The sequence below is a fragment of the Pavona decussata genome, unplaced genomic scaffold (genome assembly GCF_977016875.1).
Source record: "Pavona decussata unplaced genomic scaffold, jaPavDecu1.1 SCAFFOLD_156, whole genome shotgun sequence".
NCBI classification, from domain to species: domain Eukaryota; kingdom Metazoa; phylum Cnidaria; class Anthozoa; order Scleractinia; family Agariciidae; genus Pavona; species Pavona decussata.
Window position 1 is genome coordinate 7,259,156 of NW_028145568.1, and position 72,089 is coordinate 7,331,244.

At 39.3% G+C, this 72,089-nt stretch overlaps 4 protein-coding genes, 1 long non-coding RNA gene and 1 pseudogene across 5 annotated transcripts; 4 read left to right on the forward strand and 2 right to left on the reverse strand.

Annotated features, from left to right (window-relative positions):
- Nucleotides 1-13,656: 13,656 nt before the first annotated feature.
- Nucleotides 13,657-16,202, reverse strand: LOC146465679 (uncharacterized; annotated as a pseudogene).
- Nucleotides 16,203-16,981: 779 nt separating this feature from the next.
- LOC146465680 (uncharacterized) lies at nt 16,982-17,944 on the forward strand. The gene has a single exon (XM_085128871.1). The coding sequence runs from the start codon at nt 16,990-16,992 to the stop codon at nt 17,908-17,910; it is 921 nt and encodes a 306-aa protein (XP_084984997.1). The 5' UTR covers nt 16,982-16,989; the 3' UTR covers nt 17,911-17,944.
- Nucleotides 17,945-22,630: 4,686 nt separating this feature from the next.
- On the forward strand, nt 22,631-38,291 carry LOC146465681 (uncharacterized). Its single transcript, XM_085128746.1, has 6 exons — nt 22,631-23,552; nt 33,754-33,868; nt 36,089-36,304; nt 36,669-36,822; nt 36,936-37,042; nt 37,483-38,291. Exons 1-3 carry the CDS (start codon nt 23,421-23,423, stop codon nt 36,145-36,147), a joined length of 306 nt encoding a protein of 101 aa, XP_084984872.1. The 5' UTR covers nt 22,631-23,420; the 3' UTR covers nt 36,148-36,304; nt 36,669-36,822; nt 36,936-37,042; nt 37,483-38,291.
- Nucleotides 24,256-26,464, forward strand: LOC146465682 (uncharacterized). The gene has a single exon (XM_085128629.1). It carries the CDS (start codon nt 25,594-25,596, stop codon nt 26,368-26,370), a length of 777 nt encoding a protein of 258 aa, XP_084984755.1. The 5' UTR covers nt 24,256-25,593; the 3' UTR covers nt 26,371-26,464.
- On the reverse strand, nt 34,761-35,831 carry LOC146465683 (uncharacterized). Its single transcript, XM_085128747.1, has 2 exons — nt 35,378-35,831; nt 34,761-35,242 (listed from the first exon to the last, which is right to left on the reverse strand). The coding sequence occupies exons 1-2, from the start codon at nt 35,605-35,607 to the stop codon at nt 35,185-35,187; spliced, it is 288 nt and encodes a 95-aa protein (XP_084984873.1). The 5' UTR covers nt 35,608-35,831; the 3' UTR covers nt 34,761-35,184.
- A 19,152-nt stretch (nt 38,292-57,443) lies between the features above and the next one.
- LOC146465684 (uncharacterized) lies at nt 57,444-63,363 on the forward strand. Its single transcript, XR_014868302.1, has 3 exons — nt 57,444-57,487; nt 62,195-62,670; nt 63,247-63,363. It is a non-coding gene; the product is annotated as an uncharacterized LOC146465684 (long non-coding RNA).
- The last annotated feature ends 8,726 nt before the right edge of the window (nt 63,364-72,089 follow it).

Genomic DNA, 72,089 nt, shown 5'->3' on the forward strand with positions numbered 1-72,089 from the left:
TTTCCTGCAATGGCGAAAACATCGTAGAATCACATATGATTATTAATTCATTATTTCCTTAGCATCTTATAGTAAATGGAATTGTAAATAGCTTTTTATATTGACTTCTTGTAATCCCAGTCCCTACGAACAATTGTAATATATTATCTTATTAATTGTAAACACATTGTATTTCATTTTATATGCTATTATGTGTAATTTAAATAAACCATCATCAATCAATCAAATAGATCCTGGGATGGCAAACTCATTCAACCATGGTTTCTCTATGTATGCAACAGCCATTTCGAAGAAGACAATCTAAATTATCGCCCCTTGATAACTGAAGTGTTTCTAAACACTGGAAGATTATCCCAGCTGACCACATTACTCTGCAGTATAATAATGTCATCAGTATATGACAATATACATCAGAACTGCAACATATTGCAATATTGTTTAATTGGTACATATTTTGTAACATAGTCAAGTGTAATTAACATATTGTAAATTATGCAATTACTGCACATTTTCACACACTTGACTGGCTGAAGTTTTGCTGTTTTAAAGCACCCTACCTCTTTTATGTTTCAGTTCTCACCCCAGAGGTATGATAGACAAAATCTAAAATAATTAAAGGTTACTTCACCTCTTCCTTTAAAATAATGAGATTTATTACCAAGCATACATACTAAATTCAAAAGTCAATATTAATTTTGTGGCTCACTTGGCAAAGTTGAAGAGCAAAGTGCTGCTTTCATCACCTCTCAACTTTTCACCGTTTAGAAGAGATTGGAAAAGAAAAATTTGTTGTTGAGGTATGATAGTAACATTTTAACTAGTTAAAGCAAAACAAAAAATTAGATCACCAGACCCTCCACACTTTGTTGACTCTCAGCACAGGGGACCCACACAAACTATGTGACCGTTTGTATTTTGAATTTATAGAGGCAATGTATGGGAATATCGAAAATCCTCGTATTATCGTACTAGATTGCGATAGATATTCTCATTAAACATCAAAATAAACGTAGTTTTACCTTAAATGTTGTGTGTTGTCGTTCCTGAGGTTGAAGACGGCGATTTTAGCCATTTGAAGGGTTCGGCGTTGAACGTTCACTCGAGCGTAATAGAAGAGTGAGAAGGGAGGAAAACTTGTTTTGAAAGGGTTCCAGCGCCGGAGCGATTTTTCCCCCAAAAAACGCATCGCTCCGATTTCAAACTTCACCGCATAAAGGTCAAAAGATTTTCGATTCTTCTCGTACCTTCCAATCGAAAATCCATCCAAACGGCCCGGAGCTAGTCCTCGAAGAAAATCAAAATCCCACAGTATTCGAGCGAGTGGAATGCGTAGTAAAATGCTTACGTGCCAGCTACAAACCGTCCCGCTAATTGCCCCTTTCTGATTGGACGGCGTTAGACAATGGCACGTAAGCATTTTGCTACGCATTCCACTCGCTCGAATACTGTGGGATTTTGATTTTCTTCGTGGACTAGCTCCGGGCCGTTTGGATGGATTTTCGATTGGAAGGTACGAGAAGAATCGAAAATCTTTTGACCTTTATGCTGTGAAGTTTGAAATCGGAGCAATGCGTTTTTTGGGGGAAAAATCGCTCCGGCGCTGGAACCCTTTCAAAGCAAGTTTTCCTCCCTTCTCACTCTTCTATTACGCTCGAGTGAGCGTTCAACGCCGAACCCTTCAAATGGCTAAAATCGCCGTCTTCAACCTCAGGAACGACAACACACAACATTTAAGGTAAAACTACGTTTATTTTGATGTTTAATGAGAATATCTATCGCAATCTAGTACGATAATACGAGGATTTTCGATATTCCCTTACATTGCCTCTATAAATTCAAAATACAAACGGTCACATAGTTTGTGTGGGCCCCCTGTGCTCTCAGTGGGCAGCTGCTGTAAAGGGAGGAAATTCTACAGTGTACAAAAGTGTACATAAATGAAAAAATAGGGAAGATAACGATAAAGTGGAATGGAGGAAGGCTTACTTCCTCTCGTGAGAGTCAATTTCTACAGGAGCAGGTCTAGCCCTGTGAACTGTGTCAGATCTAGAAACAGCCATCTCTCTCATAAGCGACAACCCTTGGTGCACGAAAGATAAAAAAAGTGGTCGCTTACGGGAAAGATCAACAAAATAAGCCTAATGCTGGACTGATAAATTAATTACCTAAAAATATTACCCTAGCAGCTAAAATAAGGCAAATAAAAACTAATTTATTTGATTTTTTCACATCTATTCATTCTTCTGACGAAATTTTGTGTAACATTTTGGAACAGATCACTGAAACAATTCCCATTTACCTACAGATCTAATTATAGTAATCTTCTCTGTCTGTAAACTGTCAGTCTGAGAAATTATTTACTCAGATCATACGCGAATATGTTGGGTGGTCGCTTACCGGAAACAGAAAACAAAAGAATAATAATATGTCAAATTTCTGGCCTAAAAAGTGGTCGCGGTCCCTTCGAAATTTGAGTGGTGGTCGCTTACGAGAGAGCTCTTGAAACAGTATTTAACTTAACTGAGAAACAAAACAGTTGTTTACGAAGTGGTCGCTTTGAGAGAGTTGACTGTACTGATCCTCTCCGCGGTCAGCTAGTCGTCGGTTGCAGTATTTTCGTTTTTCGCTGCAGAATTTGCGTCCGTGATCCCTCTTGATGACCAAACTTCAGGTAAAAGAGCGACCGAAACCTTCCTGTTTTGTTTGGACGTCGAATAGCCAAATTGTTTGCGAATCCGCACAGACGCGCTTTCACATAAAATCGCCGCCATGTTTGTCTATCAAAAAATCAGTACTTAGTCTCGCTCGGCCAAATTTCTTAACTGGGGCGATTATGTAAACTCGGATCCAGGCCTCGCTGCTGGCCCCCCCTGGTCCCAGTAATCCATATCCTTAGTAGTCATTAAAGGTACATCATTGCCATGAATGACACAGTCACACTCTTGCTTACTCACCTCCATCTTGTCCGTTCTTGTAACAGTGCGTCCATCCTTCGTCCTTCAATATATAGCTGTAGAGTCTGACGTCACGGGATGACGCAGGATGAAGATCCAATAGCATGTAACCACATAGAGGTGACGTGGCACGATGAAAAATGTGAAGCACATCCTTCCAATTGGAGGGGAAAGATTGCAATAAATTTCAAATACCCAAGCTATCTCGAGGGTTTTTGAAAGCCACAATGTAATGAGCATTGCGCGAAATGCTCTTGGCGCATTTGCCGACAAGAAACATGTCTTGACAAAGATACAAGATTGTGATGTTTCGATGATGGCAATGTTTAGTGAACAAATCCAAAATGCGCTTCTCACTGCCCCCTCCATCCATCAAGTCATCCATGACCAATAGTCTACCTTTGGAAAACCGTTTGGCCAAGTCATTCAACTCCGGAATCCCCTCGTGAGACTGGATGCCTTGTTTTTTCCATGCATTAAAAACAGCACTACCACGCTCCGCAACAATAATGCAGGGTTGGAAACTTAAATTTCTCAGCACTCGCCCTCGGGCAAGTGACGTTCAGATTGTACTCACCCGGATACGTTTTCACTCGCCATATACTCCCTCTCCCCCCCTCCCCCCCCTAAAAAAATAAATAAAATAAAATGAAGTACAGGAAACAACTTTGCTGTCGTTGTTGATAGTTTTTTCTCGGTGTTTTAGTTTATTGCAAGCACTGTTTTAGCTTACTATTAGGTTACAGGTAGTTTAGTTTTTCCACAATCATTCCTTCGGCATCTCAGCATCTGATTTATGGTCTGAGACCACCCTCGTCATCATCTCCAACACCGTCATCGTTCTTTTCAGTGAAGACACCTTCCTCCTTGTCCTCCTCTTCTTCTCGCTCTCGTCTTCTCGTAATCACTAGCATCTGCCTTTTGAGGAGTCTCTTTCACAACCTTTTTGTTGTGAGTTTTAGATACTCCGGGAAAATCTCTCCACATTTTCAAATCGAAAACATACGAGGGAAAACACTAGACCAGGAGTCCCCTGCACTAAACGGTCGCCAATTCATAATTCAGTCCATTTCTATCTCCTTCAGATTTTGTTCTCAGCGGCCTGGTTTGTTTATGACCAGCAGTATCATGACTACTAGTGGGTACTTCATGTAATTATTACTTGAACAGAAGCTATTTCTTTAATTACGAAAAGAGAAGTTTAGGGGAATGTGCCATGTTTTGAGAACTGCTTTAAAAAATCTGACATGGTATATCCTCTTGCCTTGATGAAAACAATGCATAATGTCTGCAAGTCTTGCTGTTCACATTTTGGAGACTGACCATTGCTCACTACGTACTTCCATTGTTCAACCAGGCTTCCAGAGGTTTGGCTCCATAAATCTCGATTGGTAATCTGTAACTGTCCATCACTTCGCAGACATTGCCTTTGGTCCAGAGAGCAATCCAATGTTTCCCTGGTTTTCCTTTCTTGTCCGTATTCACGATGTAGGCACACTCTTTGTGACTTGGTTTGGACAGTTATCCATCCCATGGCAAGGCTCCTCGATAATAAGGTTTCAATAGGGGATCTTCTCAGGCCAAGAAATTCAATTGCACGTTACTCAAGGCTACTAATTCCATCTTTTTAACTTCTCTCATAGATGTTGTACATCACAACACCGAACAGATCTATCTCCAGCAAGTTTTCAAACTCACTGTAAATCGTCACGGTAATGACTTTGCCTGGCGGTGCACTGAACTTTAATTTAAGCTGTAATTCTCCACTCTGTCTTAAGTTGAGATTCTTGGAGTCAGCATCTCCGCTAGCCACATTGTCAAACATGAATAGGGTACAGTTCTTGCCTTGCCCCCATCTGTGTATTTTAGCATGGTAGGAACATTCTTTTTTCTGGCACCACTTCCTAGAACATATCGGAAGAAACCTAGCAGATCTCTGCTAGCATTACCTCTGTTCAATTGGAGTGTTTCGAAGGGGTATTCTCCCCTCACAATTTGCTCGATGGTTTCCAAACCGAACTTTTGAAAGGCAAAGGGATAATAGGTCTCTGTCTCCATTGAAGCCTTTGGCATCTGACAAACCCACAATCATTCGATCGGGAACCCTGTCTTGGAAGATGTTGTTTTCCTCCCAACTGTCTGTGTCACCTTGAAACGTGTAGGTCCTGATTTCTCCTCTGACCACAGGAAACTCAGCATAATGCTCTTTCTGTCTTTCTATGGTTAGAGTGTTGTAGAGGTTTGAATTCAATGGAAACTGACACAGAATGAATCTGATTTCGATGTCCCCTGGCAGCAACCGAATGCTCTTGTTGACAGCATTGTCTCGGATTCTCTCATAGGTCCAAAAATTGGGATCCTTGAAGTGGAATTGAATCTTTATTTCCGTGTGCAGTACCAAGACTTTTCCCGAGTGAAACACTTCCAGATGTGGTCTGAACATCAACCACTTGTATTTGTTGACATAAATCCCTGTCGCTGTTTGCAGAACACCACAGTTGGTGTTCTGAGCAGTGGTGTATGTGGCATCCTTGAGATCAATGTCAGCATTTTTTTCTAATCTGGCCAGTACGTCAAAGACATTGAACCATCCTTGGCGTACTCAGATAGTTTTTCCTTCATCCCGATTGTAATTGAGGAGGGTTTCAAAAAAGGCTTTGTAGTCGTAAGTGTCTGTTTGAGGACTGATCAAAACACCATCGAGCCTCACAGAGAGATACCTGACCATGGAGTGAGCCATGTTATTGATGATGTGATTGTCCGCAGCCACGAGATTGGTACCATCTGTGTACTTGAGTCTAAGAAACGGAAAGGCCTAAACTTACTGACAATAAACAGAAGCATTTGCAAAAATCTCTGTCTGCAGACCAGAGGGATGAGTTACTTATTAAAGAAGCTAAAGAAGATGCCCTATGTCGGAAGGACCTGGCTGAAGTCATGAGGGAATCCACATCAAGTTTTTTCCGAAGTATTGAAAGTGTTAGTAAAGCTATTACTGATCTGGGTGCAGGGGTTTGTCGATCAATTGAGATGCTTTTACAATTATTGCAACAACCTGCAGCACAGGCACCAGTGAATAATAACTTATTCTATCAAAACCCAATACAAGTTAGACCTTGGGAAGCTGAAGGTCTGTATACACAGTTCTATATTCCACAAAGCCAGCAAGATCCTAGTAGCAGTGGAAACTTCTTTTATCAGGAATAAATACCGCAAAGTTAACTTCAACCTACATGTACCAAATGGAAATGACACCAACTTTTGGACTCTCAACTACATATTTGACTATACTTTCACTACGTATTCACTACACTATACTTTCACTACATATAATGAACTACATATTTCAATACTTGAGGTTCCCCTTTTGTTCATATTTTTTGTTTATATAATTGTAAAAGTTCAGGTCTAAACTTCATCAACCAACATCAGCTTGACTAAAAATAATAGTAGAGGGCTTAAGAATGACATTTACAGCAAATGACACACGTGAGATTCGCGTTTATGTTTTCTTGAAAAGATAAGTACCGAGATGAAACTAGTGCAGGAGTTTAATGTTAATCCAAAACTCTTTGGCTTTACAGAGAAACTGGAAACAGCGAGCGGAGAATGAAGGATAAACATGATCACGTGGTCATTTATGCTGTTTCTTAACCTCTCTAGTAACTTGATACTTTACCTTTAGCTATTTTTTGCACAATCGTCGAATTCGATCGATACTCTAGGTCTGCAAAGTGATAAGAATCTAATCTTTGGGCAGGTGTAGCCTGACACTGGTAAATTACCGCGAAATCTCGCGCTCAGTTCTACACAGCAAATCACACTAGCCACCATCTTGAAAATAGATCAGGCCCTGGGACCAGGTTCGCAAGCAAAACAGGTACCCAGTTATAAGGCGGCAATTTTCATCGTTTTGTTTGAAACCGTTAGTCAAGATCAAGCAGACGGATCAACATGTCGGGCAAGTAAGTTTAAACTACAGTGAAACCTCTATTAAGTGTACACCTTCGGGACCTTCCCAAGTGTCCACTTAATAGAGGTTTGTAAAAATTGCGCGATGTTTGTTCACGATGAACATTAAACAGCTACTCTGTACTGTGATAAAGTTCAATACCTTGCATTACCAATTTTAATTAGTATTTTAAATGGAAAAACATAATAGCAAAACAGAAATGATAATATGCACGGTACATGGACTTTTTCAGTGTTTGTGCACAAATTAGTAATTTCTTAAAGTAATCATAAATTGAAGATTGTTTGTGGTTTCGAATAACTATTTCCTGAAGCAGAACTGTTGATTTAGACAGTACCAGTGAAAGCTTCTCATTCCCTTTACATCTTGCATATTCGAGAAGATTTTCAGCCATCTGTAGCGCTTCCCGGTCGGATTTTATTTCCGGTGCCTTCTCTTCCTCGTCATCCACACATAGCACTTTCGCACCAATTCCTTCTTGTATTTCTGGGTCTTGATCATTTTGAATCAAAATATTCTCCCTCAGTTTTGCTCTCCATTTTGGGTCTGAGGGGTCTACAAGACCACAGCAAACTTCAAGGTCGTCGTCACAACAAACAAATTATTAGGCTGGACAAGAAGCATTGAGAGAATTCACCAGAAATTGCAAGCTTGACAGTTCTTTGCCTTCAAAAGGGTCATCCTCATTCTCCTCCACTTCTGCCTCGGGATACAGGCCAGTACCCTTGAAACATTTAATGACTGTATCACTGAAAACTTCGTCCCATGCCTGTTTCCCCCATTCAATGGACATTAGGAGATTGACGGATTTGACAATCTCACTTGCATTATTTTGCTGCAAACATGATGCAAAAGGCCCTTCTTGTATTTACATTTCCAGTTTGCGATGATTCTGCTGTCAAGTGGCTGCGTCTTTGACGTGGTATTTTTGGGCAAAAACTTTAAGTAATTTTAGAAAATTTCCTCTCGACATTTGTGGAGTGGCAAGGTGCATTATCCAAAAAGAGCAAAATGTTCCTTTGCCTTTGCTGTAAGCATTGGTCTAGTGAGCTACGAATATTATCCATAACATTGTTAGTCATCCACGCCTTCTTGTTGCTAAAATAGTAGCATCCATATGGCTGTTTCCTGTCTTTCAGATGTTTGACACAATGAGGCTGAACAGCATGGCCAATAATTATGGGATCTTCTTTTCCACCTCCACCATTCACAAAAAATGCTCAAGTGTTTCTTTGCTTCGACTGCTTGCCGCCCCTGCATCTTTTCCCTTTTTCACTGAGGCTAACGTCTGGAATACCCTTCCAAAAGCACCCAGCCTCGTCCATGTTCCAGACGTTCTCTGGCTTCTATCCCTTAATCAATCCTTTGGATTGTTCTTTCCAGCTCTCTAGTGTTTGTGGACTGACATCTGTTTCCTCTCCGGCAACGGTCATTGTAGAAATGTTGCGCGCATTTTTGAAACTTTCTAACCATCCATTGGAAGCAACAAAACCATCAACATGAAGCTTTTCAGCTACTACTAAGTTTGGCTTCCTCTTGGAGCATCGTCTCAGAGACTGGAACATTGGAAGACCTGCAAAGACAATACCACTCCCAAACCGCCTTGTTGACATCTGCGTACTTTCCAGATCTTTGCTGTTTTAACCCCTTTCTTTGGTTTGGTTGTTTTCACATGCCTCTAGAATTTCCTGTTTCTTCTTTACGGTGCTCTGTATTTGGGTTTTGCCAACACCAAACTTGTCCTTTGCAAACTGTATTATTTCATGTCGCCATTCCAATGTCAGGTTCTGGGGTTACAGCTTTTATTCTTTGACAGCTTCACAGAAGCGGAGTTTGGCGATGATGATGAAGTGGACTGAATGGAATCAGTTGCGATTTCGAAAGATTCTCTTGAGCACACAGAGCACAGGACACAGAATGCTACGCAATGTCCTGCTTTCCATCCTGCCTCATCCTCCGATGCGGCTACATGGCAACTACTGCTGTGATTACACACAGGCTTAATACATTTGAGACATCGGTATGTCGTGTTCTCTTTACAGTTCCGACAAGCCAACTGAGACATCATCAAACATCAGAAAACAACACAGTACGAGAAGTTTGATACTGTAAACACATCAGTCAAGGGCATGTAATACAGTAAGAAGATAACATCATGATCACGTTCACCTTTGCTCCTGCCTAACATACCAACCCGAATGATTGTTTACTTAAATAGCAGTAAATGTGGTTAGGAAAAAGTGGACTCTGCATAGCTGGTTCGCTTCAACTTTGCGAGATGGAGACAAGTTAGGATGTTCTATGAGTTAAATCGTTCGTGAGAGGGCACATTACAACTTCACGCCGATTTAAGTGTGTACCCCAAATTTTGGGGTCGTTAAGTATTCATATATTCAAGCTATTGTTCTGTCTTTGGGGGGGGGGGGGGGATGCTGAATTTGTACAGTCGACTCCCGAAAACTCGAAAAAATTTTCCTTTCCTTTCAGCTCATTTTCTATATAATTTTACCCTCGATAACTCGAAGTCCCGATAACTCGAACCTTTTTCAATTTCCCTTGAAGGTTCGAGTTATCTCGAGTCGACTGTAATTGCATTTTCACAGTCTATAAAGCAATCTTATTTTTTTGGGGCGGGGGGGGTGCGGCTATTATGATCATGCGTTCAATTTTCACCCAAGCTTCATTTCAGCTTTAGTGACTTTGTTTTTGTTTTTAGATTTATGTTATGATGCATATTCTCAGCATTTGTTTAAAGAAACTATGGTTTTCTTCGAGTATGGTACATTGTTGTTGCGGTGTTTCTAAGTCTGTTTGCATCAAGGTACTGGATATGCCTAAACGCATACATTTTTACTAAGGTTTTTTGATGTTAATCACAATGAAGCAAGCTCACTTAATATTTGTCCCCATCACAGGGGATTTACAACAGGATATCATTATACTTACATCCGATGTTACATCCCATTACATTGTGTTACATCCAGTCAGCAGTCGTGGTTATTGGACTTCCGGCCTATGCGTTCAGTTTATTCACCATTCTTGGCTTGTCGACTATCGCAATATCTGACTCGATTTTAGCCAAAGACGTTACTTTGAATTGTTCAATGGCATGCATTTGCTTTGTACATTTACTTTACTTCCTGGTTGGATAACATTGATGAATTTAGGTGCTCGACGACAGAAATCGCAAGTGTTACGACCATGTTTTGTCCTTCTGAACTATTCTTTGTCAAGTGTATGCGGGCTACTTGTATCATCATCTCTGGTCTGAAACACGGCAATCTGGATGTTCGATGGGAGTAACTGTTAGATTAGAGTCTGCACTAGATTTGGTCAAAAAAACGGAGCATGCGCAGGAGAGACACTGGAGAGAACCACGCGACGAAAGCATCCTGAAGAAATTCCCAAAACCTTCAAGGTAGGTTTTGCATCAATTTATATTTCATCAAATTCGTTGGCCAAAACCTTATTAACTAAATGTAGGTAGCAGACAAGATGATAAAAGATACTTTTGAAGCTGATTTTCTCTCTCTAAAGCCTGTTTGAAGCAAATACTAGAGCCCTCAAAATTACCAATTTTGCAATTTTTTGATGATATTTAGAAACGTCAATATCTGTGTAATCTCTGCTGCTAATTTAGTTTATGTAGAAAGAGTACTTTCGGAGAAAATAGGAATATGGTTGTGCTTGTTTTTCCTGCTTGTCTAAATGGCTAACAGGGAACATAGGAAGACGAGCATTTTCCTGTTTATAAAACCCAAATTATATTAACGGCAAATTTTATAAACTGGGAGAGTGGCTCTACCATCTGTGTGAATTTCATTTGAATTGGTTCACATGCACTCGAGAACCAGACTCGTTTACTTTTACTTTTTGAGAGTGGAACTTTTGCTCAAAACATGGTCCAAACGGGACTCCAATGCAGTCACAGCGGTAGGTGGTGTTGCAAGTGACACCATTGTGAGGAAGCAAGAATTCTCGAATACGGAACCACTCAAACACCCCAACGAGTTTGACCCCAGACACAAAGAAGTGGTTGGCCATCTTCCTAAGCTAATGGCGCTGCATGTGACAAAGTTTTGAAGAGACCAAAACATTCTGGTAAGGTAACAGTTACGGCGAAAAGAATAAACCAAGGTGACGGACATGGCTTAGAGCTTCCCTGTGAATACCTCTTTTATGGTGATAAGCTTTCACCTGAGTGGCTAAAGAAAAAATTAGCCAAAGAAAGATTTGATAATGAATAGTTGTGTTGTACTTTGTGGAAGACTTTTGGGTGAACTTTGATCGTGAATGACAACCATCCGGCCGGATATCAGTCTAACGGACAGTTATTAACAGCTAAATGTATTGATTTGTCTTTATTAATCGACTACAGTATTTCAAGAACGTAATCCGATACTATGCATTGTCAATTCAGTTCAGTGTTCGCTTAGTAGAGCTCTTTAACAATAGAAATTAGCCAAATACAATTTCTTTTAGTGTCTGCGTCCCCTTAATAGAGGTGTCCACTGAATAGGGGTTTGTTATTTAAGAAAACATGACCTTAATTTGGGACCAGGCTTAGTGTCCGCTTAATTGGAGGTCCGCTTAATAGAGGTTTCACTGTAATTTGAACTTCATAATGGTAGAGTTTTCATTTCTCTTAAGCTAAGAATTTATTATTTCTCTTTAGGATTGAAGAGTCCGTTAAGATTTGTTTCTGAGTTTTAAAGCTTCAGTCATTGCTAGAGGTCTTTGAGAAGGCACTGGAACTTTTCCTTAACTTATAATTAAGGCAAGGTCCCAAATTGTTTAGTAAGATTTTACACTAACAGGCCAACTGCTAAGACCTTGCAATGCTTAATTAAGCCTGTGAAAAAAATAGTAACTTTTGCAGGGCCCTTATTGATATCAGCATTTTATGCTAAAGAGGTCACCCTGGTTAAGTAACATTTATTATTATTATTATTATTACTATTATTATTATTATTATTATTAGATTTCATTTCTTTTATTTTATTCTGTAGTACACGTGGACGTGGATTCTGCAGCTGATGGTAAGGATATAACTTACAACAAAATGCAGAACAAATAAGTCATTTTTCTGTAAAACGAAGATTTCATAAACGTTATCACATATTTTCCTCTCTGAAACCGGGACTGCAGCTCAAGACAATTGCAAGAACGAAGACAAGACTGGTATGTCTTATTATTACTACACTCAACAAAACGAGCATTGTGATTGGTTGATTCTTGGTCACGTGCCCTTGATCAAATACAAATGTATCCCAGTCGACAGGGATACAATAGCCTATTTTACAGTTGTGTACTTAGTGACCTGGCCTTGGATTACAAGGAGGCTGGGGTGACCTCGTTTTGATACAAACCTCACTGCTTTTCATATGTAGATCATGCTGTTCTTATGCTAACTATTTTGCATTTACACATAAAAAGCTCTGAGGTTTGTATCAAAACAAGGTCACCCCAGCCTCGCTTCCAATCCAAGACCAGGTCACTAAGCACACAACTGTATAATGGCCTATTCCGCAGTTGTTTGTTTGTTTGTTTGCTGTGACTGTTGAAGGGAAAGTCTAAATATATAACAAAACATTTAATGTATGGTCCCTCGTCTCAGGAAACATCAGGACTCTCCTGTGAAAAATAGTGTAATAAAAGCCTATGGAAAAGTAGTAATTGATTTTCATTTGTTCTATTCTGTAGCACGCATAGATTGGGCAGCTGATGGTATGGATATCACTTATAACAAAATACAGAAAAAATAAATAAGGCCTACTCAGGGATCTTTAGCCGCCTAAAGCTGCCTTAAATACCCACTGTAGGGGGGGGGGGGGAATCTCATATAAAATTGACAGGGGTGATTGCCATACCTTTTAGGGGTTAATGTTTGTGGTCTGATACTCCTTAGGGGTTAAAATCTAAAATTACCTCCATCAGATACATTACATACCTTTAAGGATAATAAGCCAAAAAAATGACAGGCAGCAAATGTCAATAAACTGATTTGGTACCTCTTCCAAGAGGCCTTCTTGGCAGTTTACGGTATTTATGTGATTAACCACATACCTTCGAATAAGCACCCACTTCGAATAGGCGCCGACCCTGAAAGCCCAAAAAGTGCATGAGCGCCTGCCCTCAAATAAGAGCCCACCCTGCCCCCTCCCAACAAAATACATTTTCGTAAGAGCACTGCAAAAAGTAGTATCCTTAATAAAGTGAAAAACTCTAAACATAATAATTTAACACTTATAAAAATGTGCTCGCACTAATATTAAGTGTTTCATTATTCTTCTTAGTGCATATACATTGCATTTAGTTCCAATCCCCTTTAAAAAAAATTCTTCCCTAATCAAAATGTTAATACCTTGAAGATGAAGAAAGGGCTGAGCACTCTTTTTAAAACAATAGGTAGTAATTTCAGTGTCAACGAAAATGAACTAATACACTACTTTTTATTGTAAAATATGATTGTAGTGATGGTTGACAAAAATAAGTTGCTTGCCCCTAAAATAAGGTTTTAATTTTCTCAATAAAGCTTTGAAATCCTAATACCTAGGCAAGCATACTTTTGAAGCATCCATTTTAACAAGACCAACTAATTAATAAGCTAGTGAACTTTGACGTTAAGTTATTTGAAGTGCCGATCATAAGGCCTCCTTAGTTAATAATAATATATGATTCCTTAAAACAGTTTTTGTTTCCTGAATTGAACAAAACTTTGATTGGTTTAATATTCATAGAAAGTGTACGACATTTGAAGAACTAACTCAACATCCTAACAAGAACAAAAATATTAAGTATCACAACACAGTATGACCCGGTAATGTAACAGCTTACTAGCCCTTGGGGTCTGAAATGTCAGATTTTAACCTTATGTAAATATGGCCATTTAAAGAATAAACAGGCAATGGTATGTGTGTAAGCAGCATACTTGGTGTCACTGAAACAATCCCAGATGCTTGGGGCCGTACTTCGTATGCCTTTAGCAAGTCATGTAACCCTACCGTCTCGAAAGATATTACATCAAACACAACAAGAGAAAGATTAAATTCCAGTATATCACACAACTTTCCTAACACTGGGTTTTCTTCGTCGTCAAACTTCACAGCCACATTACATACATCCGTAAGATACTTAGTGCCGTGAATGATAATCCACTTGAAAGATTCAACAGTGTTTATGCTATTTTTTTTTTTCAATTGAGAGGGTCGAGGCAATCCTTTGCTTGGTTCTGGACAGATCTTTGCCTTGAAGATGACATACAGGTCCATACACATTTTCCTTAAAGATTGAATTACGACTGATGGCAGCTAACTTTTGGTGATTACAGCACAATGAGACACAAATTCTTAAAATTCATAATTTTCTTAAGTTGTTTGAAATACTGGTGTTTGGCCTCAAACCGCATTGCTCAAAAATTAATTAGAGGACCCAAACAAAGGATAACTGTAGGGAAATGGACTAAGTAGTGTTGTTTTGGGGTAAAGGGTTGGTCTGGAAATAGCTCCTTAAAAAGTGTTAAGTAGCCTCCAAGTGCTTCTTTCAGTCTTGCAATGGTTTCTAGGCTAATGACTGAAGCAAAAGACATGTCAGTTATTTCAGCCAATAAAGTGTACAGCTCCCAGTGGTCATCATTAAGGTCAACATTTTTCTCAACTATAAAGGGAAAAATTTGGAAGAGTAAATGTCATTTGGCTGCATCTCAGTTGAGGCAGGTCAAAGAACTTTGTAAATCTTGTTGCCGTATAAAGTTAGGTTTGTCTTTCTCCTCCATATAGCCATAACAAAATTCTTAATTCCATTGTTGATTTCTTCAAGAGTAGTCTGTTTAGCTCTTATAAAGTGTTTCATCAAAGCCTCCAAAGTAAGAGGAATGACTCCCTCCAACAAAACATGCATCACACCAGGTGGAGTGTGTTTAAATATATCAAAATGAGGAAATTCACACAGGATACTTTTGCGATTTATGCCATAGGCAGTCTTGTAACGATCTTTTTTATTACATTTAATCTTTTATTTACATTTATTACACGAAAATATTAAAATATTATTACATGTAATATTACATGTTTTATTACAATGTAATCTTTTTGATTCCATTGCATTGTCGAAGATGCTGCTCTAGGTTCCTTGGATCAAAATCCTCTTCACAGAATCCATTTTGCATGGCATTATAGTCTGCATGACAGAACCTGCACTTTCGAAATGCACCACCTACTGATTCCTTTAAGCCAATGGCTTGGTGTGCGGCAGGATTATCTGCTACATAAGCAGACGCATTGATGTGAATCACATCTCCACTCTTCAAATGAATTGGATATCCTCCTGCTGTACTGAGCTTACACATATCTTCCAGTAAAGGTTGAAGAATAGTATCGAATCCATATGTTGCCACATCTTCACTTCTCACCACTCCATACAAATTGATTGCATTTTAGACACTCCAATACATTTTTGGTAGGTTACCTATTATGTAGTAAAACATGATTAGCTTGAATTTTTTCACCCTTGTACCAACAGCATTACAAAGTTCAATCTCATCACTATAAAGGATAATTTCAAGCGTGTCAGTGCGATTGCTTGAAAACAAAGGATGGTTTGACAGGACTGTACCATCCTGGATGAATTCAAATTTGCCATCACCATGCTTGCACTTTGCTTCCAACAGTGTCTTTCTCAATAGATCATTTGACAACATAGCCACTAGATTTTGGATGAAAGGAATAAAACAAAAGGAGTGTGTTTGGAACAACTGCCGGCGTTTAATCCTTCCGCCTTGTGATGAAAGTGTTGTCCCCAGTGTTTTTTGAACAGGCTCCTATAAAAAACATATGAAAAGAATCAGTCTCCTTCTTGACATTATTTAATTTTAAATCATTTTAAAATAGCTATCTTAAATAGTTTATATTACATTTTCAAATTCTTCCTGATGTACATGATTCTGATTCTCTTTTTGACATCATATACAGAACTAATACTTAAGCCAGAGACCAGTGGTGACAAAACAAAAGTTAAAAGACCCAATTATTCTGATCCAACCCCATAGAGCCTAAAAAATACATACCACAACATGGAAGTGTTTCTTGAAAAATTGATTCCGCAAACAGTCACTCCGGCAATCTTGAAACAGATCTTCATCAGTCATGTCAAAACAATCACTTAACCCATTGACTCCTACACCGGCCAAAACCGGCCGTCCCTCGCGCATGCTCCGCGCGTGAAACTCGATACGTTCTCCCTCCCCTCCTGGAGTTTTTTTCGTCCTGAAAAGGTTACAATAGCTAGTAGAATGATAAACCAATCAGAATCTGCCTTTCGCTCATATTTTAAGGCATTTTAGGGGGTAGGGGAAAGGATCCTTCTGAACCTACCGCATGGAGCTGAGCAAAATTACAAAATGGTGCCGCGTGTGAATCGGTCCTGAAGTTTCAAGACATGTTTTTTTCATCTTTTAAAGCAAGTACATCTTTTTTAAGCTCACAATGGAAAGGAATAACTGTGAACAATAATCTACGGTCAAAAAAGAGAACTTGGAGGCGTTAATAAACGGCGAAAAGCCGTTTCGCGTTGTGATCTCTTATATTTCCACACCGCTACCGAAATATGCCTCAAAAGTTAAAACCGAACGGCGGGCTTCAAACGGAGTTTATAAGACCAGGACAATGGTGACAACACGGTAAATGATGTTTTCCGATGTGGATTTGCTTTTTACAAATAGTTTAAGTGATGATTTGAACCAGAATTCTGTAACTTCTGTAATTTTCATCGCAAATGTGCCCGAATTTACTGCGAGTGATCACTCTGTACAAACACGGAGCGTCTTCAAATTTTACATGCGTGTTTGCACGTACGCAAAAAAACTGAAAGTTTTTTGCCTCTAATAGCAAATATATCGTTTATTTCAATAAAAAGTTTTGTTGGAAAAGCTTTTTGTTGATTTTTGAGTCTTTGTCAATTCATATATTCGTTTTGCCGTCCGCGTAGTTGAAGTATGGCAGCGACGCCCAATAACTCTCGGTAAATACAAATTAAGATCTTAGTTACAAATGTCCTTTTAACTAAATGCGCGCTCAGAAAAACAAGCGTGGCGAGAGAGGTTCCATTGAAGAAGAAACTTCGCCTCGAGCTTCGAAGAAACTAAACATGGCCTCCGAATCTGCTAGAAACCTCGAAGGAGACATAAACGTAGTTATTCAATCACTGGCCGACAGCGAGGAGGAGCCTAGTCTGTTAGAAATTAAAAGCTTACTATTAGCCATCAATCGATCAATCAACTGCTCTGTTTCGTCACTTCTGAGTGACAACAAAGCATTGAGAAGGGAACTGGAAGAATTAAAGGACTGTATAAATTTCAACAACCGCGAACTGAAAGAGCTCAAGAAATCGTTACAAAAGACGAACAACGAAAACAAGGCGTTAAAAGTGTCCCTGGATTCAACTAACGAACAGCTAAAAGCAACGAAAGAAAAACTTCGTAATCAAACGGAAGATATTGTGCAACTATGGGATAACTTTGATAACCTCGAACAATACACACGTAAAAACTCCATTGAAATACAAGGAATTCCGGAAGACGCCTATTCTAGTACGGAGGACGTTGTAATTAAAGTAGCTGAAGCTCTTAACATTACGGTCGAGCCGGAGGACATCGAGATTTGCCAGAAATTAAGACCAGGAAAAGGTATTATCGCGAAATTTGCTGGCCACAAAACGAAGTCAAGCCTTTACAAGAAGCGTACACAGTTGAAGAACGTTAAAATCAAAGATCTCTTCCCTGGATATGCAAGCACAACACAACGCGGCATTTTTATCAATGAGAACCTGACAACTTATAGACGACGATTATTAGAAGAAGCTAACAGGCGCAGAAGAGATGGTACGTTGCTTAGTGTTTGGACAATGGATGGTAAGATGTTTGTTAAAACTTCCCCCGATGGCAGACCTATTAGAATCTTCTCTGAGGCAGACTTAGATAATTTATAATCATTACAAAAATACATTGTTAGTATAAGGCGTCTGCTCTTTCCCTGCCACTAGTTTGTTGTTAAGTGTAATGGCTTATCAAATTGTAAGTAAATTAACTAAATGTGTTTTATTTATTCTCGTTCCTTTTTTTGTTTATGTATATATGATACATTATTGTTTATATTCCATCAAACGTTTCTCACTTCCTGACAGTAGGCTTTGTTTTTTGTCTGATTTTTTATTTACCGGTAGTCTCTTTACGTATGTCAGCTTAGAACTTATTTATCAACTCCAATCAATTTATTCGTTAAATTCCTTCTCCAATCTCACAACTATCTGGATTTCCATAAAACTTACTTAAATGATCGCTGATATATTCAAATTGATCTCGTTGAATGTGAGGGGCATAAATAACTTCCAAAAAAGAAGAACAATGTTTTTATGGTGTCGAAGGAAAAAGTCTCACCTTGTCTTTTTGCAAGAGACACATTCTAAAAAAGAGATAGAAGCTCAGTGGAGAAATGAATGGGGTGGAAAAATTTTGTTCTCTCACGGGAGCTCAAATTCGGCGGGTGTTGCAATACTTATAAGAAATGGTTTTGATTTCACACTGCATTCCGTAATTTCAGATCCCTCAGGGCGTTACCTAATTGTAAAGGCTAATATTGAAGACAAACATTATGTCTTGGTGAATATATATGCTCCTAATAAGGATAAAGACTTGGTAGAATTTTTTAAAAGCATTCAAAAGCTGATCTGCGACAACGGTTTTGACAATGAAGAAAATATCATTATTGGTGGTGACTTTAACTGCCCTATTGATCCTCTACTCGACAAAAAAGGCGGCATTCTCTCTCCTCGCAGGGCTGTGGTGGAGAGAATTTTATGCATGCAAACCGAATTGGATTTAATCGACATATGGAGAATTAGAAATCCCAGCATGAGGAGTTACACTTGGAGTCAAAAATCCCCCTGCATATTCTGCCGCTTAGACTATTGGCTCATTTCCAATAATTTACAGGATTTTGTACAGTCAACTAACATTTCCCCAACGATTACGACAGACCACGCCGCAATTGACTTGAGTATTGGTGATATTGAGAAAGGTGCTAAAGGACCTGGGTTCTGGAAATTTAATTGCTCTCTACTCGACGATGAAAACTATCTTCAGGAAGTGAGAAATAATTTTCAAGCATGGATGGTGGAGGGTGAAAAGGAATTAACCGATAAACGTGCGATCTGGGATTGGATTAAATACAATATTCGGTCCCATGCCATCAAGTTTTCAAAGATTAAATCGCAACAAAACAAAGAAAAGGAAACTCAGTTAGAAAAAGATTATAGCGAGGCAGCAAGGAAATTTGAAGACGATCCCAGTGAAGATAACAAATCTCGGCTATATGAGGTGAAAGAGAAACTTAAACAAAGTTATGACGAAAAAATCAAAGGTGTCATCATTCGTGCAAGAGCTCGATGGCACGAATACGGTGAGAAAAGCTCGAAGTATTTCCTAAATCTAGAAAAAAGAAATCAAGTGAAAAAGCACATAAGGAAACTTCAAATTAATAGTTCCTTAACTACTAACCCCTCTGTTATTCTTTCGGAAGCAAAACACTTCTATATGAACTTATACCAATCAACTTCCGTAACTGCAAACAGAGAAATTTTGATAGAGAATTTCTTAAATAATCTGGATATTCCAAAATTATCAGAAGAAGAAAAGCAATCATGCAAAGGGAAAATATCGCCGGAAGAGTGCGAAATAATTTTAAAAAGCTTCAAAAAGAATAAATCACCTGGAAGTGATGGGATTCCCATCGAGTTCTACACACGTTGTTGGGACATCATAAAGAAACCTTTCATTGAATGTGTCAACGAATCTTTTGTAAGAGGTGAAATGTCAAATACACAGAAAAAAGCCGTAATAACGCTTATTGAGAAGAAAGGTAAAGATCGGTGTTTCATTGAGAATTGGAGACCTATCTCATTGCTTAATGTTGATGCTAAGATAATGTCGAAAGTTATCGCTGCCAGAATAAAACAGGTTTTGCCAAATGTAGTTCACAGCAACCAAACTGGGTACATCAAAGACTGATACATAGGCGAAACTGTTAGGTCTATCTTTGATATAATGGAACTCACAGATGCTGAAAACATTCCTGGCCTTTTAATATTTATTGATTTTCAAAAAGCCTTCGATACCCTAGAATGGGACTTTCTTCTTAAATGCCTTGATGCCTTTAACTTTGGACATGATTTTATACATTGGGTCAGGCTATTCTATAAAAACATTCAAAGTTGTGTTATAAATAATGGTACTGCCTCAGATTATTTTACCCTTAAACGCGGTGTCAGGCAAGGTGATCCGCTTTCCCCTTATCTTTTTGTTTTAGCCGTTGAAACCCTCGCAATTGCTATTCGAAACAATGATAAAATTAAAGGTATAAAAGTAGGGAATGAAGTGACAAAAGTACTCCAATTTGCAGACGACACAACAGCAGTTCTCTCAGATGTCAATTCGGCCCTTGTTCTTTTTCAATCTTTGAAACACTTTGAGATTCTATCAGGCCTGCAAGTTAACAATTCAAAAACAGAGGGATTATGGATTGGCGCGTTGAAGAACAATGACAGCAAACCCCTTGGCATCAAATGACCAAACGAACCAATAAAGGCCTTAGGAGTCTTCTTCACCTACGACAAAACACTGCTCTATGAAAAAAATTTCAGGGAGAAACTTGCAAGCATTAAAAAACTTATAAATATCTGGTCATCTAGAGGACTCTCTCTTTACGGAAAAGTTGTTATTATTAAAAGCCTGCTCTTATCAAAGCTAATGTATATTTCTTCATTGTTACCCACTCCTAACTATGTTATAAAAGAAGCAAATCAGCTGTTGTTCAAGTTTTTATGGAAGGGTGTTGATAAAGTGACGAGACTGTCGACAATAAACAGTTACAAAGAAGGAGGCTTAAAGATGGTGGATTTAGATTCACAGATCAAAGCTCTTAGACTAAGTTGGATGAAGAGAATTTTTACTCCAGGTAGAAGCACATGGAAATCTCATCTTCAGTATATTTTAAAGAAAAATGGAGGCTTCCTACTTTTTAGCTGTAATTACAGCCTGAATCTCTTGGAAATCCACTCTCAGTTTTACAGAGAACTACTACAGTGGTGGGCCGAATTTCGTGACAATTTCGCAGAAAACAAAGATTGGCAATTTATCATTTGGAATAATAAGGAAATATTAATTGACAACAAACTAGTTTACTATGGACAATATTTCAGATCTGGCATTATCTCTGTAAATGATCTTCACTTCGATGTAGACAACTTAACTTCTTACGATAGGATCGCTAAAGAAATAGATGGAAGTAATTTCTTAACATGGACTGGACTGCGTAATTCAGTGCCACCCAACTTGAGACAACTATACTCCAGTTCTACTGTAGACGTTTGCTCTACTGCGAAGCCATCCTTTAAACACTCTAAGTGCGTATTCGATGTAACCAAGACCAAATCAAAACACTATTACGCCCTTCTAATTGGTGCCAAGGCTCGCCTTCCTAATAATAGTACCAATTTGAAACGCGAATTCAATCTCGCAGAAGAACAACTTGGAAAAATTTATCTACTCCCCCATACTGTCACTAGTGAACCTTACTTAAAAGCATTCCAGTACAAAGTGCTAAATTCAATCCTGTACACCAACGATAAATTGTATAGAATCGGTTATACTGAAAATCGTTATTGCTCTTTCTGCAGTCATGAAAACGAAACTTTGTGCCATCTTATGTTTCACTGCCCTTATTCACGAAAGTTTTGGGAAGCCTTTGAATTATATTTTCTCCAGGTAACAAATCAACAAATAAGTCTCAATTCACAAGATGTTCTTCTTGGAGTCATCTCCTCAAAATGCCCCCTAGCCTGCTAAATTATTTGATAACCATCGGCAAATTGTTCCTGTGGGATTGCAGAAGGAATGGAGTTCTTCCCAACATAACCAACTTTCTAGCAAAAGTAAAAATCAAATTACAAACAGAAAAATACATTAGTATCAAGAATAACACGCTCAAAGAATTCTATGATAAATGGAGCTTTATTTATGATAGCTAGAGTTAGTTAGACATAATTTGCTGACTACCGGATACTATATATTATATTACATCATGAATGTTAAAATTGTAGTCAATAAGTTTTTTTTTTCCATTTTTCGATTAATATCTAAGTTAGGAGTGTTGTATTGTAGGTATTGTTGTATAGTAAAGCTGTACGTCTATAAGTTTTCTATTAGTTATTAAGTTGGTAGTGTTATATCGTGTTGTGTATTGTAAGTCCGCAAGTACTGTTGTATTTAAAGTGCTCTATGTCAATAAATTTATTCAATAAAAAAAAAAAAAAAAAAAAAATTCATATATTCGTTTAAGAAGAAACAGATGCGTAATCAAGGGCAATTTGCATAAGCGGGTTGAAATTTGATATGCCAAAGGTTTTCATCAACATGCCGTGAATTTTAGCAATTTTTGCGTTCAAGTGTGTTTTTCGGCAAATGATTAATCGGTAACCATATTATTTTACGTCCGAAAACATTTGCTTAATCATTCCAGTTTAATATGCAGTTTATTTTGGAAGCCAAGAATATTTATTTATCTAGTGCGCAGTTTATCGCGTAAAGCCTCTCTAGAAAAAAGGTAATGTATGCGAAAACCATGGCAACACGACAGGAGTCAAAGGGTTAAATCACAGTCTTCTGGAAGAATGTTTACTACTCACCTTCTGACCTTTTCTTCAGCTATCGTACATTGTCTTGGCAAAGTTTTGTCATCCCTTGTATGAAATATTTAATTGCCATTTGTGGTAGATGGTACATCTTCCTCATACTGCAAGAAAAGGAACATGAAAGTGTGACATATTTTTAGCACCTGAAAATAAAACCAGTGAACTAAAAAATCTTCAGTTTTATTAACCTTAAATGAAACAGAGTGATTTCAGGACACGTAATTAATTAACCGCAGAATGGGGACAAAAAATATTAGAGCATTTATTATTTTAGATTTTAGGCTAATTCCAACTGTGATGTATTTTGGGCTTGCAGAGGAAAGGTGAGGATGTCCTTGAATGCATTCCACAGTTACTGTATTCTCCTCCACCATCAGCTCATTCAACTCCAAGTACAAGTTGTTCATCTTCATCCAGAAAATCATTTCCTTCATCTCAAAGCTCAACTTCAACACCAGACACTTTTTATGTAAGATCTTCAGAAGAAGAGGGAAGCTCAGAAGAAACATCAGAAAGTCCAAAGATGTCAAGTCAGAGTGAAACCAATCCTCAAAGTTGCAAACTGCGACCTCCTGGCATAGCATCCTGTCTCTCATGACCTTCCAAGGAGCATTGAACTTCCAAAACAATTTTGGCAAGAGAGTGAATAAGGCACTGTCTGAGTCCAAAGCGTATGGGTCAATGCCCCAAGATGCCATGAAAGCGTTTATCCGGCAGCTCACAGAACACCTAGAGGCAGAGAACCCCCACCCATGCATCAAGACAATAGAGTGGGTTGCCTGGAAATGTTGCAGTTTGCACCCAGGGCTATCCAAGCCAATCCACTGGAGACACTGAAAATGCCTGATAAATGGAATGGTACCAGTTCAGCTTTCAAGGAATGGGTAGGTGCCATGCCTTTAATAATTTGTGATCTTGCACAGGAAAATGTACTCTAACACTTATCCATTAAACGGGCAATGCCGTTTAGTATCCATTAGTCATCTGTTAAAGAACTGTACCAAAAACGTTAGAGCCGTTAGCATACCCGTTAAACGTTCACATCAAACCGTTAGAACGGTTGGCGTAACCATTAAAGAGAATTTGGTAGCCGTTAGGAAAATCCAGCATCCGTTTAACGGGTAAAGTAGCCGTTAAGAAACTTCGCATCCGTTAGAACAGATGAAGCGCTCTCCATTCTTAACGCTATCCGCTAAACGATGTCACAAAAATAGTTAATATGAACCTTTTTTTTAATTCCCAAGTCCACTTGCTCTACAATGTGACGTTGAGAAATAACTGTGTCCCGTGAAGTGTCATGATTAGTTTGATGTACTATTGACCCCGAGTCCAGGAAACGAAAAAATAAATAAATAAATAAATAAATAAGGACATAACCTCCTTCGGTTTAATTACACGATAAATTAAATAGGCCATTTCCGAGTTGCTGTGAACCTAATTATGAAAGCGAGGCTAAGTGCAAAGTTTTTATTATGAAAATTAGTTTTCATTCATATGCAAACAAAACCAATTTTCATATGAAAAGCTTTTGCACTTAGCCTCGCTTTCATAACGAGGTTCACAGCAACTCGGAAATGGCCTATTTAGATCGGAACTAAAGCAACCAAAACCTACCTGTCAAGTCGATGAATAAAGTTCACTGTAGTGCACGGCAAATTAGAGTAAACAATGAACAGATGGTAGAATGCAATACAAAAACCGGAAAACTCGCTGAAAAACAGCAACATGCGCAAACAAAAAGCAAAGAAAGTTGCCTTCGCTATTTTTGTGGGTATTGCACTGATTTTAGAACAAAGTCAATGAGGTTTGTTGTATTTAAAAAGACTGAATTGTCGTCGAGAGTCGTCAGGCAACACACGTAAAAAAATGCAAATTATTGGGTTTTTCCTGTTGCCATGACAACAGCAAATTGTTGTGGATGATTCAACCAAACTCGCTTTTCAAAAAACAAACGAACGACGCTATGGCTGAACTAGAAGAAATGGAGAATCGTGACCAAGTAAATGAAAAAGTAATGAAGTTCATGCTCGATGGCTGTGGGTGTGCTCTTTGCGACAAAGGTGGTCCGTGTTCTCAGCAGTTTTCGGAGAGAGCAGTACTCTTTAATTTGAATAACTACCAGGAACTTTCAAGTGGCGAACTCGATTTCATCATACTTGCCAACATACAAGCTTTTACTAATAGTGAGTTGATCCGGAAAAAAAGAAGCAGAAGCCCTCGATGTTATTTTTACTATCAGTTGCAACCTATTTGTAAGGAAATGTTTCTGCATTTTTACGGCTTGAGTGATTCAAGATTTCGGCGACTGAAGGAACATTACCAAAATCACGGCATCTTTCCAAGAACTCATGGCAACACCAAAAGGCTTCCTCAAAACGCGCTGCCTCAGGCTACAACTGAAGGAGTCCACACGTTCCTGCTAAATTATGTTGAGGAAAACGCCATCGCCCTCCCAGGAAGGATACCAGGCTTTAAAAGCGATGAAATTAAAGTCCTTTCATCCTCCGAAACAAAAATGAGCGTTTGGCGCGCATTTGGTACAGCGTGCGAAACCTAAGATATGCGAGTCGTAAGCTACCGGAAGTTTCTACAGCTATGGGAGCAGTTCCATCCAAATGTAGTCGTCGCAAAGCCAAAGACATATCTTTGTTTGACCTGTCAACAGAACACTGGTAAACTTCAAAGAGCTGCAAATCTCTCAGACAGAGAAAAGTCGGAATGTGTAAAAGCCCATCAGGATCACTTGAATTGTGCTCAGACTGAAAGAGAGAACTATAACAACGCACGGCCAACTCTAAGAAAGCCATTGAAACGATTGGAGCTGAAACCATACTAAACAACGAAAGTCGCAATGCCTGCTCATTAAATGCAACAGTACACTATTCCTTCGACTATGCACAAGGAGTCTATATTCCCAGCAACCCCATGCAACCTGGGCGGATCTTTTTCAAAACACCTCGCAAGTGCAGCATTTTTGGAGTTATGTGCGAAGGCATACCAAGGCAAGTAAATTTTCTCATCGATGAAGCCACTTTGGTTGGCAAAGGGGCCAACGCTACCATCAACTACGTACATTACTATTTTCAGCACCATGGATTGGGAGAAACAGACACGCTTCTGAACGCGGATAATTGTGCAGGACAAACCAAAAATAATTACTTTCTCTGGTACCTGTCATGGAGAACTCTAATGGAACTTCATTGCTCAATCAATTATTCGTTTCTGATAGCGGGCCATACTAAATTCGGTCCGGATCGCTGTTTCGGTTTAATTAAGAAGGCTTTTAAAGTCACGTATATCTCGTCGCTCTACGAATTTGCCCGACTGGTGGAGACCTCCATCACCACTGGAACTAAAAAGGCGCAACTTGTTGGTACACACGATGGAAGAGTAATCGTCCCGGTTTTTGACTGGGCAACATTTCTTGGACAATACTTCAAGAGGTTTCCAAACGTTAAGGAGTTCCACCATTTCCGGTTTACGAAGGACAACCCTGGAATGCTCTATTACAGAGAATTTTTGACAAGCCCAGAACAATCGTTTATGTTGTTAAAGAACAATGTGATTCTTCCTTCATCTAGAACTCTATCTTGTGTCATCACCCCTGATGGGCTGACCGAGGAACGCAAGGCCTATCTTCACCGCGAGATTCGACAGTTCTGCCGACCAGGAACTAAAGACTTTGTAGCGCCAGCGCCATGAACTTCGCAGTGACATTGACTTTGTTGTTAATAAGGCATGTTGGAATTTTTTATGCTGTATTCTGATTACGAATAATTTATTGCATTGAAAAATTTTGTACGACCATGACTTACGTCGTTCGCTTATCGACCTACATTAGTCCCGAAAAAGTAAATCGAACGTTCGCGTGGATTGAGTTCGAAATCGAAGGAAATCGAACTCCAGACTTTCAGTGAGTTCGATTTCCGAACAAATCGAACTCAATCCATCTGATTGTGTTCGACTGAGTTCGGAAACCGAACTCAATCACATCGAACACAATTTAATTGATTGAGTTCGATTGACTCTGGTAAACCTATACAAAGCAAGCCCATCAAAGCACGTTTTTCTTGTGCTTTGTTACAATTTATTCAATAACGGAAACCCCATCTATAAAGTGTCCACGGCAGTTAAGAGAACAGAACAGAACAAAGCTATCATTATTTCCGCGGGCGTATTCCGAAATTGCCGTACCCTTTCTTTTTTAGCTAACTTACAATTGAAGGTCTGAGAGCATAACCGACCTATGTCGAATTTTAGCGCGGCTTTCGGTTTTGCACGGATTTGTCCGAATTTTGGCTCTCCCTGGTTTGGAAAACATTTCGCGGTTTTACAATCGTGGACAAAACTCCTTGAGAAAACCAAACATGAACAGAACAAAAACCACTTCCTTACTTCTCCCTCCCACCCCCTCCCCCTATGCAATCACAACCGAACACAGACAGCCAAAAAACCACTCACTTACTGTTTCTCCCTTCGTAATTCTACCACAGTTACTTCTCCCCCTCCCCCTTATGCAATGTTGATGTGGGAAGCGATGCTTGCCAAGAAACTGTTCGTGACCCAAAAGACAACATTGAGTCAGGGGGGGAGGGGGATTTGGTAGTTTGCTTGTCTACAAGTGAACGCGCTTGGAAGGCAAATTTTTTTATAGGTTTTGTCCACGTCAGACTCGTTTTCCAAATTATCGGTAGGCTAAAAGTCTCCACTGTCCACGAGCCGTGTTTAGTCGCACCAGTTGTTGTTGCTATAAGTAACGTTTGAGATGATATCATGGTTTGCTTTTGCGGGTTGTAACAAGCCCAAAATAGATCAAGGCAGTCGGGATAAAAAACTTGCGTATCGTACTGGCTAGTTGCTTTCGCTTTTGTTTGGTGAAGTTTGTAAATGCACGACATCTATGGATCTTTTGAAAAGTTACGAAATTGACGAATGCAGTTCACAGGAACTGGTGGAAATGTTGTCCAAAGAATCCCTCCTTGGTAGTGATGACTGTGCCGTGGCGAATTTTTCAATTCGATTATCAAATCCCGCGGGAGCATCAGAGACAAATCCCGCCATATACAAGGTGTTTTGCAAGCCTTAGTTGTGGTTTGCCAGGCTTGAAATTCGGTATGTAACGATTAACTTGACAATTTCAAGGCAATGATTCAATAAAAGTACGATTAACATAGATTTTCAACGGTTAACACCGACTGGTGGTAAAAAGAATAGATAGTCTTTACCTTTTTAATAGAACTGCCGTTAATCGTTGAAATGGCTACATGTCTTCCTGTTAATCGTGTAGAATGCTAGTATTTTGCGTTATCAAGAGTGATATGTCGACAAACGGGACAAAGCTGGATTTTACGCCAGGAAATGGACACATTTTCTCTTGGAGAATGTAACTGTTTACATTTGGGACATTCCTGTCACGTACGTAGTAGTTTGTAACAGAATCAACTAAAAGCGTGACAGCATTCTTTTCGTTGCTCCCGCGAAAAACACCGCTTTCGTGTGCCGTGTTTCAAAGACAACGAGTGCATATTGAATACAAGTATTTAATCCTCAGTGCATTGTCCTTTTGGTCATCCAGTGTCTATAATGTTACCGATATATCTTTACAAGATGGTAAAATTTCTCAATGGCATTAATACGAAACACAAAGCGGCGTGAAAAAATACTGGACAATGGTTTTCAATCGAATTGCAGTACACATGCAAAAGTTTGGGCAAATCCGAGCTACATCGAAAAACGGGCTGAAATTCGACATAGGTCGGTTATGCTCCCAGCCCTTCAATTGCAGAATGATAATGGGTTTTCTTCTTCCTCGCTATAGGAGTTTGAAATACTAGGTATTCCTTATGTGGTAATTGAAAGCACAAGTTTTCTCTTAATAGTGCCTGGAATCACAGATACAATTTTTGGTTCAGAAACTGAAGCCGACTGAAGCATGCCAGGTGTCCTAGGATCCCAGACATTCTATGGACTGTGTGCGTGTAGACAAGATGTGAAAAGAAATACTGTAATCTTTGTTTTCATCCAATGCGTTGTCCTAATTTTCTACTTTTCCTGAAGGAGTTGAATGGCTCACATTTTAGTATCTGGGTAACTTACCTTCAAAGTCAGATTCTAAGAACACTGAAAATATTTTTCTCCTCGAAAATTCGAATTAGTGAGTCGCGACACAAATTCATAAGCTAACAACGAGCGACTCGATTATTACCTCGCTTGGGTCTGATCCTTTATTCGGTTAAGAAAAGCCTCTTGTCAGTCTGTCGTGAAATCGACACTTGGTTTGTGGCCAGTGTTGGGTTTAATTTGGTTTGAGTCGCTTTACTCGTTTTCTTCGATCGTTTCGTCTCGGGTTTTGCTTCTAACTGTAAATCGTTACCGCATTGTTTTCGCCATCGGCTGCCCTTCTTTCGTCATAACTCCACCGTTAAACGCTTTCAGGTGGCCGTTAAGCAAATCATTTCACGCCTTTACAGCATCCGTTAGACATTTTGCTCAACCGTTTAACGGCTCAAGCTATCCGTTAGAACAGCTGTCAATACGAAGGACTTTGAAGTTAAAATTCGACTTTTTCACGTATAACTTATTATTTATCGCTCAGTTAATCTGCTATCAAAGTATCCGTGCAGAACTCGAAATTTTTTAAACAAATTGATCGAAAATGGCGAATGAAGCGTTGTCACTGTTGTCACGCTTCGATTAATTTCGTTTGCAATTTGCATGCGTAATGTTTTCGTTTGTCTTCCACAAATATTTTTCTTCTTTTGCATAATGAATGAAACTTTTTTTGTTTGCCGAGCGTCAAATAGCGTTTGTGCAGTATTCAAGCATAATAATTTCCTTTATCGTCAGCAAAACTACAAACGAACAGCTGTGACGGCACGGCCTGCCGCAATGGAAAAGGTTCAATGCGAATGATTTGCATATTTTCGATTTTCATGTGTCAGAATTTCCGAGTAAAAACGTCCGTTTCTTCATACTAGAAAAGTACACAGAAATATTCTTTTTGGCCACTTAGATAAGTAAATATAAAAAGCATGGATTAGAAGCAAATTACAAGATTACTTGCACTGGCAAAAGACGACAAGATGACGCTTACTTCTCGAAACTGACATAAAGCGCATCGCATTGACGTAAATAATAAACCATTGACAATTAATTTTTTTTGAAAGAGAGGAAGGACATTTCTTTATCTAAAGATAATGAATTCCTTTAAATTTTGATTTAACTTGAAACATTTCGAGAAGAACTTGAGGAAGTCACCATTAAATTATATTACGGGTAACGCATGTCACGCGAGTCATGTAACATTCATCGGAAGAAAGCAAATTCCGCGCTCGATCTGTTTCCCGGATCTGTTTACGGAAATCCGCTTGAATTTAAACGGCTAGAGAAAATGCATGGACGGCTTGTGTATGTTGAGTTACGCGATGGTGTAAATCCATGCACCTATTGCAGACCAAGATAAGTCTCCTACGCGACGATTCCAAAGACCGGCTGCATTTCAAGGCGGCGTTTCATGTTTCATGCGGTTTACTTGAGAAAAAAATCTATTCAACGGAAAACAATAAACTCACAATAGGCTATAAGATGCTATTGTGTTTGGGCCTCGTCCTTTTGACCGCGGGAAATATTCAACCTACGTTTCGTCTCGTGAACCGCACGGGCCTTCACACGTTCTGCCCTTGCGGTTCACACGTGCCAATGTGCATATGGATTCAGGCGGTACTGTACGTTTTCCTGTGCAAGGTCACATTTATAAATACAGTATTGTGCAAAAGTAATGCAAACGAAATTCGACGATAATTAGCGAAATTTCGTTTGGAGCGATTTTTCAACGATATTTCGCGAGTCCTATTGTTTGAGCGACAACGATATTTTGTGGCACTCCGCGATAGTTCGAGCGAAATTTCGCCACACTCTGGGATAGTTCGAGCGATTTTTTGAAGATATTTCGTGAGACCTATTGTTTAAGCGACAACGATATTTCGTTGAACTTAGCGATATTTCGAGCGAATCTTCGTTTCTATCCAGTGACCTGTTTCAGCACGTTTCTTCCTGCTGCGTATTTTTTTTAAAACACATTCGTTCATCGCTGTGAAATAAAAACATGCGTAAAATTTTTCGTATGCTACACCAATTCTTTTTAATCAAACTTCAAACTCAATAAAACGAGCTAAACTGTGCAAGATTGCGGCTTTTTATTTCGCGGAATGTAAGCGACCGCTTCTGAAATATCTTTGCTGCTGCTGCGCAAGTACTCGTAAGTTTACGACGCGCAAGATTATACTTGATTAAAGTTGAACCTTTCGAATGAAAATTTCCAAAAAAAGAATATCTCCTTATTTAAAACGCGCAACATTTAAAGTAGAATTCGGCAAGGACCCAGGGAAACTTCAACTTGACCGTTCGCTTCCCTTTGCGCAGACTTTGAAAGCCAACGCAAATGTTTAAATTTTTGGCGTAGCGTTACAAATTTGCATAAATATTATTGAGCTCCAAAGGCAATGTCACGTTTTCTTCATTTTCTGTCAACTGTTTTCGGATTGTAACCATGTCTTTCTCTGACAGATGACTGGATTACTTGTTCATTAAAGCTAGTTTTAACAGTGAAGGAAACGAAACTAAAATATGCGACTTTTTCGGCCGCTGTTTTACAAGCTGAGAATGGAAACACACGCGATCGCTTTTAACTTCGCTAAACCAGAACACTGCACATACTTAATGTAATCTTTCGAGTCAAAACTTCGAAAAACAGCATTTCCTTGATTAAAAACGCACAATACTTTCGGTTGTTATTTGATTTATTTCAGCGAGTTTCGAGGATCGAGGAGAGAGTCGCGAAGTTCGTTTATTACTTCTTTACATTGTTTATTTGGCACGTGCCAACGAGCATCAATTCGTGGTGTCACTTACCTTGGCGTTGCTTACATTTGGACGGCTTCGTTTTCACTGCTCCAATATCACAGAGGTAGTGGGTTCGAATCCCGTCAAGCCTGAATTGTCAATTTTTTTTCACTCTTTATTTTAACTACTGCTTAAGTAGTGTTCATAACCGCGATGATCACTCGCGTTACATCAGTCGCTGTTTAGCGTGCAAGTAATATGAACCCAAGAGACCGAATGTGACGCTTTCAAAAAAGCTTTATGCAAATAAGTTGTTTCCGAAAGTTTTGGACAATTGACGTTAACAATCTCAGCCATTGCAACGTTCTCAGGGAACTCCTTTCATTTCATTAGCATGACACACTGCATATTATAAACACAAGTAGAAAAGAGTGTGGTCATGGAATTTACATTTGAAATTAAGGCCCGGGTTAAACGCCGTACTTCACATGAGCCGAACTCAATTCAACTAATTAACATGAGTTAAGTTCATGTGAAGTTCGGCGTTTGACCCAGTTAAGTTCGGGTAATTTTATTTGGATCGGCCGAGCCGTTCTTCACGCCTGAACCAGGCATGAAGAACGGCTGAAGATCGACTTTGGGTCAAATGCCGATCTTCACATGAGCCAAACCCAATGCATGAATTACGTTAATATATTTCTGAATATAACAGGGCTCGTGATTGGCTGAAAACCCTTAGCATAAAATCAGTCATGCAGAAAACCTGAAGTCTGCAGAACTTCGAATTCCAACGGTTTTCACCTAATTCAAAATAGGCCATAAAAAGCCAGGAAAAGCATTAACCTATAAGTTTTATCGCTTTATAATACTCAAGAATTAACATTCTTGAACACATTTTATAACCGTTAATTTTTTTGTTGTTGTCCTTTGGATAATTAATCTGAACAGATAAATTAACATTAAACAGGTAAAATTTATTGAAGAAAATTTGGACAAATTGACAAGCCTTCATTATAATTATACTTTTGCTAAAAGTCGCATATTTTCAAGTTTTTCTGTAATTTTATTATATCCTTCACAGGTATTTCTTGACCGCTTTGCTTTTTATTCCATCTTGCAGTTAAGTTTGGCTGAATTAAGTTCGACGTTTGACTCAACCGGGCGAACTTAATAAATTTCGGTCGACCTAAACTGTAATTAGGTTCGGCTGATGTGAAGTACGGCGTTTAACCTGGGCCTAACGCACCACTTTCCGTCCACTAAATCGAATTGTCGACTCGTTGGTGAAACAACCACAATTGGCAATTCGTTTTGTTCCATTTTGCAGCACATTCCGCTTTATCCTAATCATTATATTTCTAATACTTTTAGAAACTGAACACGGACTTATCTCAATCAGAGGTTATATTTTCATTTCGTTGGCATCATGTTTTAATAGAGCGGCAATGGTCAAGGAACATTGCAACTTTATGCCACGATCGACTGAAGTGTTTTGTTTACATTTTGTGCGATTTTCAAATAAGCTTACGTACGCAAGCAAACGTGTCGGGCTTACATGTTCGTTTGACTTCAAGCAGGTAGGTGATCTTTCCGTTGCTGTTTTATTAAGTTTGTCATTCATTTGTTAGTAAATGTGTACAAGTCAAATTACGATAAGTTTTGTTCAGGCTTTGGGACTAACCTCTCGGCTGTGTGATCGGAAGCGATGTAAATACTACCTCGCTGTCGCTCAGGTTCTTATTTACTGTAGTTGTTGTGCGAATTTTCGCAATAGCCATTTTTCGTTTGACCTTCCGAAACATCGTGCGATATTTCCACGAAATGTCACTCGAAATATCGTTTCAAGGTGAAACTTTTCGCTTGCAATTGCGCGAAATTTAGAACAAAGAACGAAATTCGTCGAATTTCGTTTGCATTACTTTTGCACAATACTGTATGATAGGTGTCACCTCCTTACTATAGATACTGTGGAATGTTCTCATTTAAACAGGCTTTTTAACTGTATTCAAATAAAATGTTTCTGCAAAATAATAAGAAATTGTAGGCAACTTTAAAGTAAAAATAGACTATCTTTTCCTTTATCAGTCTTATTATGGTCTATGAACAGTGGTTTTGGCCAGGAGAAAGTTAGGGAAGTCTTGTTGGCTTGAAGGGTTTCCAACCACGTCATAAAGCAGAATAGATGTTGCTCACTAATGCATTTAGTGTATTCAGCATTTAGCTTTCAGTTATATTGGTTTCCAGGAACTCCTTACCAAAAAAATACGAAGGGCAATAGAGAACAAGCAGTATCAGAAAAAGAGAAAGCCAACAAGTGGTATGCTGGATATCAAAAGGCCAAAATCAAGTTCTAATGAAGGTATGCTGTATTCTGTTAGTGATGTACTCTAGTTGTTTAAAAGTTTAGTTTAAATTATATTACCCTCAAACTACAGCTTAAAGGGCATGTAAACCTTCAAAACACGAATTTTTCTGGTCACATAGTCATAAAGCACACATTTTCAGTATGCAGAATCTGTAACTCTTTTTTAAAAACGAGCGCGTTTTCAGTTGGAAAAGGCCGCTGCAAATTCGAAGCACCCGCCATTTTGATTACGTCATCTTTTCTGTGACGTCACGAGTGGATCTCTGCCAACAGGAAGTGAACATTCTCCCTTCCCAACATTTTGTAATACGCACGTGTCTACATAAATTCCACCAAGTATTCATTTATTCTCTTATTCCAATATGGTAAAGCGCTGTGTCGTCCAGTTTTGTGGCATTCAAACCAAACAGGATATTCCACATGTAAGTTTCCAAGAGACTTCAGTCAAGGCGACAGTGGATTAAATTTTGTTTAAGTCTTGAAGAGGGATGATTTTATAGAGCCGACAAAACATTCAGTAATTTGTGGCGCTCATTTCCCATCGGACTGCTTCGAGGGTGTATATATATGAGAAATGGGTTTTAAAGAGTAGACGGATTTAATTCCCAGTGCTGTACCAACAATTCAACAAACGCCACAGCAGAAGGCCTTGTCAGAAATGCGTAAGCAAACAATGGAAAGCGAGGAAACAGAGCAGAGGGCTGGGAAATCTAGTAAGAGGTCACGAGAGAGCAGAGCTATATCAAAATTCGCAATCGCTTCGGAAATAACGCCAAGACAGTAAGAGATGCTTGTAAATTGAAAGTTGGAATCGAACTCAAAAGTGGCATAAAATCAGGGCAATCTGTTATAAATAAAAAAAAGGTTTTATTCGTCTTTTTTGTATGTTTGGTGGCGTTAACTCCGTGTACGAAGAACCAAAATCCGCTAGAAATGTACTCCGTATTTTGTTGACCTCACAGGACAGGAGTGCAACCATCACATTTCTGCCAAGATAGCCCCAACACCAACGAACGAGTTGTCTGTAGGCAATGTAACGAAATTTTCTACAAGAGACAAAAGGAATAACTGATCACTGTGTGATTCCCTATTAACTTTGTGATTTTACAGTGTGCTGTTCACAGAGAAAGGTAATGTGATAAGTGTACAAAGTAAAAAAATTAATGTCCTGTATGATTGTCTGTGCCATGCTGTTGTCGGAATGCGTAATACGCAGTTTTAAGAGCCCAGACATCAAGGCAATTGGACCGAAATCCTGGATGCTTGGTTATACAGTGCATTTGCACTGCTGGTTTCTGGTCCTCAACCTTTTACCAAATTTGGCCGATTTCTACACAGCGAACGCTCTTGTGAGTGGTTGGTTCGCACCTTATTATAACAAGAAAAAAACAACAGCATTAATAAACAGATTCGCGGTAACTTTCAGTTAAAAAACTCAATTTCAGTCTTTCAAAGGCGTAACAATCATATAAATGCGAATGAATCACAACTGCAAACAATCACCAGTCTGTCTTTCCAAGACGATTCGTCTCACTTTTGCCGTCTTCTTCGTTTGATTCAGGCTGCACATCACGCCGACCTCTGCGTGGCTCAAAGCGAAATGGACGAGCTCCGACATCCACGCCAGTTTCTGACACTTCACTAACATCACTGTCGTACAAATTACATTCATTCGAGATGTTTTCATTGGATAAAATCTCCTCCGAACTGCTACTATTTTCTCTCGCTGCCATGATAATTACAGTGGTATTCTCAATTGCGCAATGTTTGTGTTCAACCGCTGACGTCACGAGCACTCGCTATTGTTTTAACCGGAAGTGAACTTCCCACAGTAAATGTCGTTTTTCTCCTTAAATATTTCGAATTGGCAAGAATAAGTCGCAAAACTGTTTTTAGCACCACTTTTTACATAAAGTGAGATAAACTTGTGTTTGGGGGTTTACATGCCCTTTAAAGGCCTCTGCAAAGGATTTAAAATTCACTCATTCAGTATAGTCACATGACAATGGATGTTAATAAAATTAATGTATGTATATGATGTCACATCTCATATAAATCAAAGACTGGCTTACTATCTTAGAATCTTTTCAATTTGTTCGTCTGTTTTTAATTTGATTGGAGATTTTGTTGTGTTAGTTTAATTTGGTTCCTCTGTTTTAAGAAGTGCATAGATGTCAGTGTCTAATGTTAAGTGTTTTTGTACACCCCATATAGAACCCCAACAATCAGTTAATGATGATGCCTCGTTATCAAGACATACTAAATGGCTTTAAGAAGAATTTGGGAAGACAGCCCCAGATTTCACTGTCATAAAGGACCTTACGGATTCTGAATTTTTCGCTCGAAGAAACTGGATTACAAAATTTTAACGTACGAACAAGAATCAGAGAAACGATAGCAAAGTATCATGTTCTTAATGCTGGGGATCAGGTACCTCAATTCACTTCAATATTTGTTTTGTATCTGCTTCAAACTGGAATGACAGAACAACGGTTATCCTTTGTAATCTTAAATTGATGGTGGAGCTGATGTTAATCACTAAAATAAGTCAAGTGCACTTACGACGTAGCTTTACTAATGTTATTGTAAACTTGTTGTTGCATTTAGTTCTTGTTTCTCAAAATTGTCCTTTAATTGTACTTAAGCTGCTTTTATAGGATTACTCCTCGCAGAGGCCTTAGAATACTGAAAACAACTCCAATGATTTTGCTCTGGAATTCCCCTTATCTTGGAATGAAACAAATTAAACTACTAAACTTCTGACAGTTGCAGCTTCTTTATTTATGGATTTCAGCTTGAGGAACAACTACTCAGGATCCTGAAATTTGAGAAGAAACTGACAAGAGTCACAGGAGTTGAGGTGCTATTACATGCTTGGAGAAGCCACTTTGAAAAGTTGAAAGAGTTCTTCTCGCAGAGGTTTTCTCTAGCAAGGGATGAAGCCACAGGTACATAAGTCCTTTCCAAAGCAAGTTTTGTAACCACTGTATTGATACATAATTATTAGTTCATTGTTGTTTAATATGAGACTGATGCTAATGTTGTTTAATTTTCTCCACAGATGATGTAGTACTAAAGAACATGCAACAGGTATTTCCAACTAAAAAGAACAAAAAGAAGACTGGGGATTGTAAACAGACAGCCATCTTTGCCTTGTCTGCTGATGAGGTACTAATAATAACCATTATTACTGTTAGGTACATGAATCAACAGTGAGGACCACAAAAAAAGTGTTTTATTTTTTTACTAGAACTTGACCAATGGTTCATATTTATAGGCAAAACTTTTACACAGGTACATGTGTACAGCTGTTTCATTGTCTCAAATAACAATTTTAAAACAAATCTGTTGAAAAACTTAGAAATTTGTTGCCTTTGTCTTTGCCCAGGAGGTTGAGTTTGAGTGCCTAAAAAAAAATAGAAACAACAATTAGGTTGAAACTGTAGTCTCTGATTTAGAACAAAACCATTGATCAACTGGCTGTTTTTGCATTCTCATTTGTCAGGATAAGTTACATGTGGGTATTGTGCAGGCTATAAAGTAAATGTGCAGTTTTAAATCCATTGGTAAGAGCTTTTTTTCTTATACTGCTTTTGATTATCTTATAGGAAAGGTCAATAGATTTCAATCCAAAAGATCCCTACCTTCTGATACATTAAGAAAAAGATGATAAAGCCTTTACAGTGATGGTCGGTGACCAGACTTACAACAGCATTAGCAGAGGCCAAGATTCCTTTGGGCATGCCATAATACAGCTTTTGGCAGTATTCTATGTTTTTCACCTGGAATACCCCCAACCATTGCGAAATTTGTATTTATACTTACAGCAGTTCATCTTAGGCGACCATGATCTGTGTTCCTCAGTCCGTGTAGTTAACAGCTACCATGAGGCAATTCAACCATATTTGGTTTTTACAAACTCCTTCAGATTAAGTGGCAGCAAGTAATTATGTTATGCATGCAAGAACATGGTTATTGTGTTCATAGGCAAATGTTATCATTATATTTTGCTTAGTGCGAACCAAATGTAAAGAGTAATAGCCCCTGCTTTATAAATGGAGGCTGCAAATTTAAATTATTGAACTAAGGGCAAAATCACACCACCAGCGCTACTATATCAGAAAGAGCCCCTTTGTTTCTTAGTCTGAAGATTTAATTTGAAAGTTTAAGAATTTACAGATGTGTATAGGTGCATCAGCTAGTGTTCAGGCAAAAACATCCCTAAGGCTTACTCATGTGATGAAGAAACTATTGTGGCATGTATGTCAATATTAGACCAGGTCAAGATTCTTTTAATATTTTACATGTTGCTTCACATTTTTAAAGAAGGGTCTATCACTGGACAAGAATAACATGTACTCTGTTGTTGTTCTTGCTGAAATTGACTTAAAATTCTGTATATGCTTGGTTCCCATCTTGGGAAAAGAACTACACTGGCAATGAATTAACAAGTCTATTGTTGATATTGACAATCACTTTGTCTTACATTTTTTGGAACACATAATTGTTAACCTGTACATGTACATGTGATTATTGTACTTGACCACTTGTAGTTAGGGACAGGTCATTATTTATCGCCTGGGGGGTCGGAGTATTTAGGGGGAGATCACATGGTTTTTTGAAGACCTTCAGGGGGGATCAGCCGTAATTGACAAGCATAATGGGGGCGATCAGACCAAAAAAAAAAAGGAATTTTAGGTCGCGCTGGGACCCCAGGTGAGTGCATTTGTAAATACTTTAGTAGGATTTGCCGCAAGGACTCTAAACCCCCAACCATATATTCAAGACCACGTTCAGTTGTATTTTGTATTATATTAACTTTATTCTAGCCCAGACACAAAACCCAAACCTTTTTACAGACCCTCCATTTTGTAAAAAAAAGTATCACTATCGTAGTCTAACATACACGCTGTTAATCAGGCACGATCTATTGAAATTAGAAAGATAATCAAGATTTTGAGAATGGAATACCTACAATTGCTCAAAATTGTTTCATGACGTTTCAGTTTGTTTTATAGAGAATCGTAGTCTAAAATCATAAACGTTCATTATTTTAATACGCGGCCGAATGAAAACAACAAATAAAAAAGTGTTTATTTTGGTGAGGCTGTATCTTGTTCCGCTTCCGTGCCAGAGTCTTCGGCAGCCCTCTCCACTGGCTCTCGCACAGTCTCCACGTCAGATTTATCGGAATCCTCGCCCAAACTTAACCCTCTTTCAGCACCATTACTGCTATTCTCTTCGTTCATTCTGGCCACTACCACTTTCAAATTGCGTGCCAGCTCTGTTTCAAACACGCCTCTTTCCAAAAGCCATAGCAGAGGATCCAGGTGGAGACACTTGACAAATCTCGCAGTGAATCCTGCATTAATACTTGAGACACATTTGTAAGTATTCTTTTCGAGTGAATCGAAAACCTCTTTAGCTACCTCTTTTAAGGTAAGTTTTTCTAGGAGAATTGCTGCTCGCTGACGTAACCTTTTCTCCTTGATTTTTTTCACTCTTCTCTTGTTTTCTTTTTTTCTTCGGGATAGGCCGTTGTTCCCCATGGGAGATGGGAACTTTCTCTTCAAGCTCATGAGGGTGGTCGTGAGCGCATTGGAGGCTTTCTGCAGCTCTTGGTGTAAGGCCTTCACTCGCTCTTGAGCTTCCTGGAAATATTTGAGCTCATCACTTGCAAACGGCCTTAAGGTATGCTCTTCTGTATAAAGGTTCTTTCGTCTGTTGTCGATAAATGGAAGCAAATCAGATGCTGAATTAAAGGCCTCATTGACAGTGGTCAAGGCGGACTCACACTTTGCGACATCACCACTAACCTTACATACATCCACGCCTGACATGAACTTCGTGATGTTTTGGCACACTCCCCAATTCTCGTTTCTAAGCAAGTTGTTTTCTTTATCGGAAAGGGCTTTTATCTTTGTGTTTAACTGCCAACGCATTTGCTGTTGCTCGAGGAGATACTTTTTGAAACCGGCTTGTTTACTCACGAATGAAGATTTATAAATCTGCGGTACAACACTATTGTAGAATTTCAGCCTTTCTGTGTGTGGGTTGGGAAGGAGATATTTTTCCCACGGCTTCTTTTCTGGTGCTGAGTCGTTCCTCAGGACTTGTAGCTGCCCGGAGCGTCCAAATGACAAAATCGCCTGCTTGCGCTTCTTGGGAGCACTGGCGGACGTAACACCTACCGATCACATTATAAATGTTTGTTAAGGATTGCGTTACAAATTATGCACCATGTTGCCTTACGTTTTTTGTTCATGGCTGGTTTGAAGCACAAGCCAATTATTTTATAGACGCCTTCAAAATAATCATCTAAGAAAAGATAACTCAATACCTTTACTGCTTGTTCCTCTTTGCTTTGATTCGCCTTGTATCTGGGCGAAGAAACGCCTCAGAAGGCGAGTTTGTATCTCCGTTAGTCCAATGTCTCGCTCAAGAGTTTCGTCATCAACGTCCAGGAAATGCTCGACCTTTGCAACACCAATTTGTTTAAAATTGTCTGTGTAATTGCTCAAGTCAGCTTTTGTTAAAAGATAGTCAATTTCTTTATCCATTGAAAAAATAATGAAAGCAAATCAGCGCAATTAAACAAGTTCTGTGCCTACGTTTCAGCTAAAGGTAGGTTTTATATGCTAATATGTAAAAAATTAAGTTAAAGTTAATATGTCACAACGATGTTAGTTAATAGTACGTCACAACAATAAAGCATTATTTAATAAGCGCACTTGGAAGATTTCCCGACAGTTGGACTTTAGACTTTGTAATTGAGCAAGAATGGAAGATATGACAGAAAAGCTTAGCAATCTGGACGATAATGGTGATCAGCTTGGAGAGCATTTGGACTTAAGTCATGGAAGTACCCATAAACGATGCCATAATGAAAAGCGAAGCAAGCGAAGGGCAAGAACTGAGCGGCTTGTATTAGATATCGACAATGACCAGGTAAATAAATGATGGCTTTGCAGTCTTCGTAAAAATATAAAAGCTAGTAAATGTTGTCTGACATTTCGATGTTACTAAAATCATCATGAAGGAAAACGCGGCAATTTCTTCGTGATACTGGTCCATTATTTTACGCTCAAACTGGTGAGAAATAAAACAATAAAATATGCATGCAATAGCACAAGTAATCATTAACATTGAATCATCGAAACGACATGGACATTAATTCTTTGTATCTAAAGACTGGAAATCCTGGTATTTGTGTTCACTATAATTTAGATAGGGTTATTCCCGGCATCTGAAAGACAACCCCATAATTTGCAGATCAGAGGTAAATAACAATGTTAAATATTTAACTATGCTTACAATTAATACAACTAAATTAAAATGGAAATGTAGAAAGTGACGCCAGCGAAGCGAGCGGAAAAAAAATTTGGGGGCTCCCTCGTGCGTGCGTCAAATGCAGACTATAAACCAGCGGACTTACTAGAAATTGACGCGATTTAAATTATCGCAAAGTGAACGAAAAATACTTTCTAATAAAATAAATAATGCGAAAGGTGTGTCTTTTAATTTCAAACTGATGAAGAAAATTAATGCGGCGTTAAAAAGGAACGGAAATTGTCGAGAAAGCAGTTGCCAAAATCCAAACTCAAACGAATCTCGCTACTTTAATTTGAGCATTCTTTTAAGCAACAACGAACCGGTGGATCTCTACCCTGATAAATTAATACAATGCTAAAAGAATCCAAATTAATTATGGAGAAATTACTGCCAGCACCCTATAACCTGGGCCCAGTTGTTCAAAGGGTGGATAACGCTATCCACTGGATAAATCACTATCCAGTAGCCTGCGTCGCAAACTGAATACATCGGTCAATACCGGGATTTTGTTTCAGGATAAATTGCAGGAAAAGTAAAAAGAAAATGTTCAAATTGGGGTACAAAAGAGGGGAGAATTTAGTGAGACCGCACCGACACTTATCGTAGCTCAAGGTTTCGCCGCTCGCTATTAGGTGTCGATCGAGTCACGCGCAGTCTAGTCTGCAGTTGTTGCACACCTATACTTTCCTGATATTTTCCAAAGAAATATGAAAGAAAATTGTATCTGGGTGAATCATTAAGATACATTCCTCAAGGCCATAGATCTAGTAAAACTGTGAGTTTCTCGATCTAAGACGAAGTCACCTTTTAACTACTTCAGGGAAAAAAGAGAATGGAGATTGTAACATCGCAACAAAGCTGCACCCTAGAGCAAAATAGGGGTGTTATACAAGAAGAATTATCGAGAGCAATTTCAGAGGAAAAGAAGCACAAGTTTCAAGGTCTGCTCTATCTCTTCGATCAACTATTTCTTCTGGTGCAAGATGCCAATGCTAAGACAAGAATAAGGTCTCCAATCCCCTTTCAAGAAGCATTAGAGTACCTCCTTGCGTTTCAACCTCACCACTCTGGGGCACCGTCAAAATATCAGAGAGTTGCCTTTCGCGAAGCTTTACTTCATGAAAAACATGGTCTCAGGATCATTATCATTCGTATAACTGAGGGTTTTGAGTATGTCGTGCTCTGTCCCGACGAAGTCGTTTAGAGTCATTCCTTTTGGATATTTTTAGTGCTTGTAGTACTAAAAGTGGACATAGTGCTCTTGTTCTCGATAAGGAAACCCTGGAAGGTATCATTACTACTATGGACTCAGAATGGGATAAAATTTGTCTTAAAGTTATATTGCGATCCATATTCTCTAGAGAAGAAATGACAGCCCTAGGCTTCGATCCTGACAATCTTCCGTCTATGACGGAGAGAGTTAAATTCGTTGTTGAAGAGGTAAAAAATGCTAACGAGGCAGCAGCCGACCTCGTTAGGTTGCACTTAAATTCCAAGAAGGAAAAGCTGGAAAAGGAGATACAGCTGTAAAAGAGAAGGAAAACCTTGTTCAAAAGAAAACAAATATTTGGTCATCCAAAACGTTAGAAGAAATCCAAGGCGAAGTACAAAAACTCAAGGAAAAAGTTGAAGACACGGAGGGGCTTCTTCACAGCCAGCCCACCGAAAGCAATTATCAGAGAAAACGCCAAATGCTCAAGCGCCAAGCTTCAAGTTTTATCAAATCTCATCGACTGAAGAGGCGAAAGTTGTCAAACCAAGGTCCGAAGCCAAAGCTAGATGAGGAAGATGAAGACTTCATTGCAAAGGCAACGAGGAGAAATCATCCTATCATGGTAGACGGCATGATACGGTCCTTTATACCGGCCAGAGGGTGAAGAAGAAAAACCTTCTTTCAAGTCCCGTTTACACGTTAAAAGAGAAGGAACGGCTCGGTTAGAAACAAGTACCGGTTGCAGACGAAATCTTCCGTTTACAGGTACAAATTCTGTAATGTACCTAACAGAAAAAGGCACGGTACCTGAGAGCCCCTTGGAACGGGTACTAGACCGTTTACACGTTGTTTTCTTGGAGACCGGTAACGATAGAGCCCGCAATAATTAAACAAAGCTGCTTCGATTAGTTGTTCATATGCGCTTACACATACAGTACACTGTGCGTATCTCCGACTATCATAAATTTACAAGCACTTTTCTGGTTTCTTCTGAAGAAGAGAACACGAAATTCACGTTTGACAGCGCGAGTGATTCTTCAAAGAAATGCTTCTGAGAGAATGTACCGAATTAGGAGAAAAACAAGGCTTACGGTTCTCCTATTAACAGGCCTTGAATCGCACTTCACAGTCGCACGGAGCTTGTGGCAAATTCCAAGAAAAAGCGCTTGGTTTGATCTTGCATACAGCCCTTACTCTAACGATCAATGGTATGCTAAACAACTGACATGGAGTACAACGGGCTCAGAAAAAACGTAACAGAACGGTGCCGAAAAAAGGGCGAGCGTTTACACGTTGAAAAGAAAACAAAAATGTGGGTACGGAACCGTTTTTTATCAGTTCCGTTCCGAAAGGGGTCCATAGCCGCCTATGGACCTTTTTAGGAACGGAACGGATAAGACTGGAACGGGTCAAGTACTGTTTACACGTCAAATTTTGTCGGAGCCGTTCGTCTTTTTATCCGAGCCGTTCCAATTTTTTCGGTCGTGTAAACGGCCCTTCAATTGCCAACTACCGACTAGCTCAACGTGGGAAGAAATTAATTCAATCCGCTACAACAGTATACAACAGGGCGAGACCGAGAAAGAAAAGAAGTCTCCAAGTGAAGCGCCATTATGGCAAAGGCCTATTCTGTTGGAAAAGCCACCAAAAGGCGACGAAAACACAAACGAAAACACTCACTACCAACGAGCACACGTAAAAAACATAAAAAGACGATTCTGGGGTGCCAGAAATTCCAGCGCGAGAAAGTTTTGTTTCATGAGAAGCACCGATGACAAGGCTAACCTTAGACCAGGTACATCTGCAGGTTTTGACAAAGCCAGAAATCTTAGGATGTTAACATTATCAGATCACACTAAAGCAAGGAAGTTACCAAAGTACGACTGGCCTGAGAAAATGGTATATGTGACCCCAGGTTCTCACCGTGTTTTTACGAAGTCAAGTGTAATGAATGAAACTGAAGAGAAGCTGATAACTGATAGCAATCGCCACTGTGTATTTGTCGGGCCCAAAGCAATAGTAGGATCGTCAGGCACTGTATGGGCCAGCGAAACAGTTTGTTTGCGACATGAAGATCCATCAGCTTTTGAGGTTGACGAACCGACACCTGGCAGTCCACAGTACTCACTGGGATTTTGTAAATGCTGCGTGCAACTACACGATGACCTCTTTCTTTATTATATGACAGAGTCAGATGACCCAGACAAAATATCTGGAGAAACAGGAAGTAACTGTAAATTCTTCACTTACGAAAAAGAGAGAGCAGAGCACTTGAAATTAAGGATTGACAATTTGTTGCAGTTTTGCGAAGACACAGAAATGTCAGAGCACAATAGGGCTCTGTTTGCTAGTCAGATAAAACCAGTCACAAAACGCATTTTAGATGCCATTGATGATCTGTTTAAAGAGGAAGTCGATTCAATGGAAAAAGATGCGAGAAAGGACAGGATTTGAAGGGTAACCAGGTCATGTAAACATGGTCTAGAAGTTCTCGGAGATCTCTGCCTTCCACCTGTAAAGCCACGATGGCCTGACCTTACAGATGCTGGTCCGGGCGTAGGAGTTTCCAACTACGAAGTTAGATTTCGAGATGCCGAGTTAGCAAGGGTTCACAATTCCGATTATAGAGTGCGATGTCATCGTTCGAAGGGCGACAGCAGGCAAGGTGAAGCCGAAAGGACAAACTCTGCAATTTCTGATGCTCTTGTGGATAGCGCATCTCTAGAGTGGGAAAAATATAGGAGGTTTGAGGATCTTTCAGAAGAGGAAATCAAACAACTGTCTCTCCAGTCATACGAAGAGTACAAAAAGAAACGGATGGAGAAAAATGCCTGGTATGTCTGTAGTCAGGTAGCCGAGAGAATTGATGATGCCCCTGTCCTTAAAGATTACATCAAGAGCAAAGTAAGCGAGTCCCCTGATGAATTATTCTTTTTCAATTCTGTTTACCTTGACAACTATCGGGGTGCATTAGAACGAAACAAAGAGCAAGCGCCTGGTGCAGCATACTTCCGAAAGATCGAATCGTTTATGGAAGACCACTATATTCGTGGAGAACTTTTTGTGGAATTCTGTCGTGATGCCAAGTCAAGAGAAGAAAGTTCCAATCTCTGTTCCTGGTGTTCTAACAATAGATGGGTCGGTCCAGAAAGGGAAAGAATTCCGCAAGCTATACCAGACTCAAACAATCCTGGACATTTCATGGATATCTATCACACGGAATCGACGGGCAGGACACCAGATGATTACCTTCCACGAAAATGTAGTAATATCTGTACGAGGAACATTCTGACAGTATCAGAAATGATCAGGATACCATGAAGAGCTTCTGCTCAAAATATAATGTGGAAGAGAAGCACGTCATTACATATGTTAATCATTTGAAGGATATTGAGATCCGAAAGGACATGAGAACAAGAGCAGCTGAGGAGCGAAGAAGGCAAGAGGCCGAATGAACGTACAAGGTCTTTCAATGGGATAACCTCATCGAGGGTGGCAAAGTTGAAAAGTTGCAGGTAAGAGAACTAGACCTGTATCTCAACAAGCATGGTTTGGCTGTGGGTTGGAAACTTGACAAAGTTAAGGCCATTCGATGTCACTATTACCAACAGAATAAAGAAACTGTGATAACAGAAGAACTATCAAGTGATGAAGATGACGTGGAATCCGAGGATGAAGAATCCGAAAGTGAAGAGGCAGAGAGCGACGATGACTATGTTTTTGTGGACTTGGATGAACAGCCTAAGATTGGCACTTCTGCGACACTTCAGTTTGTATCTGACGAGCAAATATCTACCGTTGTTCTTCAAGGTCCATGAGACGTAAGTACCACTATTAAAGATATCACATATCACTTGCATATTCAAAAAGTTATTTGGCAGTGGCTGGGAGAAAAGCGGGGGGGGGGGGGGGGGGGAACATGACACTTTCCACTACCAATAAGGGGGGATCTTTAAAAAAACTAGATACTCTATGGGGATCAGGTAAATGCTCCGATGTAACAACAAAATACTCCGACTGAATTATCTTACTCAAGGGTGCTTTCTCCCTTAAAATTGAGCTTATAACACTTACTTCAGTGCTTCTTGCTTCTGTATTTAAGTGCAGCTCCTTCCCTACTTTTTATGTTGGAAACCCTAACGTCAAGAGTTCACGCCATTAACTTAGGCTTTTCACACTGGAATTAAGTGAAATATGGCTCTTAGCCCACGGAAAACAGTTTAAGGGTTTCCTCTTAAATTTTAAGAGCTTTGCCCTAAAAGTAGGGAACTACTTTTTGCAGTGAGGAGTGTCAGTTGTGTTCCAAAATTGGATTTAGATACAATAGTCAAAGAACTTTTATATTGTTTATCTTAGATTTCGCAGTTTTTTGTCTTGTTGAAGCGAAATAAACTTGTTATCCCTTGTCTTGTTATTCTCTAAATATGTCCTGGCTTGCTGAAAATGTTGGGAGAATAATAAGCGCCCACCGTCATGGTCCCGAAATTAAATAAGTGCCCAGGGCGGTTAATCTAATAAATACGGTATTAACACGTGGTTTAAAGCAGGTAATATATACATATACATACACATATACATATTTAGGCTAACCTAAAAGCAGAGCTCCACGACTATTAATTTTTAACAGCGTGCAAAGAAAGTCGTGTCCGATAGCCCGGGGCTAGTGGATTTTGCGATCGGGCTAGTGGACCCTGACCATCACTTACCTGAAGGGCAAGTGAGGTTTTTTTTTTTTTTTAATTCAAATTTAAAAAATTACTGTAAGACATACTTATGGTAGATTTATGTGAACAAAAAGCCGTTTTTCAAGCTGATCTCACAAAGGGAAATTGTTTGAAAAAAGTATCGCATTACATTTCATGCCCGACATAATGCATGAAATTTTTCCTTCGTAGTCTAGTCCACGCAATCTTCAAGCAAAAATAATTTGAAATATGACTTTCTCCTGCTAAATAAGAATTATTTCAAAGAAAGCTAGTTGTCTGTATTCATTATGCTTCATTATTCAACGAACATTACAAAAAGGCTTTGATCCTGTGCTCCGGTAAATTCAGTCACGTTCATGGTTTTTGCATTGTCACGTGCGTTTCAATAAATTCTACACGGTATGTGTTTAACAGTTGATCAAAATTTATCGATCATGTCCTATTACTTTCCCCTAAACTATCAGATGTAGATTGCGAAAATGAAACAATTTTGTTTCCTTTGAAACCTTTATCAAAACTGACATTAAGATCTAAAAATGTTCATTTCGCCAGAAATTTGCATAATTTTGTCTACGACAGCACTGATCACAGCGTGACATGGAACTTTCTGCTTTCCCGTGAAAACTGACAGCCAAACTTTTGTTGTTGTTTTTTTTTTTCAGAAAACTAATCTACTTGATGTAATACTTTTGTATGAGAAGCAAAAATATGCTGAAAGATGTCAAGTTTTCATGTATGCAAAAAGTTATGATTAGCAGTGAATTTTCCAGTTAATAAAAGTGCTCCTTTCAGTTTCAGCTGAAGACATTTTTTGGCTGGAAATATTTTTTGGTGGCAATTCTGACTGCGCTGTTGCCGGCAGCTTTCCTCGTTGTAGTGTTGGCGTGTCTAGTGGGAATTTGTTTAGTTTCAAACTAGTTTTTCTTAGAAGATGTGCGTAGATTAATTCCAAATTGCAAGATGTATGTTAGTCATCAACACGTTGCAGGTGCTGAGATCACTTATTTCTTCATGAGACCTTACTTTTAATATCTGGTTCATGTACAAAATGTAATGAGACTTTGAACAGGTAGGAAATACAGATTCTAGTTAATGTACATGTAGAAATTTTCACAAGAGGTCAACTTGTCAGATGTGTCATATTGTGTTCAGGAACTTCTCTCTGCTTGTTTCACCTTAATTCTTTACTCCATCATTTAATTACCAGTTGACATTTATAATGAAAGAAAAACGAAGGCATTCACAACCAAAGATTAAGAGTTAATCATTGTACCAATGTGTTAAGTTTCGTACCAGCCCAACTTTTACCGTTAATTAAAGGTTTCGTTAAATTATGGTGGATTATTAATTATTAATAAAGCAGCTAACTAATTAACTAGTCGTGTAATTAATAATTACCTAATTAAAACACAGTGAATAAATTAATACTACTTTAGAGTCTTGTAATTTCTTTTTTTCGGGCAAGTTAAAATGACTTTCGGGCTAGTACATGCTAGCCACAGCTCAAGCTGTAAAGCTGACTTTCTTTGCACCCTGTTTAATGACATATAATTTTTTTCTAATCACATATAAGTCGGTTAAGGATCTGTCTTGCCATGCTCAATCAACGCTGTAGAAAATAGCATGGAAAAGTGATGTGACCAATTCAGAGAAAGGTCTTCGGACACCGTCAAACAACTTTCTTCAATTAATTTTGCAAAAAAAATTCAACAAAATAATACTAACAGATCATAAGGTTGTTTTCTTGAGCTTGTTATTTTAGTTTTCAAAAGCGTAGTCCGATGCACAAGCCGCTCATATGGTTTCCTGCCAAAACGCGGACTAAGGCACCATGTTACATTTCATATGGATAGGTGGACGTACAGTAACATCATAATCATGCTAAACCAAAGTTATCATGAACCTCATTACCAGGCTCCTCTCTCTTCCTCCCAAAATACAACAAGATGAACAAGATGGGATTTACCAATTTTTCTAACTTTGTTCGCTAGGCTAGATAGTATATCTAAAGTGTACAGCTGCCATCTTATTCAGTGTAATGTTTGTCATGAGACAGGTTATTTGGTACTACCAATAAATGTACTGCGTGGTCACAGGAAGCAATTTGATGCTTCAATACGAGTAAAGAGGGCTTTCCACCCAGCCCTAGCTTCGAGAGGTTTTGCAAGTCATGTATTTCTAGTATGATTTTGTTGGTCTTTTTTAAATACTAAGTCTAGTGGTAAACCATTTAATAGACAAGTAAAGGCTACTTCAAGACTAGTTGCGATTCACCATAGCAGAGGCAAAGATCAGTTCCAATCCTTCATTGAAGGCCTAAAGAAAGAAGAGCAGACCTTGTTTTACATGTAGCAACCAATCAAAAATGAACAAGATCGCTTTCTTCAAGCAACAGGAAATTTCCAGTGCCGCCAGTTCCAAGGAGAAGACACTGAAAGAGGACTGTCACCTATTTTCCCAACTCTTCATCTCATGTCAAAGCAGACAGTGTGATTTGCATGAATTCTTCCAGCAGGAAAACCAGTCAGCTCCATCTTCTTTCAGTGACAGCGGAAAACTTCACACACGCAAGAAATCGCAATTGGTTGAGATACTTAAGGCTAAGACTTTGATGCCAAACCCAGAACCAGAGTCAGATGCAATTATCATAGATGGATCAGCTCTTGTTAACTCCAAATCCCCATAAACATCAAAGACATTTGATGACTATGCCAAGAAGGACACCCTTCCAATCGTTTAAGCAGATCTCAGTAGCAAAGTTTATTGGAATCCATAAAGAAACAGCGGATTTTCCAGAGATAATTTGTAAGCAACAACTCTAAAAATATTTATAGTACAAATCAATACATGGCATTTTTTTCTTTTTTAAATAGGACCTAAATGATCAAAGAAAAACGCGTGGTTACCCCCCCCCCCCCCCCCACTTTGCGGATTTCCATTAGCCCTATTGGAGATCTGCTTTTCCTGGGGAGTCTTAAATCGTGCAAAACTACTTTTGAATTAACACACCTTATCTAGATCTAAACAGGTGGGGGTTGGGGGGGGGAGGAAGGGGGAAAATCTGCCTGTGGCGACTCATAACCTTAATATTTGTCGCAACACCATGACATTGAGGTTACCATGACAACCGAATTTTTTACAACGCGCAAAAATTCTATTTTCAACTTCAGAAAAATGTGGATACACTTATTTCCGCCCATAACGACGCTGAAAACTGACAAACTAAGGGCCAGATTCTTTCTCTTTTTGTGAATGGCTTTAGCAAAACTGAACTTCAACAAATGATCCCAGGTCTATCAAAATTGCACATTGACCAAGCCTGTTGTCACGCCATTGACGTAGGGGAAGGTCAGCCCCTGCCCGATAAACCCATTTAAGACTTATCATTTCACTGATTATATATCAAGGCCATGCTTTTTGCAAGACGTTGCCTACGGCATCCGAAAACTGAAACTAGACAGTGGTGGACATGCTGTAATACTCGCAGTGATATGAACTCTTATACCGTCAAGGATTATCCGCAGTATCAAGCTTACTGCAAAGAAATCGGATTTCATCCCGCAAGCAAACACACGCTCTTCAGGATTCTTGAAGTCTGCTCTGTTTCCATGCAGAAGTCCTTGCATGGGCTGGACTACATTATTACAGAGGGCGTTCAAGCATTTGAATCTCTTGACAACATTGCCAGTACCTTAAGAACTACACAGGGAGTGAGTTCAAATTGGGAGAAAGAAACCAAGCAACAACTGTTAGATGCAAAGAGATACCTTAAAGCTGACTTCAGGTTACACGTGAGTAGAGATGAGAGGTGCGCAGACCACTGTACTGTGTATGCACTGAGTTCTCTTACTGATCTCTCAAGTAAGGGCATGTGCAGTCATGTTCATGACATTCGCTGTGACGCCTGTCATGGAATTGAAACAGTGATTAAAGCAATTAGTACCAAATTGGATGGTGCATCTACTCCAAATGACGATATTGTAACTAGCCAAAAGCTCCAATTTGAGCATAGTAAAGCAAAAGAGGCAACTGATGCATGTAAGGCATTTAACTTACGTGCTGTCAATTAAGATTTGGCCAAACAAGATGTGCTCAGAAAGCTCAATGGTGATAACTACCTCATTGTCATGGACTGGGCGATGAAATTGTTACCTCTCCAGTACAGAGAGCAAATGAGGGATTTTCTGAGCTGCATTTTGTCGCTCCAACAAAATGTCGAGCTGAAAAACTATCTAAGCTCTCGAAGCTCGAGAAGAGAATTAATGAAGAAAACAAAACCGTATCTAATAACTCAAAAAGAGAAAGAAGACGAAAATGACAGAGAGAAGCAAGCTCCCAAACTGATGAAGAAGTTGGCTATGACTCAGATCAAAATGGCGACCTAAACGAATCCTTCCAACCAAGTCAATGGCAAGAAGAAATAACGCAAAAAATAAACTCCTGGATATTCTCCCTTTATTTGAAGATCTCAAGGAACAACTGAAGACGATGAAGGTGGAGAAAGACCGGCTGCAAAAATTGCTGAAGAAAACCGACGACGAGATGAAGAATTTGAAGGCGACGCAAGGAAACTTAGCAACCGAGTTGCATAACATTAAAGATCAGCTAACGAAAGCAAACCTTGACCTTGAAACCCAAGAGACGTAATATTAGGCTTGAAGCTCAGTCCAGGAGGAGCAATATTAAATTCTTCAATGTGCCAGAGTCTGAAACTGACGGTAGTCCCAAGGAAACAGAAAAGGTGCTGAAACGTCTCCTAAAATGTCTAAGGATACAGACGACCAACTGGAATTCAAACGGGTGCACTGCATTCCCACACGACGAAGAGCTGATCAGACAGATGCTTCCTCTAGTAAACCTCGACCTATTAGTGCTACGTTGTCTTTCTTTAAAGATAAAGGATGCATTTTTCAGCATGTCAGGAACATCGATCCAAACCTCAAGATTAACATCGCAAACGATTTTCCAAAGGACATAGAAGACATGAGGAAAGAGCTGTTTCCCGTGTTAAAGAAAGCTAAACAACAAAACAAACGTGCGTCATTCAATGTTGACAAACTCATCATTGACGGACACATTTATCGTGGCCCTGAAACCAAGGAACTTCCTTTTTACGCAAACATAATGGCCATTTAAGTCAGCGCTCTGCTGTTTTCAGTTTGATTAGCCTGCAGTCTGATAATGGGCTTCGGGAGTTTTTTCCGCACGGTAAGCTCTTGTATTTCGAGGAAGCCGTAGGTTTTTAGAGTACTATTTCCGACTTCCTTGCTCATCCTTTACAAGGTAAATTAGTATGGTTCCAGTAACATTTGAAAGTATTTGCTATCCCTGCTTTCCTAAAATAACTAAACTGGTACCTATTGGTGAGAGACTGGGACGTAGCGAAGATGGCAGACGTGTATTTTTGTGCTCTGACCATGCCTGCCTAAAATCGTTCTTGGCGTTGACAAACTATCCGTAACCATGCGTTCCACTAGAAAAGATAACCCAAAGAAAAGAAATAGGCAACAAAGAAGTCTGCAAACTGACGATGAAGAACAACAAGATGCCGCTACCACGTGCACCGAAAGACTCACACGTATCGAAGTAAAATTGGACAAAGTACTCCTTATGCTACCCGAGTTTGAAGACCTTAAAGCAAGAATTAAGAAACTGGAGGAAGAAAAGCAGTGTATGACAGAAAGCCTTGAATTTACGCAGAATAAAGTGAAAGAGTTAAAACTCCAGCTTGAGTCAACTACCGTTAGCTTGCAGGACGCTAACAAAGAACTTGCTAAGCTTAATGGGCTTGAGCGACGCCAAATAAAACAAGAATGCTACAATTGCCGAAAAAATATCATGTTCAATGGAGTAAAAGATTCTGATATGGAATCCGCAAAAGACACTGAGAGAGCACTCAGACCTTTTTAAACAAAGAAATGAAGATTCGTCAAGAAGATGTGGGCAAAATCCAAAATTCAAAAAATCAAATTATCAAATGTTGCTTGACAACCTAAGTATAGATGGATCTCAAAGTTAGCACTCTGAATGTCAGAGGTTTAAACAAATCGTGCAAACGAAGACAGTTATTTAGATGGCTGCACCAACAAAACGCTGATGTAATTTTCCTCCAAGAAACGTACTCTTTAACACAAATGATCAAAATCTGGGAAAATGAATAGGGCGGGAAAATATGTGCTAGTCACGGTTCTACCCATAGTCGCAGCGTTATAATAATGTTTAAGCCAAGACTTGACGAAACCATTGAAAACATTATCGCCGATAAAAATGGCAGATACATCGTAGCTGAGGCAACTTTGGGTGAAACAAAAATAGTGTTTTTGAATATTTACGCCCCAAATGACACAACATTTCAGATTCATTTCCTGAGGGACTTATCACAGTCCATTAGTAATCAATATGCAAATGAAAGAATAGTGCTGGGTGGTGATTTCAACTGTGCCGTACATGACCTTGACAAACGTGGTGGACGCTCCCTGGAGCATAAAAAAAATGTTATCAATGAATTGAATACTCTTTTATTTACACATGATCTTGTGGACACGTGGAGGCTAAAAAATCCGAATCTTCCAGGTTTTACATGGAGTAACCCTTCTATGAAAATTCAGTGCAGGTTGGACTATCTGTTTCTATCCAAAAATTTCGAGCACGCTATCGCCGATGTCAAAATAATGCCGAACATATTCTCAGATCATTCGGCGCTCAACATACTGATAGGTACTGAGGACGAACAAGCACATGGCGGCCCGGGTTTCTGGAAATTTAATAACTTGCTATTGGCTGACAAAACATATGTTGAACTCATAACAAAAACATTCCTAAATATGTTAAAAAATATCAAGAACTTGAAGACAAAGGACTTTTGTGGGAAATGATCAAGATGGAAATAAGAGCAACTACAGTCATATTCGCGAAACGCAAGGCTAGACAAAAGCACAACGAAGACAAAGAGCTTCTACTTAGATTCAATTTCTTACAGGAGCAGCTGCGCTTGAATTTCAATGATTCAACAAAAGCCAAGATGGAACGTGTTAAAACCAAACTTGCAAGAATTACAGCAATTAAAACGCGCGGTGCAATCGTCCACAGCAGAGCTCTGTGGTATGAATTTGGTGAGAAAAACAGCAAGTATTTTTACAATCTTGAAAAGCGAAGCCAGAAAAAAAATATCACATCCTTGAAGAAGCCAAACGGTACAACCACCCACTGCTTGAAAGAAATTCTAAAAGAGGAAGCAAACGTCTTTTCAGAACTTTTTGAAACCAGCAATTCGAACCCTAATCTTGAAGAGTTTTAGTTCTTTTTCACATCTGACGGCCTAAAGCACCTGGAAAGGGAGGAGTCCGACAGTTGTGAGGGTTTGTTAACCATAGAGGAATGTACAAAAGTGTTGAGTAGCTTCAGCAACAACAAAACGCCAGGATCCGACGGTCTCACAATTAAATTTTATCGCTTCTTTTGGGATATTCTAGCAGCCCTAGTTGTTGGCAGCTTCAATTAGGCTTTCCAAAAAGGTGTTTATCAATTACTCAAAAACTAGGAATAATAACACTGATTCCCAAAATAAGCAAACACCTAGAATACCTAAAAAATTGGAGATCCATTTCTTTGCTAAACACAGATTACAAAATTGCTACTAAAGCTGTAGCTGTGCGCTTAGAAACAGTGTTACCTTAAATCATCCATCTTTGCCAGCTGGGGAACATAAAAGGAAGATATATTGGCGAGTGCATAAGATTAATATCTGATACAATGTCATACACTAAACAAAAAAATTTACCTGGTGCTGCAGTCTTCCTTCATTTAGAGAAAGCGTTCGACTCAATCGAATGGAATTACCTTCAAAAATGTTTCGAAGTGTTCAGCTTTGGCCGCAGCTTCGACAGTGGGTTCAGGTATTTTATAGTGACATATCTAGCTGTGTACTCAACAATGGTTGTGCCAGTGAACATTTTCTATTGAAAACAGGTGTTAGGCAAGGGTGCCCGCTCTCGGGTTTACTGTTCATAATAGGTATAGAAATTCTTGGAAACGCTATAAAAAAATGGGATGTGATAAAAGGCATAGATATCGAGCCTGGAAAACCGTTAAGCTCGCACAATACGCGGATGACACAACCGTCATTTTAGAGGATTCGGAGTCAATACTCCATCTCTTTGAATTACTATCACAATTCGAAAAGTGTTCGGGGCTTCTAATTATTGAATCAAAATCAGACCTCCTCTGGCTCGGGTCAGATCGCTTCTGCAAAGACAAAATCCGTAATCTCAAACTAAATGAAAAGCCTATTCTAGCTCTTGGCGTCTACGTTTCTTACGACGATAAGCTAGCGGCACAAAAGAATGTTTTTGACAAATTAGCCTCACTTTAGAAACCTTTAAATATTTGGTCGTCAAGAGACATATCGATCTATGGTAGAATAAATATAGTTAAAACCCTTGCTTCGTCGAAACTAACCTTCGTTTGCAGCGTACTAGAAACACCGGACTCCTTCACAGGCGAAGTCAACAAAAAAATTTTTGATTACATATGGAAATACAAAAATCCGAAAATTAAAAAGACCACAATCTTGAATTGCAAAAAAGAAGGAGGTCTTAACATGACTGATTTCGCGCTCTTCAACAAAGCTTTAATGCTGTGTTGGGTAAAACGTCTGTGCTCGCATGAATTGTACCCTTGGAAAATCATCCCTACATTCCTCCTTTCCAATGTTGGTGGGAACCTTCTGTTTAGTTGTAGCTACGATGCTAAGTATTTAAAATTAAGCGACCAGCTTCCATCTTTCTATAAAAACTTAATAATCTACTGGAAGGATTTCCGGAACTTGGACGCCCCACAATCTAAAGGGGAGGTGCTCAACCAAATCATTTCGAACAACAAATTTATCAAAATAATTAAGGTGTCAGTGTTCATCCGGAGCTGGCACCATGCTGGCATTCAGCATCTCTCTTCATTATTAGGTAGATCTGAAAACAACTTCCTCAATTTCAACAATTTCAAGCACAAATTCAATGTAAAATGTAACTTTTTACAGTACTACTGACTTTTGTCTGCAATACCTCACCAGTGGAAAGATCGCTTAAACATTTTAGATCCAGAAGAGACTGTTACTAACCAATTAGTCATTGAGAAATTGACCTGTAAAACGATTTATAAGTCGTTATCAAGTCTTAAAAATTTTCCGCCCCCGACAGCTGACAAAAGGTTAACAGAGTTAGGTTGCTTCCTTACTATAATGATAACATTAAGGTCTGCATTAAATCTTCAGACTCGATCTCATAGAAATCACTGGGAAAAGGCAGTGCAAAGTCCCTATAATTCTGACACCGGAAACCAAGTCTGCCATCGGGCTTCTGATTGCAAAAAGGCTGGATACAATTCCACAGGCTAACAAGTTTGTGTTTGCCTGCGCAACTAAAAATTCCTTGGGCCATTTATGCAGCTGGGACTGCGTCTCAGCAAGTGTAAAAGAAGTTGAGGGGTCCCTGAAATCACCAAAGTCTATCACAAGTACGAAGTTACAAAAATATATTGCGACAGTTTCGCAGGCGGCAGCGTTAACTGAGGTGGACATGGATTGGTTGCCGCGCCACCTTGGACACGACATTAGGGTGCACAAGGAATTTTATTGTCTGCATGAATCCACCGCAGAATTGGCCAAAGTCACCAAACTGCTGTTGGCAGTGGACGCTGGTGAAATAAAACAGATGGCGGGGAAACGCCTGATGGAAATAGATGTAAAAGGTATAATATGATAGTACAAATATCATTGAAACTACCAAAATTAGAGCTAAATAGTGCGATTCCACACTAGAATTTTTGATATCGAAGCTGAGGACACAACATACATCTATAACAATAACTTACGTACAAAATCCCTGTCAGGACAGTTCGCAAGTGTGCATATATACCCGAGTGTATACGAGGAGGTATAAGAGAAAAGAGCATGTGAACTAAGCCAAAGTTGAGCAAAGCAACCATGCGCGCACCATTTTTGACAGTTCTGCGGTCAGTTTATATCATGAACCACTCCCTGTCATTGTTATTGTTGGGATTATACTGATACTTTGACAACTGAGCTAACCAAGCTGTAGCAGTAGAAACATCAAGTTGTTGTCAAAGTTTACTCAAGGTTCAGTTTCAAGAAACTCTAATAAAAAATTGTAGTCACACGGTGTAAATGGTAATTTTTTTTAAACTAGCTAGCTGAAGAACAAAACCATGCAACTGTGTGGGCTTCAGATTAGTCACGGTCTGTCTTAAACAAAATTTAATTATGGATTTCCTAACAAAGTCGTGTATTTATTTTCTAACTGGCAGATATTCTGGATATACCTGAAAATGGTACTTTTGGAAATGAAGGTGGGTACTTTTTCATCAACAACAGTCTCTAACTTTGCACAACATCGTGTTAAGTGTTTGTGTTTCCATGAAGTTTACTGACAGTGATATAGGTTATGTAGCCTATTTTCCAAACCGTCTTGAAAAAGACTAAGTTTTTAATAGTATATATTTTCAAATCAGGACCTATAACTTGATGTAATCCGTTAAAGGACCAACTTTGACTAAAAGTTATGATGATGGTGAAGTTATAAAGTGAACTTGTTGTGTTATTTAAATATAGGCTGTATTCAATTTCTTTGTTATGTTTTTAAATTTTCATAAGCTTTTCATCTCATGATATGCAGGCTGTAAATTAAAGGAATAAGTTGCCATTAAACACAGTGAAGATCCATATGTGCTAAATTAAGCAACTTCGGTCTTCTATCAGTAGGTTAGCACAAAATTAATGCAATGCTAATACAGCAAATAAATGACTGAGGATTACAAAGTTTCAGAAACTTTTGCAATGGGTATCAGAGTTAGCCAAATTAAGAAGTGATCTAAGGCAATTTTTGCAAAGCTCCATGCAAAGTAGGTGACTACTGGAGTTCTAATAAGTGTTGTAAACAGCCTACTGATGAAACTGCTCGGGGTACTAAACAGGTGTACAATGCAGCTCAGAATTATGGGAAATGAGAGAGTGATTTTTCAAATAAGAGTGATGAAGTACAGCTTAATGATGAAAGTTTCAAGTGGCTAGATTTGACATAGGAGACAAAATCTGTAATATAAGATGCGAATTAAGCAAAAATTATACGTCCATGTTATTTTAGAGAAAGTTACTTGGTGGCAGATTTGGCAGTTTAGCTCGGTGTTTTTTTTTAACCAGGGTTATATATTTATGTTCATGAAGATATTTTTGTTCCTTAATTAAATTGAGAACAAAGAATGTTCCTGTGAATGGCAACTTTCCTGTCTATTCTTGTTAGTAGTAAATTCCACTTTATGCCACAACACTACATGAACAAAATGTGCCTTCAAGAACAAGTAGGAGTTTTCACCCAAATGATGGCACTTGAAGAAAACTTGCAGTCTCAGCTTGTCAAACTTTCCTCCAGTAATGCTTTTTTGCATAAGCCATTTATTGCCAAGATTTAGTTTTTCTTCAGTTGGTCATTTGATAATGGACTACACAAATATAAAAAGAAAAAAATTAAAGAATTTTAATTTCCAAAGAGTTTCGATAGAGCTATCATATGGAAAATCTATGGCTAGCAAAAAACAAACTTTAAACTTAATTAACATACCTGACAACCTGCCTATATCCAAATAGAGTTTCCATATAGCTATCATATGGAAAACCTACGGGTGGCAAAAACTAAACTGACAACCTGTTTAGCCCCATAGAGTTTTCATAGATGTTCTCTGTCAGCTGGTATGGAAATTCTATGGAACACTGGGCTCTCAACAAGCCATATCATTTCCATAGGTAAGGTAGAGTGTGGCTATGTCCCACTGCTACGGAATATCTATGGGTATTGATTTCCCATAGCTTTCCCATACATTGCCTAGCATGGAATTTTCTTCCCATACGATTGCTATAGTTCAAACTTTCACCAAAACAGACCCCTTATCAGTTCCATATCATCCCCCCAACCTTTCCATACCTTACCCATGTATGGGACAGATATGGCCCAGTCTTTGCCATATCATTCCCATAGTTTTGCTTTGGTAAGGGTGGCCTTGTTTTGCGTGCAGACATTATGAAAATTCCCGTATCAGTTAGAAAATTGTGTGCACTTGCGCCCATTTACTATCCAGTTGCCGCAAGCGAAACTGTATGGCGTCACCCTATCGAGTCCATTAGTAATCAATATGCAAATGAAAGAATAGTGCTGGGTGGTGATTTCAACTGTGCCGTACATGACCTTGACAAACGTGGTGGACGCTCCCTGGAGCATAAAAAAAATGTTATCAATGAATTGAATACTCTTTTATTTACACATGATCTTGTGGACACGTGGAGGCTAAAAAATCCGAATCTTCCAGGTTTTACATGGAGTAACCCTTCTATGAAAATTCAGTGCAGGTTGGACTATCTGTTTCTATCCAAAAATTTCGAGCACGCTATCGCCGATGTCAAAATAATGCCGAACATATTCTCAGATCATTCGGCGCTCAACGTACTGATAGGTACTGAAGACGAACAAGCACATGGCGGCCCGGGTTTCTGGAAATTTAATAACTTGCTATTGGCTGACAAAACATATGTTGAACTCATAACAAAAACATTCCTAAATATGTTAAAAAATATCAAGAACTTGAAGACAAAGGACTTTTGTGGGAAATGATCAAGATGGAAATAAGAGCAACTACAGTCATATTCGCGAAACGCAAGGCTAGACAAAAGCACAACGAAGACAAAGAGCTTCTACTTAGATTCAATTTCTTACAGGAGCAGCTGCGCTTGAATTTCAATGATTCAACAAAAGCCAAGATGGAACGTGTTAAAACCAAACTTGCAAGAATTACAGCAATTAAGACGCGCAGTGCAATCGTCCGCAGCAGAGCTCGATGGTATGAATTTGGTGAGAAAAACAGCAAGTATTTTTACAATCTTGAAAAGCGAAGCCAGAAAAAAAAATATCACATCCTTGAAGAAGCCAAACGGTACTACAACCCAATGCTTGAAAGAAATTCTAAAAGAGGAAGCAAACGTCTTTTCAAAACTTTATGAAACCAGCAATTCGAACCCTAATCTGGAAGAGTTTTAGTTCTTTTTCACATCTGACGGCCTAAAGCACCTGGAAAAGGAGGAGTCCGACAGTTGTGAAGGTTTGTTAACCATAGAAGAATGTACAAAAGTGTTGAGTAGCTTCAGCAACAACAAAACGCCAGGATCCAACGGTCTCACAATTAAATTTTATCGCTTCTTTTGGGATATTCTAGCAGCCCTGGTTGTTGGCAGCTTCAATTGCACTTTCCAAAAAGGGCGTTTATCAATTTCTCAAAAACTAGGAATAATAACACTGATTCCCAAAATAAGCAAACACCTAGAATACCTAAAAAATTGGAGATCCATTTCTTTGCTAAACACAGATTACAAAATTGCTACTAAAGCTGTTGCTGTGCGCTTAGAAACAGTGTTACCTTAAATCATCCATCTTTGCCAGCTGGGGAACATAAAAGGAAGATATATTGGCGAGTGCATAAGATTAATATCTGATACAATGTCATACACTAAACAAAAAAATTTACCTGGTGCTGCAGTCTTCCTTCATTTAGAGAAAGCGTTCGACTCAATCGAATGGAATTACCTTCAAAAATGTTTCGAAGTGTTCAGCTTTGGCCGCAGCTTCGACAGTGGGTTCAGGTATTTTATAGTGACATATCTAGCTGTGTACTCAACAATGGTTGTGCCAGTGAACATTTTCTATTGAAAACAGGTGTTAGGCAAGGGTGCCCGCTCTCGGGTTTACTGTTCATAATAGGTATAGAAATTCTTGGAAACGCTATAAAAAAATGGGATGTGATAAAAGGCATAGATATCGAGCCTGGAAAACCGTTAAGCTCGCACAATACGCGGATGACACAACCGTCATTTTAGAGGATTCGGAGTCAATACTCCATCTCTTTGAATTACTATCACAATTCGAAAAGTGTTCAGGGCTTCGAATTAATGAATCAAAATCAGAGCTGCTCTGGCTTGGGTCAGATCGCTTCTGCAAAGACAAAATCCGTAATCTCAAACTAAATGAAAAGCCTATTCTAGCTCTTGGCGTCTACGTTTCTTACGACGATAAGCTAGCGGCACAAAAGAATGTTTTTGACAAATTAGCCTCACTTTAGAAACCTTTAAATATTTGGTCGTCAAGAGACATATCGATCTATGGTAGAATAAATATAGTTAAAACCCTTGCTTCGTCGAAACTAACCTTCGTTTGCAGCGTACTAGATACACCGGACTCCTTCACAGGCGAAGTCAACAAAAAAATTTTTGATTACATATGGAAATACAAAAATCCGAAAATTAAAAAGACCACAATCTTGAATTGCAAAAAAGAAGGAGGTCTTAACATGACTGATTTCGCGCTCTTCAACAAAGCTTTAATGCTGTGTTGGGTAAAACGTCTGTGCTCGCATGAATTGTACCCTTGGAAAATCATCCCTACATTCCTCCTTTCCAATGTTGGTGGGAACCTTCTGTTTTGTTGTAGCTACGATGCTAAGTATTTAAAATTAAGCGACCAGCTTCCATCTTTCTATAAAAACTTAATAATCTACTGGAAGGATTTCCGGAACTTGGACGCCCCACAATCTAAAGGGGAGGTGCTCAACCAAATCATTTCGAACAACAAATTTATCAAAATAATTAAGGTGTCAGTGTTCATCCGGAGCTGGCACCATGCTGGCATTCAGCATCTCTCTTCATTATTAGATAGATCTGAAAACAACTTCCTCAATTTCAACAATTTCAAGCACAAATTCAATGTAAAATGTAACTTTTTACAGTACTACTGACTTTTGTCTGCAATACCTCACCAGTGGAAAGATCGCTTAAACATTTTAGATCCAGAAGAGACTGTTACTAACCAATTAGTCATTGAGAAATTGACCTGTAAAACGATTTATAAGTCGTTATCAAGTCTTAAAAATTTTCCGCCCCCGACAGCTGACAAAAGGTTAACAGAGTTAGGTTGCTTCCTTACTATAATGATAACATTAAGGTCTGCATTAAATCTTCAGACTCGATCTCATAGAAATCACTGGGAAAAGGCAGTGCAAAGTCCCTATAATTCTGACACCGGACACCAAGTCTGCCATCGGGCTTCTGATTGCAAAAAGGCTGGATACAATTCCACAGGCTAACAAGTTTGTGTTTGCCTGCGCAACTAAAAATTCCTTGGGCCATTTATGCAGCTGGGACTGCGTCTCAGCAAGCGTAAAAGAAGTTGTGGGGTCCCTGAAATCACCAAAGTCTATCACAAGTACGAAGTTACAAAAATATATTGCGACAGTTTCGCAGACGACGGCGTTAACTGAGGTGGACATGGATTGGTTGGCGCGCCACCTTGGACACGACATTAGGGTGCACAAGGAATTTTATTGTCTGCATGAATCCACCGCAGAATTGGCCAAAGTCACCAAACTGCTGTTGGCAGTGGACGCTGGTGAAATAAAACAGATGGCGGGGAAACGCCTGATGGAAATAAATGTAAAAGGTATAATATGATAGTACAAATATCATTGAAACTACCAAAATTAGAGCTAAACAGTGCGATTCCACACTAGAATTTTTGATATCGAAGCTGAGGACACAACATACATCTATAACAATAGCTTACGTACAAAATCCCTGTCAGGACAGTTCGCAAGTGTGCATATATACCCGAGTGTATACGAGGAGGTATAAGAGAAAAGAGCATGTGAACTAAGCCAAAGTTGAGCAAAGCAACCATGCGCGCACCATTTTTGACAGTTCTGCGGTCAGTTTATATCATGAACCACTCCCTGTCATTGTTATTGTTGGGATTATACTGATACTTTGACAACTGAGCTAACCAAGCTGTAGCAGTAGAAACATCAAGTTGTTGTCAAAGTTTACTCAAGGTTCAGTTTCAAGAAACTCTAATAAAAAATTGTAGTCACACGGTGCAAATGGTAAATTTTTTTAAACTAGCTAGCTGAAGAACAAAACCATGCAACTGTGTGGGCTTCAGATTAGTCACGGTCTGTCTTAAACAAAATTTAATTATGGATTTCCTAACAAAGTACTGTTTTTATTTTCTAACTGGCAGATATTCTGGATATACCTGAAAATGGTACTTTTGGAAATGAAGATGGGTACTTTTTCATCAACAACAGTCTCTAACTTTGCACATCATGTTAAGTGTTTGTATTTACATGAAGTTTACTGACAGTGATATAGGTTATGCAGCCTATTTTCCAAACCGTCTTGAAAAAGACTAAGTTTTTAATAGTATATATTTTCAAATCAACTGCAAAAGGACCTGTAACTTGATGTAATCCGTTAAAGGACCAACACTGACTGAAAGTTATGATGATAATGAAGTTATAAAGTGAACTTGTTGTGTTATTTAAATATAGGCTGTATTCAATTTCTTTGTTATGTTTTTAAATTTTCATAAGCTTTTCATCTCATGATATGCAGGCTGTAAATTAAAGGAATAAGTTGCCATTAAACACAGTGAAGATCCATATGTGCTAAATTAAGCAACTTCGGTCTTCTATCAGTAGGTTAGCACAAAATTAATGCAATGCTGATACAGCAAATAAATGACTGAGGATTACAAAGTTTCAGAAACTTTTGCAATGGGTATCAGAGTTAGCCAAATTAAGAAGTGATCTAAGGCAATTTTTGCAAAGCTCCATGCAAAGTAGGTGACTACTGGAGTTCTAATAAGTGTTGTAAACAGCCTACTGATGAAACTGCTCGGGGTACTAAACAGGTGTACAATGCAGGTCGGAATTATGGGAAATGAGAGGGTGTGATTTTTCAAATAAGAGTGATGAAGTACAGCTTAATCATAAGAGTTTCAAGAAGCTAGATTTGACATAGGAGACAAAATCTGTAATATAAGATGCGAATTAAGCAAAAATTATACGTCCATGTTATTTTAGAGAAAGTTACTTGGTGGCAGATTTGGCAGTTTAGCTTGGTGTTTTTTTTTTTAACCAGGGTTATATATTTATGTTCATGAAGATATTTTTGTTCCTTAATTAAATTGAGAACAAAGAATGTTCCTGTGAATGGCAACTTTCCTGTCTATTCTTGTTAGTAGTAAATTCCACTTTATGCCACAACACTACATGAACAAAATGTGCCTTCAAGAACAAGTAGGAGTTTTCACCCAAATGATGGCACTTGAAGAAAACTTGCAGTCTCAGCTGGTCAACTTTCCTCCAGTAATGCTTTTTTGCATAAGCCATTTATTGCCAAGATTTAGTTTTTTCTTCAGTTGGTCATTTAATAATGGACTGCATACATATAAAAAGAAAAAAAAATAAAAGAGTTTTAATTTCCAAAGAGTTTTCATAGAGCTATCATATGGAAAATCTATGGGTAGCAAAAAACAAACTTTAAACTTAATTAACATACCTGACAACCTGCCTATATCCAAATAGAGTTTCCATATAGCTATCATATGGAAAACCTATAGGTGGCAAAAACTAAACTGACAACCTGTTTAGCCCCATAGAGTTTCCATAGATGTTCCCTGTCAGCTGGTATGGAAATTCTATGGAACATTGGGCTCTCAACAAGCCATATCATTTCCATAGGTAAGGTAGAGTGTGGCTATGTCCCACTGCTATGGAACATCTATGGGTATTGATTTCCCATAGCTTTCCCATATATTGCCTAGCATGGGATTTTCTTCCCATACGATTTCCATAGTTCAAACTTTCACCAAAACAGACCCCTTATCAGTTCCATATCATCCCCCCAACCTTTCCATACCTTACCCATATATGGGACAGATATGGCCCAGTCTTTGCCATATCATTCCCATAGTTTTGCTTTGGTAAGGGTGGCCTTGTTTTGCGTGCAGCCATTATGAAAATTCCCGTATCAGTTAGAAAACTGTGTGCACTCGCGCCCATTTACTATCCGGTTGCCACAAGCCAAACTGTATGGCATTACCCTAGCGAGATGATCATTCTGAAGAGTAAAGAATACCAACAAATCTTGAAAGGCTGGTTGCCTGCAGATTTGAAAGATGAATGGCATTTTCTCTTCCGAGCTTCTCAAGATGACTTTTCTGCAGATTCGTTCAAAACATTCAAAATGCGACAACAAAGGCCCCACAATCACAACTGCAAAAAGTGGAGAATACATTTTTGAAGGCTTCACCGAGGAAACATGGCAGAACCTTTCTCACCGAAAATCTTCTGCCAGGTAAGGGACCTTCGATTATTTATTGGAGGGGGGGGTGGGTGTGGGGTGAGAAATTAGAGAAAACTTTATTTTTCTCATGTTATTCCTTAGTATTAATTATTTGTTTTGGACCCCCTATTTTGCTAGGGGAATATTTCAATGCCCCCTTCCCCTCTCACCCAACACAAAAACATTTCATCCGAATATGCAGTTGTAAAATTATAACTTGCACTTAAGAATGCACACCATTTTTCATGGGTGTAGTTGTTATAGTCAGGGAGCTGAGGCTAAAAAAAAGGTTTTGTTCCATCCACACCCAAGTAAAGATTTGAAATCGAATTATGGTAGAACAGAACCTCCTGAATAGTGCCAAGTAGTTCGTAGAGTTGAAATGTGGTATAATGTAAAAGTTAAGACCATGTTTTGTGACCTAATCTATGTCTAAGGCATGGAAACCAGGCCAAAAAAGTAAAATGCCTTGAACTGGATAATTGTTTTCTAAAATAGTCAAAAGCCGTAGATAAGAGTCCTTCCATGTCGACTTTTATGACAGCCTTATTTAACATTACTGAACTTGAGTCACATGGTATATCACGTGACCTGCTGTGTAAAATCGACAAATTATAAGTGAAATGTTGTAAAACAGAATACAAAAACACCTTATGTTTAACTCGTGGACTCTAACAGTACATTTTCGTCACATCTTCCTGTCTTTGTAGGCTCTTTTACAACTGCAACACATTCTTAGAGCTAGATTTCCATCAACATGAAAACAAGATTCAGATGTGTAGGCTAAATCAACAACAACAACAACTTTATTTATATACGGTAAAAAAAACATTAGGCAAGGAGAAAAATTATTAAAATTAACTATCACTAATAACAAACCTATGCAGAACTGGTTATAAAGAAGAAATCATGATAATACACCTTTGCTTTTCATTATCATGAAATAAATTTTCATTAGTGCGATAACATTTGCCAATAAGATTAATGTATATGTCCCCAATATTTTAAAGAATATTTCAAACATAATAATACAATCCATGCACGCGCCACTAGACAAAGCAACCTTTTACATCCGCCTGCTGTGAGGACTGAGATCGCAAGACGATCTTTCTATTACTATAGTATTTCGTATTTATTTGTTTTTGAATCTTTTATTTGTACATAGTTTTCTATCTATATTATTATCAGTATAAGTTTAATCCATATGTATATTATAGTTTTAGTACATTGCTGTGCTCAGGGTTCCCATTGATAACAGACAGCTTTTTGCATCTGAAAGGGCTACCCTGAGCGGTATAAATCAATAAAGGTTCTTCTTCTCCTTCTTTAACTAGGAAATGAAACATTTTAATTTGTGGCAGAGTCATTAAGGAGTTCTGCATCGAAAAGAAGATTCATTAAGCCCAATTACAATAGAGTTTTATCGAAAACAACATTCTATAGTGCGAATGAAGATTCATTAACCTAGGGTTGACGTTCCACTGCGCGAATAAAATTTCAACTACAAAAGATTTTAGTTACGTGGTTCCTGACTAATTTCCCTATGGATTTATATGGATGCTTAAATTTAAATTACGCTAATTGTCTACTATAAAGGTTTTCAAACTCATCCTTTTTAGCACATGGTTTTGTATGTGGTTTGTAAACAGTCAAGAAATTAAACGTCTCGAGTTGGTTAAATTGTAGTCGTTCCTGTTTGAACTTCTTGAGACAGAATTCGTCAAAACCGTATCCCAATCAGAACATCGTGAAAGGATAGTTAGGGCGTTTGAAGATCCCTGCGAGAAGAGGAGAAATGTGAACACGATAATTGCCAGAAAATGTGCAGCGTGGTTTAGGTTTATGCAGACTTACATATACCATGATGTTTGAGTGGGGAGTTGATTGAAGGATAGAGCTAAGACTTGCTTGATTGTTATGTTGACTGTATCTCTGTTGTAATGAATTTTTTTCCTCGTTAAAGAACATTAAGAAGTGTCTAATGTTTGTTCATTCTCTTAAAAGTTTGTTATTTCCATTAAATTAAACTGATATTTGCATTAATGAACTTTCTTCTCTATGTAAAGCGCCTTATTGACGACACCGAAAATTAAAACGTTTGTCTATTTTCATACAATGATTACACATTCGCCTTAATGATTTAATTTTTAACACTAACGAAAATGTATTTCCTGTTAATATACGATCTGAGTTCTCTATCAAAATACGCGCGCGCCCATTGGTTAAAATCGATCATGTGATTTTCATTTACGTCACGACACCACATTCCGAGAGTGCAGTGTTGGCGATAACTTATGAAAATCGTGAGTTATTGCAAATGGCTCCAAGGTTTGCACAGGTTGGAGAGAAGGAAATCCCTCAAATCATCAGTGACTCGATTCCAACGAACACCAAGAGACAAACAGCCTGGAGTGTTTCCATTTTTAAAGGTAAAAGGGTAGTATCAGCTCAGTTGATGCCCGTCTAAATCTCAAACATGGGGTATGGGACTCAGACAGTCTTAGTACCACGCTATTACAGGTTTCATTGTTCCTTGTATTTTTACTGTCTCTAGCAAGTCACGTGAGATAGTAGGTACTAGACAAGTACAGCGTGCTAGTTAAAGTACTATTGCCTAATAATCTGGACTAGGAGCTGTGTTAGCTTTTTCCAGGTCACTTGCTTATTGCTATCGCTAGCGTGCATGCAGTACAACTTAGTAGTTGATTAGAAGTATGGCCGAAAAGAACGACAAGTCTACAGACCTGGCTGCAGAAAGTAAGCGAACACCAAAGTGTTCGGGATGCAAAATCCCTCACAGTATCCACACGTTCGGAGAGCCAGGCCCTTATTGTACCGGAACGACAGGTTTGCCTTCAGATGGCGCTGTTTCTCTGGACCCAAATGATAAACCAGAGGCCAAGCTCTCAACCGGGAATCCATGTTCCGAAAGTGTCAAAAAAGTTACACAGAGCGAAGACGAAAAAGTTGCACAGAGCGTAGACGAGGATGACGAAGAAACGCAGCTGTTGGAAAAACTAAAAAATCTGGAGTTGGCCGAGGCTGGGTTGGAGAAGCAACGCCGGGTAAAGGCCCTTCAACACCGCGTGGCTGAGGCAGAACAACGTCTAGCGTCTTTGCAGACCGCTCCATCGCCAACTCCAGTCGCCGCCGCCATGATGAACAGTGCAGCGAACACGAAGACGAAAGCTCCGCCGGACACTCCGCTGGACGGGCTCCTCGCAGGCGTCCAAACGAACATGGCGGCTCAGAACAATGCTACAGAAAAACCCACTGTTGAACACGGTTCGCCGGATGGTCCTCTTTCTTCGCCTGACGCATGGCAGGAGTCGCTGATGTATCTAAAGCCAGCGCAGCTTGCAAAGGGTGAGCATATTTTACGCATAGTTGACTTTATCGACAAGATAGTCCCGAACATTGATGAGCGAACAATTTCCGAAGTAGGACTGACTTAGTTAATGGTATCCTACGGGCCCAAAAAGCCTAAGTTGGACTCTGTGTCCCTAGCTCAGTGGGTCATTGGCAACACCAGAATTTTCTTTACCTTATTGCAATTAGGTAAGCTGCCATCCCCTACGGATGTGCAGCACTACTTAGCGTACACAGTAAAAATCATGGAGCTGAGTAGTAAGTTTACTTGGGCCTCTGTGCTCAAGTATGATGACGAGTTTCGTCATCTACAGGCCATATATAATTATCCCTGGAGCTACGACTCTCCACATCTCCACACTGTCCTGCTAGTTCCTATCTCAGCTCCATCTCGGCAATTGCCTTCTAGGTTGGGTCCTACCACCCCCTCCCTCGGGTCACTACTTGCTAATTCTACACAAGAGGGTAAAATTATTTGTAGGAACTACAATCGTAGTACGGGTTGTAATCTTTATGAGTGTCACTTTGCACATGTGTGCAATAAAAAGACCAATGGGAAGGCATGTGCTCAGTCGCATCCTTTTTATGCGCATCGGGGTGACTCTCGGGCCACCCCCACCCCACCTCCGGGTCTTCAGTCTCCCCCCGCGGGGACTCATTGACTACCTACTTCCTCACCCCTAAATACTGATCTTTGGCTGGCAGAATTAAGCGATGATGAGGATCGCACATTCCTCTCTGATGGCATTTTGCATGGGTTTAAATTGGCACCCACAGGCACTCAGTTCATGGCAACAGATATGAACAATTACAAGTCAGCTACCAATGTATCTGTCAAAGCAGTAGTTGAGCAGACTATTGCTGGGGAGGTCGCAGAGGGCAATTATGTGGTTACCTCTACTAAACCGGCTATTATTAGTGCACTTGGCGCAATTCCTAAGCCTGATTCTTCAGAAGTTCGCTTAATTCACGATTGCTCTCGCCCGCACGGCCAAGCGCTAAATGATTACATAAGTACTTGCTCTTTTAAATTTCAAACTTTGGATGATGCAGTACAGCTTCTCAAGCCTAATTATTTTATGGCAAAAATTGACCTGCGCCACGCCTATCGTTCTGTCCCTATTCGCCCCAGTAATTTTGCAGCCACCGGTCTCAAATGGCAGTTCGAAGGGGATGATGATTTTACATATTTTTATGACACTCGTTTGCCATTTGGAGCAAAAAGTTCCCCAGAAATTTTCCATCGTCTCACGCAGGCCGTTCGTAGGATGATGGCACGACGTGGCTTCAACGCAGTCGTGGTTTATCTTGACGATTTTTTGGTGATTGCCCCTACACAGCAAGCCTGTCAGGTTGCCTATTCCACTCTGTTGCAGTTGCTTCAAGATCTTGGCTTTACTATCAGCTGGCGCAAGGTGGTTGGCCCTACGCAGAAATTGGTTTTTCTTGGAATTGAACTGGACACCCAGCAGTGTACGATGGCCCTTCCACCCACCAAACTTGCTGAACTCCATGATGTTGTGCACAGGTTTTTGACTAAGCGAAGAGCGAACAAACAGCAACTACAGCAACTTGCTGGCAAGTTAAACTGGGCATGCCGTGTAGTCTATGGGGGTCGCACATTTTTACGACGAGTAATTGACATGATGAATTCCCTTCCCTCTTCCTCGGCACAGCTACGCCTCTCTGCTGACTTCTCTCAAGACCTGAAGTGGTGGTACTCCTTCCTAACAATCTTTAATGGCCAGCATCCCTTCCTCAGCACTCAGCCCATCACAGATGTGGACACTGATGCCTGCCAGCTAGCTGCCGGTGCCTTCTACAGAGGGGACTGGCTGTACCATTACTTCATGCTCGATTCCCCTGCATATGCTGATTTGCATATCAGTCATAAGGAAGTCCTTGCTCCAATTTTTGCTGCTTTTCGCTGGGGCCACCTGTGGAAAAACCAGCATGTTATTATTCACTGTGATAATGTAGCTGCAGTTCATATTATCAATAAAGGCACTACTGCCCACCCACTTATTATGTGTCTTCTAAGAAAACTGTTTTGGCTCTCGGCTATTTATAACTTAAGGTTCACAGCAGTATACATTAAGGGTGAACTCAACACCATTGCCGACGCCGTTTCTCATTTACACCAGCCAGATAAATGCCTGGCCTTCTACCGTCACCTCCTACTGGATCATCCCAACCCACAGGTTGATTCTACACTGCTGGTGCATCACATGTCCCTAAACAGTTGCAATTTCCTCTTTTCCAGGCTTGCGGGATCCTGATTTGGCCAAGGAGCTCCTAGCAGAGGTGTACCATTACCGTTTCCACACATTTGCCGTCAACACTAAAGCCACATATCGTACTCACCGTACCAGTTATCTCCGATTTTGTTCACGCATGGGCTATCCGCCTCTCCCCGCTCAGTCTGCGCACCTTTGCCAGTATGCAGCCTTTTTGGCAAGATCCCTCAAGCCTTCATCAATTCCTGGCTACATCAACATTATTGGTGTGCTCCATAAGGAATTTAATCTGCCCAATCCCCTCAAGGATAATTGGCCTTTACAGTCCCTCCTTACTGGCATTAGACGGGTTAACGGGGAACCTCCTTCCCAGAAGCTACCTATAACGCCTGACCTGTTGCTGCAAATTCATTCTCAACTCAACTTGCGCTCTAGTATTGATGCCTCCTTTTGGGCCATTTGTTTGGTGTCCTTTTATGGCATGCTTCGTAAAAGCCATCTCCTTGTTAAATCTCCTGGGTCCCTGGACTCCTCCCAGCAGCTTTTACGGTCAGATTTTCACACCTATTCCTGGGGCTCCCTGGTTACTATTCGCTGGAGCAAAACAATCCAGTTTCGTGAGCGGGTGGTACAACTTCCCCTTCCTGCTATCCCTGGGTCTCCCCTCTGCCCAGTGCTGGCCATTAAACGTGCATGGTATTTTACAGGCAATGCACCTCCCAACTCCCACGCTTTTGCATATTTAAATTCACCTGACCTGCAATTAAAAGTTTTTTCTTACCCTTTGTTCCTCCGCAAACTACGTGCAATTCTTCAGTCCTTGAATCTCCCAGGCAAAGATTATGCCTGCCATTCATTCCGCAGGGGGGGGGGGGGGCTTCCTTTGCTTTTCAAGCGGGTGTGCCTATAGAGCTCATCAAGATGCTGGGTGACTGGCATTCGGATGCCGTGCTCCTATATCTTACTGTGCCACTCACCATTAGATTACAATCATTTAATGTTATTGCCAAGGCTATAATCAACAATAATTCCTCCACTCTACCACCTCCACAGTTTGGGTTTGGAGTGTAATTTAGTCAAGTTTAGATTTTATATGGAATGTTAATTATTAACATAGTATCAATAAAGG

Coding starts and splice junctions, on each gene's coding strand:
- LOC146465680 (XM_085128871.1), top strand. CDS start 16,990: ATGCGCGCTCAGAAAAACAAGCGTGGCGAGAGAGGTTCCATTGAAGAA.
- LOC146465683 (XM_085128747.1), bottom strand. CDS start 35,607: ATGGCAGCGAGAGAAAATAGTAGCAGTTCGGAGGAGATTTTATCCAAT. Junction 35,243..35,377: donor CGTCTTGGAAAGACAGACTG/GTGATTGTTTGC, acceptor TGTTATAATAAG/GTGCGAACCAACCACTCACA.
- LOC146465681 (XM_085128746.1), top strand. CDS start 23,421: ATGCATCAAGACAATAGAGTGGGTTGCCTGGAAATGTTGCAGTTTGCA. Junction 23,553..33,753: donor GTTCAGCTTTCAAGGAATGG/GTAGGTGCCATG, acceptor ATTGGTTTCCAG/GAACTCCTTACCAAAAAAAT. Junction 33,869..36,088: donor AAAATCAAGTTCTAATGAAG/GTATGCTGTATT, acceptor CACCCCATATAG/AACCCCAACAATCAGTTAAT.
- LOC146465682 (XM_085128629.1), top strand. CDS start 25,594: ATGCAACCTGGGCGGATCTTTTTCAAAACACCTCGCAAGTGCAGCATT.